Here is a 72,089-nt window from a genome sequence, read left to right on the forward strand (position 1 = left end):
AGCAATATTATCAGCATCTATGGCGGACTTCTTGGCCCTTTTTACCTCTTCCCGTTTGCGGGAATAAGGGCGTTTGAGCCCGTCCACCCGCAGCATGGCCTGCAAACAGTTAGGCGGCATAAGTATATATGGCAGGCGGGATAAGACACTTGGAAAAAATAAAATTGAATTGATAAGTTTCTTACCTCAGCCAGAAGGGATAGAATGCGTTCAAGATTGAACGTCTCTATCCCAGGGATATTGTCCTTATCCCTCTTCCGGACGGCTTCCAGCATGACCTTGGCATGCTTCTGGACGTATGGCTAGCGGGGAGATTGATCTGCACCACAATCAATACGTGATGAGTGCGAAACTAAGGCAACACCTATTTGTTGCCGACCGTCTGAGGATGACGTCTGTTGGGAGTGGGATTTCACCCGTAAAGGCCACCCCAGCTCAAGCGGGGATTCAAAAGGGTTCTTACCTTCAGAGCCGGCCAAGCGGGAACCGCTTGCAGGCGTGGTGAACCCCGCAGTTGCTGATAAAGGGTTGACAAGATCAAGGCACACGCCGCCGCCTACCTTCTTGAGTCGCCCCGATATCCGCATCGTCTTAGCCCCGGCTGAGGCGCCAGGAGTTGATGCAGAGGTGGATTTTTTGATTTTGTTGAGAACGGCAGGGTTCTCCTCTCTATCCCGTTTGAGTTGCTTCTCAAACGACTTTCCAACCTCTCCTCCCTGAAAAAATAACCAAAGTTAAGGTTAGCATCCGGGAAAATGATTTTAAAGGATCAACGTATGAAAGGGTCAGGCGTTTGTTACCTTGGCCTTGAGCTCAGCCGCAGCTTTCTCCGCAAGATCTTTGCGGATGGTTGCAGAAGACCGTTTAGGAGTTTTCTCCGACTGCAGCATTTTTAAAGCTTCTTCTGCAAAAAGAAAGAAATTGGTCAATATCATAAATCAATTTCGATAGAAAAATACTACAGACGGTATAAACTCAGGCGCATACGTTTTGTAAACATGTGCCCTAGCCCGCAGGCGGCTAGAAGACACTCATCCCTGAACCAGACGCTCTTGGGGATCCAATTTTTGGGGACTTTTATTGTTTCCTTGGTTGACAGAGTTGCGTCTGTGAGGCCGAAAAAGTCTGCCTCAATTATTTTGTCAAAATCTTCCTCTGGGATCCGGGGAAGAGCGCACTTCCTGCCCAACAAGTCGGGCTTCTTATTGTACAGAAGGAATTCATAATTTTCTCGTCTGGTTGGGGCTGACATTAGGTAGAACCTGTGCTTCCAGCCATCGAACTTTGAGACCTTGTCCAAGGTCATCATATATTGCGGCTGTGTGGTTAGAGTGTACCACGCCCTCCAGCCGCCTGGGCTTCTGCTAAGATAGTGCATGCTAGCAAAAGCCTCCCAGCCGAGGTTAAGCCCCTGGAACTCGCAGGCGGCAACATACCCCAGAATGTTGGTCCAGGAGTTGGGGGTAAGTTGCCAGACCCCAAGGCCGTAGCCTCTTAAAATTGCTTTCACCGCCTGGTGAAGGGGGAAGCGGAGGCCAGCTTTGAACGCCGCCTCATAACAGCCAAAATAGCTGTTGGCGTTCTGTTCATCGTCCTCCCAGGCGATGGTGCCATTCTCAGGCGGCACCCGGATCCTATACCCGTCTCCTAGCGGGTGCATTTTCGTAAAGTTCTTTAAGTTTTCTTCCATTTGGATCCGGTCCTTGGAAGAGACGTGGATGCTGAAGGGATCATCCTTTTCGCTCCACTTTTTCCTTTCTTCCTCCTCGCTATCAGGAAGCGGGGTTAAGTCATCGCTGCTTTTAGAGGTAGAGGTGGAGCTGTCGCTCTCCGTCTCCTCCTCGCTTTGACCCAAGGGGGCAGAGACAGCCTCGTCGCCGCCTTGGTCACACTCTTCCAAGAAAGAGTCAGCAGGGGTTGAAGGGGCGCGCGGAGGGGATCTCTCCAGAGCCGTCTGGTCTCCCTGACCAGACGTTTCTCCCTCAGGCATTTGGCCGCTTGAGCCTTCGCTTTTGTAATTTGGATCTGTTGCCGTCTGCATTGTCCGAGCCATGGTGTCCTGCACAGACACATAACTGGTCGGAATCCAAGGCAAAGGGTGATCCCAACACCCCGAGACGGCACTCCCAATCCTAAACTCAGCCGACCCTGGTGACCGGATGGACTCTAACCTAGGCTGTGCCGTGTGTGTTTGTGATGCATCCATTTATTGCAAGAAATATGTACAAGCGGTGAAAAAAGAAAAGAGCTGAGAGAGATAGAGACGATACCTTTGGATTTGATATCTGAAGGAAGGCGGGTCCGGCTGGGTCGTCGAAGAACAAACTTTCTTACTCGCGTCTGACTCAAACGGATGACTTCTGCTCTCTCAAAGTTTTGCTCTCTAGGAAATTTTTGTAAATGTATAAAATTATGAGGGTAAAACGACTATATATAGAGGGTAAATTTGGGGGCATTTCCGTAGTTTACTCGGAAGGTGAACAGTTACTCTTTAATGGCAAAATTATCGCCAACCGGAGCGTGACATGTGTCACAGATGCCGCGTGGCGTGCCACGTCACATCTGTGAGGGGCAAATGTTTAGGGAATTTTTACCCTGCCACGTGGCCCAATCAGAGGGTGACACGTGTTAGCCTCAGATTGGTCCAAAATGGACCAATCCCTTCTTGACACGTGTCATTCCAGAAATAAAGGGGAAAAGGCGGCCATCAGGCCCAAATCCCGAGAACGCCGGAAAACGGCGCAGCCCACCAATGATTAGGGTTCAGTGACCTAATCAGGGGCAATTCCCAAAGACCCTATAAATAGGGAGATGTCTCTCATTTTGAGGACACGTTTTATCATTTATTACACATTTACTCTTTGAAAGAGACATCCTGAGCTTGGAATCCGAGTAGATCCCTACCTAAATTTCCGCACCTTTTTCTCCCTTCAAGTTTCTAACTTGTGCGTCGGAGACGGAGCACCACCCAACTGGTGTCTCCGTTTGTTTTGCAGGTACAGCTCACCCCGGATCAGTCTTCGTGTTGTAACTCTCCCGAGGGACAAAAACACCCAAAACAACATCCACAATTTAGGGCAATGCTTTGCATAATTTGCCACATTGTACCCTTATGTATACACTTGCTCTCCCCTTACTTATACTGTCGATATTCAATCGAATCCAATCCTTTCTTAGAAAATGCCACCTGGTATAAGCTTCTTCTCACCACTCTTTCTTACAATTGTCCTAATGTTCTTCATGCTCCATTACTCATTTTATCACCTCAACTTATGCAAACACGAAGCACACTTGGTCAATAGGAACATTTAGATTGCTATGGAAGGTTGTTGCATTAAGCCACTTACACAACCTCCAACTTGTATTAGCAAAATTTTCGACCATTCAATTCTCAAATTATCACTTTTTTCATCTATATTCATCAAGATACATTTTTTAAGAGAGAAGTTGCTTCTCACATTTGTCGCTCCAAGATTTGCCATATAATTTCGAGATGTAATTTGCATTAATTTGTTTGTACAACAATATGTGCTCATTGGCCCAATCAATTCGATCTTGCAACGCTGTGAATTAAAATCATCATTCGATAAAAAAAAAAAAAAAACTTACATTGTTGATAGGAAAATTTGTCAAATAATACCTTTTATAACTCTTTTGTTGTGAAAATCCACCTTTATATTTTTTTTTTTGCTGTTGTTAAAACACACCTAAACCCACCATTGACTTTGGTTTAACGGTGTTGACCAGGCCCCCTCACGTGAGTGTCACGTGCTTAGAATACCCTGTTTCCCTCCCCTCATAGCCACCATAACCACATCCTAGCCAACCCTAGCCGCCAACACCACCGCCTAGCCGCCACTAAGCTAGAACCACCTCTCATCCGTGGACACCACCATCACCGCCCACCCAAATCACACTAAACCTACCTAGAAAATCCCCCTCCCTTTCTTCATCCATAACAACTAGGACATCCTTAGCTCCTCCAACGTCGGTGCATTGGGTAGGCGATGATGGTGGCTAGGTTGATTGGTGGTGGTGTCCACGGTTGAGAGGTGGTTCTAGTGGTGGCTAGGCAGTGGTGTCGGTGGCTAGGGTTGTCTAGGCTTGTAGTTGTGGTGGGTTGAGGAAAGAGAAAGAGGGTATTTTGAGAATGTGACCCTCATGTGACGAGTCAACACCGGTAAACCAAAGTCAATGGTCTGAAAACCGGGAAAGGTACGTTCTCACAAAAAAAAAATAAAAATAAAAATAAAATCTTGTTCTAGGTGTGTTTTAACCAAAAAATAAAATAAAATTATAAGGTGTTTTTTTGACAATTAAAGGGTTATAAAAAAATGTTATTTGACAAATTTTCCTTGTTGATATTTGTCACCTCAAATAGATAATTAAACAGCTAAATCAATTGACTTAAAAATTACAATTTCTTAATAATTGTTCATCCAAATCATCTAATAATCCATGTCAAAAACATTATCCAAGAATGACTCACATGATCACATCACAATAATGTAACCTAGTCTAATGTAATAATCAAAAACCATATTAAATACATTAAAATAGAATTTTTGTAAGATTTAGCATTAATTATTTTCACAATTTTCATAAATAAACACAAAATCTAAAGAAAAAAACGATGAACCAACCACCGTGATTAACCATCATGTGGCGGAGCTAACACCTCTTTACTATTCTCTCTTCCTCTCTTACCGCCACTTCTCACTCTCTTTTCTCTTTCTCTCTCCTCTTTTTAAAACTTCCTTCATCATTTTTCTCGATCCAAAAAATCCCCCCATTTTCTCTCTCCTCTCTTCACCTCCATTTTCTCTCTCCTCCATTTCAATGGCGGAAAACACCGATGCACCACCTTCTTCGTCGCCGCCATCAACGCCGACCAAGGATCCAATCACACTCCACACTCGTCGCGAACCCTTCGAGTACGGCCTCCTTCCAATCCCTAAGCTCATCTTCTCCGACGCCGCCGTTTCAATCGGATCCCTCAAGGAGAAGCTTCTAGAACAATCCGATTCCCTCCGAGTTAATCCGTCGATTGTTGCTGATGTTTTGCAATTCTCCGAGGAACATTCGAGGCTTGTTATCGATACGATTGCCGCTATTCTTCCGAATGATTCTGATCCTCTTGTTGGTGCGAAGCCTGATGATGTGCCGGCGATTGGGGTGAATGTGTATGATTTGATCTTGTTTTTGTATATTCAGAGTTATAAGAGGCTGTTGCCTAGGACTCATAAGGATTCTGCTGCTGTTGCTGATGTTTGGCCCTCGACTTCGGCGTTTGATGGGTATTTGTCTGCTCTCTCTCCTCTTCAGGTAAATTTTTAGGTTTTAATTTTTTTATTTTTATTTATGATTTGTGCTGTGACATGAAGAAATGTTTTTTGGTTGTTTCTTGGGTGCGTTTTGGTTGATTGTTGATTGGCATTAGCTAGAAAGGATGTTGTCTTGTTGTAACTTATAGGGTAGCACTGTCGGAATCGAGAATTCGAAACTTAGGTGCTTGATTATTTTGCTTGAGTTTTGATTGGAGTTTTTGCAAATTCAAATGCGAGGTATGGCGAGAAGGAGATAGTTTGATGAAATGGGATGAGAAAATAATGGCAACTTTGGTATAAAGGATGTAATAGTTAGGTTAATTGTGTTTTGTGATTTGGAACAGTTTTAGGGAGAAGGTTTTGGTGGCATTGTAAGAAGAGAGCAAGGATATGGAGTCAAATCTTGCTTTTTTATGAGTGCAATGTTATATCACTTATATGCCAATTAGAAGATTGGAAGTAATTTGCCAAGAGTGTTGTTTTAGCACTATCGTGGCCTAGAATCAGGCTATTAAGGTAAGGCCTGTATTTTCTAATCTAAACATAGGTTTAGCTGTCTTAATATCAATTTGATCGTGGTATTGGAATAGGCGTAATTTGACTCAAAAGAAAGGTTCTCTGAACTTTGTAGTCTACCTTGATTATTGGATTGGGACAGCCAGTTGCACATTCACATCTTTACTCACTTCAAGTTTTTTGGACGGGTTTGATTCCTGGTGCTTGTACGGGGTTTCAGGTGCAACTAGGGGATGTAGGACTTCCTCCTTCTGGGACAAACGATGAAGAAAATGTCAGCCTGTCAGCTTTGTACAAGAGAAGTTTCTTTGGGTAGGAGTGATTTTAATTGCTTGTGCAGGGCATTAGGTTATATTTTGTTAGATATTGATAGAAATTGGAAGGCTTTTTTGATTAATTGGCTTTAAATATTTATGCAATGTGAAAATAAGTGTGAGGAGGCCTTCTGCTCTTTGTAATTTTCCCCCCTTTGATGGTATCCTATGGGGTCTAAAGAGTAAGGGTATGACGTCATACCTGCAGAAGTTTGCGCCTATTGGATGGAGTTGCTTTTGTTTGATCACTCATGGTTCTTGTATATGTGTAATGAATTTGTTCACGGGTTAGAGAAGGATTTATTTATTTATATATTTGTTGCTCCTCATCTCCATCAGGTTATTAGTGTATGAGATGAGGAGACACCTTGACAGTTAATGCAAGGAGAGTTTTTGGTTAGGATAGGATCAAGGCTAGATAGATCAAATAATACGTCGATAAATGTGTTATTGCTTATACTGACCCAGGATTCTGCATGTAGGTACTGTCATCGTTTTAATTATGCAATTATTATTGGCTCTAAATAAGAGGTATGCTGAGGACAGGGTGTTAGGGATTTTTAATCAAGTGTGATTATATCTTTTGAATATGGTGGATCCTAAACTCTAATATTAGTTTTTGTTAATATCTGGTGGCTATGATAATGTTCAAAAAAGCTTCTCTTCTTTGGAAAAAAAGTTAGAGTCTAGAGAGAGAAACTTCTTTGAGTTAGTTGCACAGGGGAAGGCATTGTGAACATAATAATCTGCGCTAGATAGTTTGATGAAATGGAATGAGACATGACTGGCAACTTTGTTTTAGAGGATGTAATAGTTGGATTAATTTTGTTTTGCGGTTTGGAATAGTTCTTCAGGGGAGAAGGTTTTGGTGGCGATTGTAAGAAGAGAACAAGGATATGGAGTGAAATCTTGCTTTCTTATGAGTGCAATGTTATTTGCCAATTAGAAGATTATTTCCTTGAAAAACAAGTTATGGTTATTCGCCAAGAATGTTATTTAGCACTATGCTGGCCTAGGATTAAACAGGTAGGTACTGTCATTAACTTAAGAATGCATTACTATTGGCTTAAGATTAGAGGTATGCTGAGGACAGGGTATTAGGGTTTTTTAATCAAGTGTGATTAAAGCTTTTGAACATGGCTGATCCTGAACTCTAATATTAGTTTTTGTTATTATCTTAAAATCTGGTGGCCATGATAACGTGCAAAGAAGCTCCCTCCTCTTTGGAAAAAAGCTATAGTCTAGAGAAAGAAACTTCTTTGAGTTAGTTGCACTGGTAAGGCATTGTGAGGATGTGAACATACTAATCTGCGCTAGACAACAATCTTCTCCCTTCGCCAACTTTCCTTACAAAAAAATTGCACTAAAGGATTATTAGCTTTGGATTTCATTTACCATTATAACCACAAACTTGAGTGAAAGTGAAGAGGAAGCATCAGATGGCATGTGTTAATTTGAAGTTTTCTTATTCCATTCTCACAAGCCCACTTTGCCATTATCTCTCATAATTATCCCAATCACGCATTCACACTAAATGGTCTTGGTCTTTAGTTTATTTTAAAGCCAAGCAAACTTATTTAAGTTAGCTAAGTTCAACTAAAAGTTAGTAAGGGTTACCCAAGTTCAATTTACAGCTTATTATGCTCATATAAATGAAAACCAAGTGAATCATAATACACCCTAAAAAGAATAGATATCACATCTGTCAAGCAAAGGTTTTAACTCTAGATACATTTACTTTTATATCTAATCAGTGTACTAAGCTATTGGTTTAGAGACATGAGCTGTAGCCTATCAATTTATTTATTTATTTTATTAAACTATTCTTCTTAAATACTATTCCAGACCTGGCTAGGCTTAATTTAACAATAAATTTGTCAAAATTATATAGAGCTATTTATTTAGCTTAATTTCTGGTGGAGTACTTTCGCTAGATTGTTTATTTGAAATTATAACCTTATTATTATTATTTTTTAATCTTAATAGTCAAATTTGGCACATAAATGTAAAGGCAACCGTACTTGTTTTTGAAAGGGAAAAGTGACTAAAAGTAGTTGTAGACAAAGGAGTGCGTACTTTATTTAATTTTTAGACACGTTCATGAAGAAGGGGAGGCAGATATCTCCTCCCTTATACACATATCCACCTTACCTAGCACCCATGGCATGTATATATCCAATGACTATTTTTTCCCAATTGGGTATGGACATAGAATTACACTTGGCTCACAACCTAAGTGTATATCCACTATCAGCTTATATTGGCATACTTAATATCCATCTGATTAGGGACGGAAATGGTCGGACCTGATGGTGTAGAATTCGAGCTGATTAATTATCAAGACTTCAAAATCTAGTCTGACTTGGGATGCGGATCTGAAACTACCAGCTTTGAATTCATTTCGAAAAGAAATCTACAACCTACGAGTCCCACAAAGTCTTTTTTTCTTAGTATATTTATTCCTTCGTTATACCCATTTTCAATTTAGATTGCAGACCTTTAAAATGTAAATGAAAATGTAAGTTGTGAGAGGAATAAGATAAGAAGGTTAGTAACAAATGAAGACAAATGTTTGTGACTTGGTCTCCTTTTCTCCCCTAACTTTGGTTACTAATACATGTAAAAAGTTTATTTAGGTGAAGTTGATTTGTTATAGGTCCAAATATTTTGGTAGTGTGTGGACTATAGGTAAAAAGGTGAAACGTCGGGAAATTTGAACAAAACATCCCCAAACCTATGGTGTCATGGATGAAACATTTGTGAGGTGTAATGCCAAGTGTGTAAATGTGTTCATTTTTAGGCCTAGAGGTGGCACGAAGGGAGATATAGTTTAGATAAGTATTGTTGGCAAAAGCTTTTGTGAGGTTTAAAGGCTTGGCTTCACCAACTGATCTCTCTCTCTCTCTCCACAACCAAAGGCTTTGTGCTATCTTTTGCTTACTTCAAGTCCTTAATCAATGGATGAGTGAATTTATAACCACTTGCTCATACTTTTTCTGGTTGGAGAAATAGTAAGAGGACGTAGTAATGTGGAAGGCAAAATTAATCTTATAAATAACACGGGAATGGAAAGTTTTAAGGGAAACAAGAAGAGGGAGAGGGATTATGAAAAGTAGTGGAGTGCTCCAGAAAAAGGTGGATTTTTTTTTCCCTCTCTAATCCTCATTAAGGCTTCATTTTCAAAATTTTGAGACACTAGGTGTTGTTCAGTTGGTCCATTTGTTTCTGTTTCTGTTCTTGTTTTTGTGTTGATGCTACATAGATTACCTGAAAGGAGAATATTTGTTATGATGACATTGTATTGTCATTGGTTTCCCCTTTTCATATCTCCTTACTAAACCTTGGTTCCCAAACTTTGTTAGAATGCTGGTGGATCTGTTAACGGATGTTTCAGGATACTCATGAATTAGTGTCTTCTGAACTTTTCATAAGTTACTTTTTGTAGGTTAATTTTGTGCTTAATCCTGCATTCTGTTAGTTTCTGTAAAAAAAACACCTAATATTCAGATTTATTTAACACATGGAAATCTTGAACGAAGGTGGAGCTGAATGTTTATCTGTAGTAATAAGAATCAGCAAATTAGTAATATTGCAGTTCTTGCTGACTACTTTGGTTGCTACTACCCCTCTGTGATGGGAATGATACCATCAACTATCTGCTTTTGATATCTGACTGCTGGATGTCTACTCCTTTTGCAGCTTGTACGCAGTAATACTCGTAAATTCATGCCATCACAAGCAGATGAAGAAGCTCATCAATTATCTTACTTGCAAAAACACTTGGCAAATATTCTCACTCTCTTAGCAGAGCCAGTTGAAGGGGAAGGTGACGAATCTCTGGTTAGTTGCAACTATCATCTACAGTATCATATAGAGTTGTTTATTCCTGGAAGAATTATTTTCTCACGTCTCTTGATTGATTTACTGCATTATTCATATTATTTGTTGTAGATTGAGAGATGTATGTTAGATGTTTGTGTGTGCATTGAAAAGTGATCAACCAGAGCGTTTATTATCTCATGGTTCCTTAACACTAGTGTGAGGGAGTGACGTGGGACAGATACCAAGACCACTTTGTTTCTAGTTGTGATCTTTGTAGTAACAGTGCAGGTCAAGACTTATAAAATTGAGTCCTTCTTGGACAATTTTATTGTCATCATGCTAACTGACAGATAAAAGTTTCTGTGGGCAACATGCCATTTGTCATACACATCAGAGGGAAAAAGAGAAGCAAAGGTGTAATTTAATCATCCATGTGGTACATTGAGTAGTTGAAGTTAGTAATTTTGTTTAGCTGTCCAGAAAAGTTGATTTTGCATTGTTAAATAAAGGAGATTGTTAATATATTTTTTTTTTCCCAATTTAGATAAAATGGTATACCATCTATTAAAATAAAAAGGGTTTGTTCTTGGTCAATTTTATGGTGCTTGTAGTGTAGTCCTATTGATGTTCTGTGTTTAGCTGACCAGAAAAGTTAATTTTGCTATGTTGCTTGCTAAAGGAATTATATGAGGTTGTTAATTGTTCTTCTAATTTGGGAGAAAATGTTATACTATCTGTAAAAGTTTGGTCTTTTTCATGAAAAAAAAATTAATAATTTGAGGAACCCGCTATATTTAGACCCCCTATATTTCTTTCTTTGTTGTGCCTTTTTGTTTTTCCTCTCTCAACTTTTGTTGATTTATCTGACTACATTATATGGCAGGTATTGCCAATGGAAAGGTTTGAACACCTTGGCTTTTTGATTCAATTTGGTGTGAAGGGGTCTGAAGTAGTACCATTAAGCCAAGCAGCACCCTTTTTTGCAAATTCAGACCCTGATATGCCTGCTGCACCTGTACCTGCAGCACAAGTTCATGATTGGCTTCTACAGAAGATAGCTGATGCCTTGGAACGTATAGCTGAGAGGGCCACTGCAAAAGAAAATGGCTCTGATCAAGACATTGCTATGTCTGATGCCAACTCAAACTCAGCTAAGGCTTCAACAAGCTCAAGAGGCCTGACTTTTATTGAAGGGATTTCTAAGTCCTCTTATGTGAAACAAGCAGCTGATGTGAAAGGATCTTCTCTTAAGGTTCTAAATTGCCATGATTCTGTTATCTATATTTTGGCACCCTTGAGGTATGCCACCATATATGGCTGCTCTGATGCAACTATAGTTCTTGGAGCTGTTGGTAAGGTAATGATCCATTTGTGGAATAAGTTATATTTCTCATCTTTGCTGACCCAGATGATCCCATGAATTTCTTTATTTGTTTAATTTAGTTGGAAACGCCTAAATGTGAGTTGTGAGTTAGATGTGAAACTGACAGCACAGTTGTTATGACAATGATCATGTCAACAGGCTCTAAGAGTAGAACACTGTGAGCGAGTTCATGTCATCTCTGCAGCAAAACGAATTTGTATTGCCAACTGTCGTGAGTGCATGTTTTACTTGGGAGTCAATCAAAGACCTCTTATTATTGGTGATAATCATAAATTACAGGTATGTCACTGTTATTTGCAACTTCACCATCAGTCTCCTAATGTATTTTCCCCATATTTCTCTACTTTTAAAAGTATCCACTGTAACATTTTTGCAATACATTGATCCATCACCTTTTTGTGTTTGATTGTTGGTTTTTGACTGATCCTCTCTCTCTCTCTCTCTCTCTCTCTCTCTCTCTCTCTCTCTCTCTCTCTCTCCACACACACACACACACTCTAAGCCGTCATATCCTCTGTTTCTAAGAATGAGTTGATGGCCAGAGTAAAGGAGTAGCTGACCTATTGAAACTAATGAGGCCTTGATCATTTTAGCTCTTTATCATGACTGTTTTGTACCCTCAATAAAATATTAGAAAGCAAGTCAATTTTGTCATGCACTGTAGTGTTTGATGAGTTAGAAAAGGCTACCAATAATAGCCAGCTACTAGAAGTAACTTCTCCGCAGGATGGACTTAGTTAAATGTGGGAAAGATACTCAAGTATAAAAATGTCGAGGCATAAATGATATTCATCAAAATAGTGTGAGCTTTCGGTGAGCTAGAGCCTAGAGGGTAGTGTTTTGTACTATAATTATAAATATTCAGTTATATAAATGAATTGTGTAGCTTAATGACCATGTAATAAGGGATGAATGGCTATCAACTAATGGCTGAAACCTCAATCACGAAAATCACTCTTATGGATGATAGATGGTTTTCTGTACTTATATGGTCACTTGCTCAGAATTAGGGGTTGAGGATGGTGCCAGTGAAGTTAACTGAAATGGGCAGACAGCACTGTGACATGCTTCACTAGAAAACAATTTACGGAAAGTTGGGTCTTTTGATTTATTGCTGTGCGCTTGTAATAGTAAATAGGTTTTTGTGGACATAGGATTTATTTTGTATTCTTCATATAGTAAGTGCTGTAAATTGTTCTTTTTTAAGTGGAAAAATTGCCTAGAATAATCCCAACTTTGCATCATCTGCCCAAAATAATCCCAACTTTGGATATTTTTTAATAATCCGAACTTTAATGTGAATTTACTTCCAACAGTTTTCGTTGCAAGTCCCATTGTAGCCTTGCGCTATGCCATAGATCTTTTCTATCTTTTTTTAATTGCCGCCCTTTAACCTCTAGATGTTTTTTTTTTTACTAAATTCACTTTTGTAAGCTTAAATATATCCCGATTCTTGGATTATCATTCAAAATATAGTTTGGGTTACTGTATACATGGAATTTATGGTTCACACCATACCCATTCTATTGGCAGTGAGGGTGTTTAATTACCATGCGTGTGCATTTTAATTCTTCCAAATGATTGGTATGATACAAATCAATGATAATCTCAAGTGCATCTTCAGCTGATAATCCAAGTGAGAAATTTATCCACTTTTCTCAATGTTATTGGCCATAGAAGATTACCTGTGAGGTTACTGAACAAATATTAATTTAACTAATGAGAAGCAAACAGGGATCTGATGCTCAAGCACAACATAAGAAATACATTTGTCCAATTTTTGTTTGTTGCCTGCATAATTTCAGCATTGATAATAGTAACTTCGAGGATTGTTCTCTCTGAGGTTTGTGCAGCCTTTTTAAATATTGAATCTGCTGAGAAATGACTCCTACTGAGAGTACTTCAGTACTTCAGTTGGCACAACCTCAAATTGATTGATGGCTTTTGCCTAATTACTAATTAGGTCTAGGATTAATGGGCATGGTTGGTTTTGTGGGAAAAATTGACTATTGGCTAAATTACAAGATCAACCCCTCCTTGTACTGTGATTTATTTAACTTCTCATGTGTGTGGCTTAGCATTTTGCCAGTTTTCTGTGAACAAATACTTAAGAATGGAGGCCTGCAATTGGTAGGGGTATCTGGTAATTTATGCTAATAGAATTTGAAGTGACCTTAAGCCTATATGTTTAAATAATGAATGTATGGCCTCTGGTATCAGGCTATCAGCTGTGCATTAATTAGTTAGCTTAATTTGGTTATGACTGTAGACTGCTTACATCAGATTTTGCTTAGATATGTAAGTTTTACGAGGGAGGCTTTTGTCAGACCTTGAAGTACATTGTAAAATTCTTTCTTTTGCTTTCTAATGGCCTATAATCAGTGTTGGTCTTGTCCTCAACTCCTTACCCAATCCCCTATGTGCACACTTTGAGGTTTAGGTGTCAAACCCCCTTTTAGGCCATTGATATCGCTAGTGAAGTTTATATACTTATTTTTTCCCACTAGGGAGCATGCAATCTTTTTTAATTTCTTTTTGTCCTGTGATTTTTTTACTGTGCCAGTGTATTGTGAAGCTTTGCTTGATTCTTTTTTTGCATACTCCTGTTGTCTGCTTTTATGAGGGAATCTTTTATCCTTGATGAATTTTCAGGTGGCACCATACAATACTTTTTACCCACAATTGGAGGAACACATGAGTCAAGTTGGTATTGAGCCCACTATCAACCAGTGGAATGAACCTTTGCCATTGGGTGTGGTTGATCCACATGATTCGTTATCACACCCTGCAGGTGTTTCTGATGCTCAAGCTGAGACAGCTGCACCGCTGGATCCAGATCAGTTTACTAACTTTTTGGTAAGCTTAAATTCCTTACAACCTGCTGCTTTTGTTTATGTTGCTTTATCTGTTCAGTACTAGGTATTTTTTTATCAGTCTCTGGTTACACATTTTTGCTACTTCGTATCTTTTCATCTTTTGAATATGTATGCGGCATTTCCTCCTCTTTAAAAGAAATTGTGCTGGAAATGTGCCGGAGGTTATGTGCTTCATTAAAGTCAGACTTCACTAGTGAACTATGTATTTGTATAAATAAAATAGGTTATTTTGATGGGTGTTCTTGATGAAGTTTCTTTGAACCACATATATTAGCTGGATCTTAACCAAGAGAGAGACTCGTTAAATCAAATAATCAATGATGATCTTCCAGGGATTTGCCTATGACTTTGAACACCAACTTTAGATAATCCAAGAAACATGACAGGTATAGGAATCATTAAAGGTACTATAGATTCAAGAACAACCACCATTAATTCGTTGACTAATATTTTTCCTAAAGGTCAAAAACTAAGTGATTAGGGTTTTAGCGAAATCTTCTAAGACGTTAAAAAAAATTGGAGTTGTTGAATGTGTTTACCTAATTAATTGGAGCTGTTAAATTTATTTACCATATAGGCTACTGACTTGAGTTACATACATGAGTAAAGCTAAAGTAACAGTTGTATTTATATCATTTATGGGTGCGGCTAACTCCTGGTAAGGTCTGTAATATTTCCCCGAGCCCCTGACCAATTAGAAACAAAAATAAATAGAAATATAGTCCCAATACAGGGGACCCCAAGGGCTATATTCTTCTCCAATTTGAGTTATGCTCATGTCTGATGAATTGAAGGACATCAAAAAATTGACTGCCTGTCAGATTCATTTGTAGAATGAAATAGATTTTTTATTTTATTTACTTTGATTATAAAATTGCATGTCATTGTTCAATTTGGTTATGCAGATTCCGAACTGGTTTGGTGGTGAAGTACCTGGAGCCACTAAAGACAACCCATTTTCTTTGCCTGAGGCTTACATGAATTCTCAGCATAAAAATGTATGTTTTGAATTCTCTTAAATAAGTTTGACTTGATATTGTGAGTTTTAAATATTAACTAATTAAATGACTCTTATCCTTCAGAACACAAACCTGGGGGAGGTCAAGCAAGTTCTGCAGGAAACTCCCCTAGATGAGAGCAAGAAGCGAGAACTGTCATCTGCACTTCATGTGTTGTTTAAAGATTGGTTATACGGTAAAGGCTTAACCTCTAGATATGTCGCTGATGCTTAGATTGAACCAGCTTTATCAGCTTTATGAACCAGATTATTGAAACTAATACATTATATGCTTAGGGCCGCTCAGTATCGCTTTAATTTTTTTTGGTTTTTTGTTACTGAAAGTCATACGATGTATGTCATATAATTAATCATAATTAGTTGATTGTATTGAAATTATGAGAATTTAGAAATTTGACAATATAAAATGTGAACCACTCTGGTTTTCAGTTTTTGGATTTGTTTAAAAAAATAACAACAGGCTGAAACAAACAAAAGATAACGAACAGGCCCTAAGTTTTTTGTAAGTATTTTTTTTTCACAACTAGAGAAAAAAGAAAATTCTATGTGAAGCAGAAGGGTGTTGGATGGATGTTTTAGTTTTGTGCTTTATTTTTCTGTTTTTAATGGTTTCCTTGATACATGTTACAGCTTCTGGGAATGTTCGCCAACTATACTGCTTACAAGGAGACTAATGCAGTTTTTAGCCATTGATTGAGATGGTGCTGACGGATGTTTCTCTGTTTTTTAATCTTCAACTTGAAAGTCCCGCAATTATCAGCACCTTTGAGAGTTGATAATGTACACAACTCATAACCAGGCTTACATAATAGTCTGAAGTGTTTGCAGCAGTTGTAAGTTAGCTTTTGGGCAGGGTGCATGTTTTTGTACTAGCTAATCTCGTCCTCAATTTTTCGTGTAAGGAAATTCCCTTTAATATTTAGTTTTTGTAGTTTTCACTCTACTTTGTGAAATTTGATACTGCAGATTCTTCAGTTGTCTGATTGCATATCTTATTCAAATGGTGCATTCTTATTGTTTTGATTTGCTTTTCATATTCTGCTGGTGTGTTATTGTCTTGATGTTGTAATGTAGCTAAGTCTCTAAGATATACTCCTAGTAATTTTTTAGTTTTTATAAAGACAATAGAAACTGACCATAATAATTGATAGGTAAGTTTGTAAAGAAATGTACTTTGTAACACTTCCTACTTTTTATTTTCATGATGATAAGAGAAATAAGTAAATAACATTTAATAAAAGTACCCTAAAATATACTTCCTAATACAAATTTCTGTTAATTTGATTATATTCATCTTTTGTTTGGATTCGTGGAAGCTATTTACAATTTTTTTTGACGAAATTTACAAAACTTGATCTCATGTCTTTTAGTATTACCCTCAAAAGACTTAGTAGAAACACCATTTAGTTACCCCTTATAGTTTGACCGACACATTTACTACTTCGTATGTAACAGAGGAAGTATTCAAGTATATGAACGGTTTGTAAAATTTAACGACTTAATTATTAAAATAACTTGCATGTGGACATAATAGTATAATACTCTGTAGTAAAGCGTAGACAAGTTATCATGTTTTGACTCTTTTCATGAACAACCTCACAATTTTACCATTTTTGGGCTTGGTGGTCCAGTTTAGGGAGCATATCTTTGACTAGGACTTGGAGTGCAGAGACGGAGCTAAGGGTGGACCGAAAGAGGTCAGCCGCCTGTGAACTGATCTAACCAAGGGGTTCGAGCTAACCCCGCCAACGGCAAAGGCATCCTATGTTAAGATTTGTTAATAACTCTTAAAAAGTTGGTACTAAAAGTAAGACCAAGGAAGCAACAAAGGATAATGGGTGGAAACCAGAGTGGGCAATCTATCCCATGTGCTAACCTCTTTCATTTTTTACTTGTCTTTTTCTGCTTGATTCTACCTCATAACTTCCACATATTGGCTTGAGGTTTAAGGACAAAAACAATTTCTCAACCCACCCGGAAAATTTGTGACAATACTACTTCCTCCGTTTCATATAGTTCGACCATTTATAAGGGTATAAAGTTTTAGAAGTATAATTTATGAATTGAATGTGGACATGAATAGGAGATAATGTGATATGGGAGTATTATTTTGCTAGTGAAATAAATGTGGTAGAAGATAATCAAATTTTAACACCCTAATAAAGAATGATGTAATTATCAAAAAAGAAAGAAGAAATAATACGAAGTAGTAAACTCTTCTTAAGGAAGAATTTTTTTTTTTTTTTTTTTTTTTTTTTTTTTTTTTTTTTAAGGAAGAAGTGTTCAAACTAGAGTTTTAAAAAATTATCGTATATATTCAGGAAGTAATACTTTTAAAAATAAAATAAAAAGAAAACAAATATGGAGTAAAAATGTATGTTATCTAAGTTATGAAGGATTATATAAAGGTGCTCGCTAATTTAATTTATGATGATATTAGCTATTTACCTAAGTATTTTTTAATGCTTTTATTTTTTCTCATGTTCGAAGGGTAGATAACACGGTATCCTACTTTGTGACAAGATAAGATACGTGTGGTTGTTCGAAATTTATTGTGTAGGCCCATTCCTACGTAGTCTTGTACTTTTAACATATTCTGATTCCTATTTAATGTTTTTTTTTTAAAAAAAAAAATTTATCGGCCTCCCAAAAATATGCAGTTCCCATTTGAGTACTTGAGCAAATGCCCTAGTAAAAAAAGACAATCAGGTTTTGGGGATGTTGGAGTGATTAGCATAGCCTAAAACCGGCAAACTAGCTGGATCTTATCCATTCAATATGCATATTCCCAAAAATATTTCATTTGTGGTCTGTTGACTATCGACTTACGTGTTGCCAGATTTCACAACCTTCATAATTGTAGAAATCTTATTCCATATACTCCCTCCCTGTTTTTCTTAAGTATTACATTTTGACCGACATATAGTTTTAAGCAATTTAATTGATTTAAATAAAATAAGAGGTAAGTGAGATATTTGGAGTATTAAAAAATTGTAAAAGAAATATAGTGGGGTTAATAGTTTATTGAAAAATAATGAATAAGAAAGGAAAAATATAATAAAAAAAGTAATAGTGGGTAACTAGGTAAGTGGGTTTGGGTGGGGACCATTAGAGGAGAAAGATATAATATTTTAATTTAGTTTTTTGCCATAAAAGAAAGTATAACACTTAAAAAAAACACGGCCGAAAATGGGAAGTTTAACACTTAAAAGAACACGGAGGGAGTACTCCTACTTAGGGTCTGTTCTCATAGACTGAACTCAGTTGAACTGAACATAACTGAACTGAATATTTTATAAGAGAAGAAAATTAGGAGCTGAACTTAACTAAATTGAACTAAAAATAAACGTATGAGAACAAACCCTTAGCCGCTACATATAAGAATTAAATTTACGCTTGAAAATCGTAAAAAGTTAAAAAATCATTAAAATATAAATACTAATCACACTAATTTACGCGTGTTTTTGTCCTGAATTCCTAATTTTATACAATTTCCAAGAGTGTATTTAATGTTTATATATAGCTCTTATGGCTACATATAATATTACCTTTCCGTATATTCTAAGGATACTCCTAGGGCCTGTTCTCTTTAGGTTAATTTCAGTTCATCTTCAATCAGTTCAGTTTAGTGTCTAATTCATTTCTCTCATAAAATATTCAGTTCATTTCAGTAAATCAGAACAGGCCCCTAGTCAATTCAGGTGTTGGAGTCGGAATTGGTAAAATGGATCGAATAAAGTCTAATTTCAAACTAGATTTGTTTCTTCTCTGTTTTTTCCTTTTTTTTTTATGCATCACTTTAAATGTTTTTAAATAATACCGAATATACCATTACATTAGTTATAATGTCTATTACTCCATATCATTATTTAATTTTATTACAATTTTACTAATAGAGAATTAAATATATATGGTCAAAGTTATGTCTTGACAATGTGTCGATTAAATTGATGCATTTAAAAAAAAATGAGAGAGTTTTTTTTTTTTTTAACGTTCCATTTGTTTGTTAAATTACCCCATACATTATAATAATTTAAATTAATTTTTTTACCCGTTCAAACTCATTTTTACCTATTTTAATTTTTTTTAAGGAAAAATTGACAAGAATAATCTCAACTTTGCCTCGTTCGCTTAAAATAATCCCAAACTTTGGATTTTTTTAATTAAATCGAACTTTGATATGAATTTGCTTTCAATGGTCTCAGCCGGCAATCTAACTTGTTATAACAAGTTATTTAATACGTGTTAGCATATATTTTGATAAAAAAAAAATTAAAAATAATAATTTAAATATTACTGTAAAAAATTAAAACAAATTTAAGAATTTAGTTAAGCAAAATTTTTAAAAAATAATCATCTAATTAACTTAAAATCGCCACTAGTGCCATGCCTAGCATAGATCGCCGCCAGCCAGGTCGTCGTCTAGACCACATTCCCGCGCTACGACACCACCTCTTTTCTCTTCCTCCCATCCCGACACCCCTACCGATCCCCTTCCTTCGCTAGTTCTCCATCAACCAAAGACCCCCCCTACAACCCTCACCTTGATCACAAACCCTCGGCCTTCCCGCGAACCATGACCTCTGTTGGAATCTCATCCAAACCCCCCCCAGACCTTTTCCGATTTTGTGGTTGCATAAGGGGGTTGTAAGTGGGAGTTAATTAGTTGGAAAAAGGGTTTGCAACATTGCGAGGAAAGGGGGCTAAAGAGTCGTAGTGGTGAGGAGGATTAGGAGTTAAAGAGTCGCAGCGGTGAGGGGGGACGCCGACATGAGGAGTCTAGGCGGCGCTGGGGTTGGGAGCAGAGGTGGAGGGTAGGGAAGGTGGCTAATGGTGGTTTTCTTAATATAATTATTTTAAAATTGTTAGTTTTAAAATAAGTCTTTCTTTAAGGCAGTTTTAAAATAATTAGTTAATTATTGACCAATTATGTGGTTACATGTGTAAATTACATTGAAATTTTTTTTAACCTTTTCAACAAGTTACCGGTCACTTGGGATCATTGAAAACAAATTCATATCAAAGTTCGGATTACTAAAAAATAATCCAAATTTGGGATTATTTTGAGCGAATGAGACAAAGTTGGGATCATTCTTGTCAATTTTTTCTTTTCTAATGCAACATCTTGTAAAGGATTTTTTTTTATTTATCAATATATTAACCTACATACACCCTAAGTAACTATTCCTTTATTACTAACGGAGTATAATTAAAGTATTTCCTATTCTTATATGGCCAGTGGCGAAGCCACCTTGTGCATGGTGGGTCATGTGACCCAGCAAAAAGAAAAATGATTTTTTAACATAAAACATTACATCAAATAACCATAAGTGCTTAGTAGTCTAGTGGTTAAGGCGCATCACCTCTCTTTAGTTTAGCAGATCCGGTAGCACCTCTACCTATACTTGAAGTAGCTAAGGTGTTAACTCAGTAATCTAAGTTAAGGAATACATGATTTTTCTTTTTTGGAGGATAGCAGAAGTTTTCTAGCTTGATGCGGGTCACAGGACTTCCCAAGTCTTTGATAACGTTATAAACAAAAGGAGGATATACATAGAGATTTACCTTAGTAAGAAAGGCGTAAAAAAAAATCCTTATTTATACAATCACATTTAAATTATGTATATATATATATTTGCATTTGTTATTAGGCAAGAGCACATCACCAATATATAAAATTGCTTGCACAATTGTCGAAAAATAGGCAAGAGCGCACTACACTATTCAATGTCAAAACAAACTTATTATGAATTTGGTCCATGTATGACTTGTACAATCACATTTAAATTATTACTCAATACAACTTTGATTATTATTATTATTATTATTATTATTATTATTATTATTATTTTGACAAAGAAAACAACTTTAATTAAATAAGGAGGGAGTATTTGATGTTTTGGGATATTATTATAAAAAAAAATTAATTAAGGCTATCAAGACTGTAATAATAGTTCATGTGAATTTTGTGTGGACACATGCATTTTTGGTGTCATGTATAGTTATGAAACATTAAAAGCATTAAATTCATCTTCCAAATATCAATTTCCTCGTGAACATGTTGCAAACCAGCTACACTTACAGGTACACAAAAACCGCCACATAAAAAAAGTAAAATAAAATTCCGTAACTAAATGAGCAATTTGTTAGCATACTCCATTTGGTACATGAAGTTCTCCTCGCAGACTATTCATGTGGTTGGTCGAATTGACTATCTTTAGTAATCTATGTATAGGAAAAATTATCTATATATCTATTAAAACACATAGCAAGAATTGTAATCATGTCACGTGTCGTTATGACTTGATAACTAATGTGGGGTCATGTCATATTAAAACTTATCATCAATGTCTCCTCACAAAAAATTTATGTTCATAAATTCTAAATTGATTTCAATATAATCTCATTATTTCGTTTACTCATCCATAATTCCTATACTAGGTTTAAGTAAATAAAATATGTAACACAAAAATACGTAGCAATTTCAAAATCACAATATGTGTTTACTTTGAAGAAATTTTTAATGGTAGATAAAAAAAAAATAAAAAAAAAAAAAACCTTTAACAAATAAAACAAACTAATATGAAGTATAAAAGTTAGGTTAATGCATATTTCATAATGAATTTTGATAATGTTCGATAATATTTACAAAAACAAAAAAAAAAAATTAAATTATAAAACCATCAATAAATTTCACTTTAATTTGTTATAATATTTTTATACAAAAAATGACCCAGGGCATCACCCAACCCTAAAACTAGTTACTATTTGAAATATTATTATGTACGAAGTACTTTTTTTTTTTTGAATAGATATACGAAGTACTTCGTAAGTTTTAAATAGGTTAGAATCCGTGCGATGCACGGTTTATATAAAGTCTATATTTAATTGTATGTAGTGTAAAGAAAAATAGATAAATATAAATGAGAATTATGCACAGAACCGTATCTGACCCAGGGCAGCCGGGGCAACCGCCCAGGGCCCACGGATGGGGAGGGCCCAATTTTCAGCCTTTTAAGTTCAGAAGTATTGATATATTCAATTTAGAGATACATTAATCATCATGTCTGTTTGTGTAGCTTGGTGGAAAGTGTATATATGTGAGGTTAAATTTTGCGCCTTGGTTTGTAGTTCGAACCCCTTTTTTTAAAAAAAAAAAAAAAAAAAAAACAGTAGTCAAAACTAGATTATTTATTGAAAATAATTTTTTTTTTGAAAAAATATTACTTGTTCAAATTAAAGTACTAAAAAAAAATTCTCCAATATTAAAAAAAAAAATTGCATAAAGTAGGGCCCCAATTTATTCTTTCGCCCTTGGGCCCCCAAAACCTCAGAAACGGCCCTGATTATGCAGCTTGTACAAAAATATTTGTAATTTTAAAATTTTAGATTTTCATCAAAATTATGACATAACACCTGTTCAACATTGCCTAATACATATTTCAATGTAAGAGTCCATTTATTAGTGTGCTATTTACAATTGTTTTATTTTTTTTAAGGATAAATTGATAGGATGTAGTGGTAAATCTGGTAATGTAAAAGCTATTAATGTTCATATTTCAAAATTATTATATATGGTAGCTCCAAAAAAAAAAAATGACATTACCCTTGCATTTAGGCGGGAAATTTTTTGCTCCCTCCGTTTTTTTTAAATGCATCACTTTGATTTTTACACTATTCACATACCATGGTTGACTTAATTTTTTCAGCTATATAAAATAAATAAATGTTATTATATAATATATCATTAGATTCGTCATAATGTCAAGTTCTATAATATAATTTTTACTAATTTACACTTAAAGATATTAATGGTCAAAGTTGTGTCTCGGCAAATGTATCGGTTAAACTAATGCAAATAAAAAAACGAGTATTATAAAAGTGACCTGTGGACAAGAATGACGTCAACAACGTTTTGTTTTATTAATAGTTAATAGATATAAAATCTAAATGTCAAGTTTTTTTCTCTTCATATTTTCTTTATCAACATCGAATTAATACATTAAAAATATATAAAATATGGAAAAAGATATATGCAACCCTATGCAAATCTATTAACCTATACTAAAAGCGAAACCTTCCATGACACTTGGCACAATGTCATTTCTTCTTTTCCCGCCAATTTCATTAATTCCTAAATTATTATTATATTATATTTTTTATTATATATAATTATTTCCTTATATATTATTATTATTATTATTATTATTATTATTATTATTATTATTATTATTATTATACATTATTTATTGTTTAAAGACCCGAAAAGGAATAGTTCAATACGGAGCACTTCACCATGATTCTAGAATCCCAAAGATGAAACATCCAGAACTTACTCTTTCTCTTTTCTTTTTCTTCACTGATTTTCTTTTCACCTCTTCAAACTTTGAAAAAAGCAATTTTTAACACTTCGAAGATATATAGGTACAATTACAAAGCATCATCATTTCGTAACCCTTAATTCAATTACAGGTTAGTGTTTTTTATTTTTCATTTTTCATTTTTATTGCTCTTGAATCAATTTATCAACTTTAATTTTTTGGATTGTTGCTATATTTGATTTTTATTTTTGTTTGAATGTTTTAGCTGTGAATTTTATGAAATTTAGGTTTAATTTACAATGTTTCAATTTAGGTAGTCCGTCAATTGATTGAAATTGAAATTGCATAAAAAAATTAACTCTTTTTTTTTCTTAGGATTGATTATTATTCTTTACCAATCGGTTTATTATATTTTTTTTCTTAGGATTGATTATTATTCTTTACATAGTAAATATATACATATATAGTAATTATATCAACCATATCGTTCACAAAACAGAATTAATGTGAAAAGGTAGTATAAAATCTTTTCAAACTTCCAATATTATTTTTATACTCCACAATACTATCTAAATATAGTTGCAATTTTCAATATCAATTTTATGCATGATTGAGGAGAGCTACGAGTAAATAATGTGAAAAGATAGTGTAGAATCTATTCCCTATATATAAACCATATATAATCATTGATCACAATTGATTTGGGTTTTAATTCTTATTATACTGTTCAACCATTATTATTATATTATTTAACCATAATTTTCATTCATTCATGGCTGAAAATTTAGTATTCATCAAGGACATAAGTCCTACTACTGAGAATGTAACCTTGCGAGTTAGAGTTATTCGTTTATGGGCACTATCATTCTCCAATTCTGCTGATATCTATTCTATTGAGATGGTGCTATTGGATGGTGCTATTGGATGAAAAGGTATAGTAAATATTGAATTAATGATATTTCTGTTTATTAAATTCAGAAATAATGTTTTAAGATGCACTTTATGGAATCGATATGCTGATCAATTACAAGATTATTTATCTGAGCATCCATGCCGTCAAGTTATCATCTTATTACGGTTTGTAAAAAAAATAAAAATAGAAATAACATATTATAATAATTATCTTAAAAAAAAAAAAAAAAACTCCGTATTATAATTTAATAATTCAAGGTAAAAAATAAAAAGGTTTAAAAAATAAGTAAAAATAAAAATAAGAATATGATGTCAGCAATTGATTTAGGCGGGAAATTTTAATTTTTTACCACAACTTGACATTTGTACAATTTAAATAGGGGATTATGTTAGCGGTTGTTACTTTAGTTATATTTATAGATATAGATTTATAGATTTGAGGAGTCGGACAATGCTTATAAGGTTGTTACTTAGTTTCGACTTAAGGTTTATGATGATTAATAATTAATATTCGTTTTATTATTATTATTATTATTATTATTATTTAGCTTTTGCACATATTGGCAATGACTGCAATATGGCAGGTATCAATATTATTAGGTTTTTTTTCACTCCATAGTCATCTTAAATACAAATATTATTTTATATTTTTAGTAATTTTTTTTAATATCACTAATACATACATTAAAATTACAGATTTCTAGCAACGAGCACTCGGATGACAATTGTTCAAATAGTGGTGCCACGCCGAATAAAAAAAGGTGTATTTAAAGATGTTAATGACATGAATGCAGATGACCAATTTACATCAACTGAGTTTTCTACAACCAAATATCAGCGAAAGATTAAAGTTGAGCACGAAAAGGATGAAGATGATTCTCGAGTCTTTGTTGTATGCTCAAGTTGTTACTCTGAGATTAATAATATGTTCTTTTCTAATTTTATTTTTAGAATAATATAATGTGAGCTATTTTGCTAGACACCTTCAATAATTATGATATTGTTAAGATATATGATATCATCAATATTGGAAAATATATGTGTGATATATTTTCTGTATTGATCCTATTAGGAGAATAATATATTTATCTTTATTTATGTTAAAGATATTAATAAGAGAATATATCTTTAGGTTTATAGAATAACCTCACTAAAATTTCTCGCTCCGTCTATTTCTATTTGTCTTACTCACTTAAATTTTATATAATAATAATAATTAACTTACATATATAACTAAGTACCACTTTAATTACATATAAAAATTAATTATGAAAAGTTGAAAACATGATATTTAAATACTACACATTGAAACGCCACTTATAGCAAATATCACACATTTGTAATTTTTGATTTGTACATAATAAGCCATAACAAACCGTGAAAGTTGAATAATAAAGAATTAAGGTACTCTGTAATATAATTCTAAGCACTAGCCACATCACCAACAAAATTATGCCAAACCTTTTCAATTATTAAAGATTTTCAATTACTAAAGATGAATCAAAGACAGGATGATGTAAAATGTACCCATAAATTCAAAGAATGATTATCTAACATATGCCCATAAATCTCCCAGTACTTATTTTTTTAAAAGTGACCCATAATCTTTTTTTTTTCTTTGGAAATAAGTGACTCATAATCTTGATTAAAACAATTGAGTGATTCATTATTATTATTTAACTAATATAAAAATATATATTTATAGTAAATGTATCAAGTATCAACCATATCATTATTAAAATAGAAATAATGTTAAAAAGCAATATAAAATCTTAAATATTCTAATATAAATTTTATACTCCACAATACTATATTTTATTTAAGCAACTCCACAATACTATCTAGATATAGTTTTATTTGTATTCTATATATATTCCCTTACTGCCATCAAAATAAAAATATATTCACTTACTATGAAATATTAATTTTATTAATAAAATCACACAAAAAGGTTGTCTGATTGATAATCTAAATATACATTAGTTACATATATATTTCTCAATTTTTTTTATATATACATGTATAGTTAGATGATATCATTTTAACTCATATCAAAGATATGGATCAATGCGATAAAAAAATGCAAGGTTAAATACATATTGAATTTTGAAGGAAAAGCAACAACGACTATCATATCATTCACAAAGGTCAGATAATCAACTAAGAAGACCACTCAGTGACATATCAAATTGTAAGTTTTTGCTTCTATGACTTCAAATTAGTGACAATTTTTTCATTTTTGTTGTAATTTAGCTACCCTTTAAAATGGCTTATAGTACAAGCACTATGACATAGTGTAAATAAACTTAAAAAATCTCAATTTTACACTTCAAATGATTATGAACGATCATTTGTGGGTCAATGTCAATTGGGTGCTTCGAGTGAACTAGCATCTTCCTCTAATAACACCAGAATAAGCAACGTAGATTCTAGCCTATGGTTTGGTAGAAATGAAAGTTACATCGTTCACCGAAAGCCGGAAAACACATTATACAAAACGGAAGAATTTGTAATAAAAATTCTTACTGCTGATCAATAGTAATAAAAATAATATTTTAAGATAATGCATATATTATATTCCACAATAGACAATACTATATAATATGTGTATTATACGACAAGTAACAATTAAAAGTCTTATTCAATGGTAAAAAATTTAAGAAATGGTTAGATTTAGGTCCGTGCAAATTATTTTTCACTTATAAAACATTATTGTTAAATTATTTTGTCCATATAAATAAAATATATGTACCCACCACGACCTTATATATGGATCTAAAAGTTTAACTATAGAAATGTTGGATGGTATTTAAAAAAAAAAAAACTCAATATAAAAGAACAATCTTGAGACGATATCTTTAGACTCATTAGTTTATATATGTATTAATGTATATAATTATAAAAAATGGCTAAACATTTACTAAATTAACTTCTAATTCTCCGTAAAAAAAAAATATTAACAATACCGATTATAAAAAGGTTGTCTTATATTTTGACCATTATTAATCATAATAATAATGATTCAATTTTATTCGTGCATGGCACGGGTCTTACACTAGTAAGAAGCTAAAAATGAAAAGAATTGACAATATATAAACATTTATTACACCGATTTACTTGTGAATTGTCAATAAATTCTCAACTTAATACTAAAAAAAGAAGTATATTAAATGCATATATACAACCCTAACCTCTAAGGATAGCATATATCATTACCCATAAAATATACATTAAGAACCCCTTATAAAACTTTTAAAAACTTTTTTTTTTTAAATTCAAAAATCAAAATAGTATCAAATTAGAAAGCTGATTCGAAAGCAATGGGAGAAGTACCAATTTTGATATGCAAAGGTATCAACTATCAAGGGAGAAGTACCAATTTTGATATGCCAAGGATCAAGGTATCAACGTGAAATATTCCAAATTTCCTTCAATTCCAAATTCCCCTAATATAACACCCAATATCAACATGAAATATTCCTAGTTTCCAACAATATATATATATATATATATATATATATATATATATATATATATATATATATATATATATATATTTTAAATGTTCGGATCGGATTTGATAAACTCAGACCAGGTTTAATTTCAAACTTGAGTCCTGATTGTGTTCAAATAAATTAAAATTTAAGTTGTGGATTATTCAAATCAATCGGGTTCGACTTTGACACCTACTGCCATGTACGGTTTTTCACTTTTTGCTACGAAGTATTAATATATAAATATATATTTAAATATAAAAAATAATTTGGTCCAAAATCAATTTCTTATATCATCCTAATTCAAACAACTTTAAATATATATATATATATATATATATATATATATATATATTTTAATCTTTTATGACTTCATATTATATTTTTTATTCAAACTTTCTTCTATTTTGAACCATATTGACTATATTCATGATTTTTTACTATAATAATCTTTATACATTAAAAAGTAATTACTTACTCCGTATATAATAACTCATATGTAAAGATATGGTTAGATATTTAAGTTGTTAAATATATTATTATAGGATTATTTTTTCCTAGTTTTTGAAATAAAATATTTTGCGTATATTCTTTATCAATTTTTTATTTTCTTTTTAAAAATAAACTAAGGACACACTATGACACGTGTTATTACTGGTGTATCTTTTAGTACAAAAACTTTTGTACGCATCCGGTTTACACTAATATTAGTATACATCGAGCAATATAAGGGTAACTTTTAGCTAATTTTAGGGTAACTTTTTGCCTTTTTTGGGTAACTTTAAACATAATACAATTTATATAATTAGGCAACAAGAAAAGTTTTATAAAGGTAATTTAATTACATTCAATCACTAATAATTGATTTTTAGTCATTTAAAATGTGATTCTTTACTAATAAAGCGTAGATAATTTTTATTTGAATTGGGTTACTTTTACGCATATTGGGGTAACTTTTATTTATTTCAGGGGTAACTTTTAATCACTTTACGCTATCTTTATAATGGATGTACAATAGTTATTGTACACCCGATTTTTTTAAAAGCTTGTGCTTTTAGTATTTAGTATATAGTACGGTTATTAAATATTTTTGACAATTTTATTATAAATTTTTTAATATAATGACTCGAGTATTAAAAAATATAGAGTATATTAAAAATAAAAGCATGCAAGAGAAAATATGTAAAAAACATGTAATAGTTATAAACTTATAATGAATAGTTTAATCTTTTAGGAAAAGATTTATATTTTTATATAAAACAAATTATGTCATAATTAAGATATAATTTTTTATTTCCTTAATTAACAATAATTTTTTTAAAAGATACTTTTAATGAGAAACTTTTTAATAATATATTAACAAATGTGTTTTAAGATTTGCTTTTAATAATACGTAATTGATTGATTGATTAATGTCCCCTCCTCAATTCAAATACGGAGTACTCGGTAAAAATTTACTGATACATACGTTAGGCAAAATCGAACAATAAGCAAGTATCACGCGTGACACATCGTCGTGAATTGTTTGTGCTACGGTGTTGCGCCCACCACAGGACAAAACTAGCTAAAGTTAGAGAGAGAAATTCAATACTCATCCTTCCTTCACCCAATTACATACTTTTTCAAGAGAGAGAAATTGAGCTTGTTTTTCTGAATGTGACACATACTATTACTACCCATTAACCTTTCTTCTCTCTTCATTTCTCTCTTCTTTTTCTTTTTTGTGGGTATCCTTCTTCTCACATTCTCTCCGATTCTTCAGATCCCATTCTCCTTTTCTATTTATCTTTTTAATTTTCTAACTCTGTTCTTACTCTGTTTTTCACTCATTTTATCTGATTATTTTTTTGATTTTTTTCCCTTTTTGAAATTTTAGTTTAAGGGTGTTAATCTTCAATTTGCTACAGTTTGGTGAAACCCTTTTCTTGGATTCACCTAATTTAGGGTTTTTTCTCTTCCAATTTGGTGTCTTTTCAAGCTTCCAGAACTCAGGTTTGCTACCTAACTGTTTTTTTTTTTTGGCACTTATTATTATTATTTTTTTCTAATGTTAAACTTCATTAATTTCTTGCACATTTTCTAGGTTTGATGTTTTAGTTTAAGGTTCAGTTCTGCTTAACATGCTTTGTTACATAAATCCTCTGTTTTTATTTAATTTTTCTTGCAGAGTTTGTTGCATGTGGTGGAATTTTGGTGCATTGTCATTTTTTATTGCTGAATTAAAAATATGATTTTTCTGGGTATTTATTGCTTTGTTTTTCTGGGTTTTTGCAGATTTGAGCGGTTGAGATCTGTGGGTGAATGCTTTAACTCAGGTCTTTTTTGGGGTTTTGCAGCTAATTTATGTTTTTTCTAAAAAAAAAATTGAAAAAAATGTGGAAAGAAATATAGTGGTAAGGTGTTGAGTATATTTAAGTTGGTGGGTTGAACTCATTTCCGAAATTTAAGGGTTAGATAACAAAAATTTGAATTTCAAAATTATATTTGCTGGTTAAAGTTTGAATTTTTGGTGGATTGCTAAGGAAAACCCAGTAAAATGCAGAAACCTCCTCAAGAAGATTTCTCTCTGAAAGAGACAAATCCCCACCTTGGTGGTGGAAAAGTAACTGGTGATAAGCTTACTAGTACTTATGATCTTGTTGAGCAAATGCAATACCTCTATGTGAGGGTTGTTAAGGCTAAAGATTTACCTAGTATGGATGTTACTGGTGGTTGTGACCCTTATGTTGAAGTGAGGCTTGGGAACTATAAGGGTACGACTCGACATTTTGAGAAGAAGTCGAATCCTGAATGGAGTCAGGTGTTTGCCTTTTCGAAGGAACGAATTCAGGCATCGGTTCTTGAGGTTACTGTGAAGGATAAGGATGTTGTGAAGGATGATTTTATTGGCCGTGTGTTGTTTGATCTTAATGAGGTTCCGAAGAGAGTGCCACCGGATAGTCCTTTGGCGCCGCAGTGGTATAGACTTGAAGACAGGAAGGGTGATAAGGGTAAGGGAGAGTTGATGTTAGCTGTGTGGTGGGGTACTCAAGCTGATGAAGCGTTTCCTGAGGCGTGGCATTCGGATGCTGCTACTGTTAGTGGGACGGATGCTCTTGCTAATATTCGTTCGAAGGTGTATTTGTCTCCTAAGCTTTGGTACCTGAGGGTGAATGTGATTGAGGCTCAGGACTTGGTTCCGGGTGACAAAGGACGATTTCCTGAAGTCTATGTTAAGGCTATTCTTGGAAGCCAGGCTCTTAGAACTAGAGTCTCTCAGAGCAGGACCATCAATCCTATGTGGAATGAAGACCTTATGTTTGTAGCGGCGGAGCCTTTTGAAGAGCCCTTGATTTTGAGTGTGGAGGATAGAGTTGGGCCTAACAAGGATGAAGTGTTGGGCAGGTGTGCAATTCCTCTGCAATATGTTGACAGGCGGCTGGATCATAAACCGGTTAACACTAGGTGGTTCAATCTTGAGAAACATATTGTTGTAGATGGTGAGAAAAAGAAGGAAATCAAGTTTTCCAGTCGTATTCATCTGAGGGTCTGTTTGGAAGGTGGTTATCATGTTTTGGATGAGTCGACACATTACAGTAGTGATCTCAGGCCAACAGCTAAACAGTTGTGGAAGCATAGCATTGGAGTTCTTGAACTTGGTGTCTTAACTGCACAGGGTTTGATGCCGATGAAGGTGAAGGATGGCCGTCAGACCACTGATGCTTATTGTGTTGCCAAATATGGTCAAAAATGGGTGAGAACAAGAACTATCATTGATAGTTTTAGTCCTAAGTGGAATGAGCAGTATACATGGGAGGTGTTTGATCCTTGCACTGTCATCACTGTTGGAGTATTTGACAATTGTCATCTACACGGAGGAGGTGGAGGAGATAAAGGTGGTGGAGCAAGAGATTCGAGAATTGGTAAAGTGAGGATTCGACTTTCATCCCTTGAAACTGATCGTGTGTACACTCATGCATACCCGCTATTGGTGTTGCATCCTTCAGGAGTGAAGAAGATGGGTGAAATTCAACTGGCTGTGAGGTTCACATGTTCATCGTTGCTGAATATGATGCATATGTACTCTCATCCATTGCTTCCTAAGATGCATTATCTTCATCCCTTAACTGTGAGTCAGCTTGATAACTTGAGGCACCAGGCCACCCAGATTGTGTCAATGAGGTTGAGTCGTGCTGAGCCGCCTTTGAGGAAGGAAGTGGTCGAGTACATGTTGGATGTGGGATCTCATATGTGGAGTATGAGACGGAGTAAGGCGAATTTCTTCAGGATCATGAACGTCTTGGGTGGGGTGATTGCTGTCGGAAAATGGTTTGACCAAATATGCAACTGGAAAAACCCCATCACCACTGTTCTTATCCACATCTTGTTCTTCATTTTGGTCATGTACCCCGAATTAATTTTGCCCACAATATTCTTGTACTTGTTCCTCATTGGTGTATGGTACTATAGATGGAGGCCAAGGAATCCACCCCACATGGACACACGCCTATCTCATGCAGATTCTGCACACCCCGATGAATTGGATGAAGAATTTGATACATTTCCAACTTCTAAGCCAGCTGATATCGTGAGAATGAGGTATGATCGTTTGAGGAGTATAGCCGGGAGGATCCAGACTGTTGTTGGTGACTTGGCAACTCAGGGTGAGAGGCTCCAGTCTTTGCTGAGCTGGCGGGACCCTAGAGCCACCGCATTGTTTGTTATATTCTGCTTGGTTGCTGCCATTGTTCTGTATGTCACACCATTCCAGGTTGTGGCTCTTCTGACTGGGTTTTACGTGCTAAGACACCCAAGGTTCCGTCATAAGCTTCCGTCTGTTCCCCTCAATTTCTTCAGAAGGTTGCCTGCTCGTACAGACTCAATGTTGTGAATCTTTGTTGAATTTGTTTTCCGATCTTTAGCTGGATTCATTTTGGATAGCACCTATTTTCCCTTATGTCATAAAGAAGCTGCTGACACTCTGGTGCTCATTTTCTTTCGGTTAGTGGCGAATGTTAGATATGGGTATGATGTTTTACCCCTTTTTTCTGCAAACTGGTAGAATTGTGGTTCTATGTTTTTGTGTATCTTGTAGAATCCGTGGCCTGTATGTTGACTATATGGGAACCGTATTTATGTGTTGATTCTTAAATCGCGTCTAATATATATTTTGCTACCTTAATTGCTGCTTCTCGCTTAGTATAGTGAAAAGAATCAAAATTTCAACAGTTTAGCCCATGCAAATACATACATACCTTTTCCCTTAATATTGGTGGGTGGCCTTTTTGAATCTTATAATGTTTCTTACCATTTAATATATTTATTTAAATCCAACTTTAGTTGTTGTTGAAACATTCTGTGTTGCAATCTACCAATCCTTCAAGTTAAGTTCTTTTTGGGGTGGTTGAGGATCGAGTTTTGGTAAGCAGGGAGATTAAGTCATCACGTCCCTTTCAGCTTAACGAGGTATGTCTTATAACCTTAGCAATGCAAGCTTCTTGCTTCTTTTGGTGTTTTTTGTTTTAAATTGGTAGATTCTATTATATATGATGATATACCCTAATTATAAAACAACTTGATCATGATAAACAATTAGTATCTCTTTGACGACATCCTGCGAGTTTGGTGGAAATGCGGAATATGTCAGACAGATCTGGCTCTGTTTAATTTTTAATTAGCCGTGTTTTGTTCTATATGCTTTTGAACTGTGTTACAGTGATTTACGGAGTATACATGTACGATACTCCGTTTTATTTAGTTGGAACTACTTGTTTTAGTTTAGTAGTGTAACATTGAAACCCTTGCACAAGTGTCATTTTGGACTTTGGTACCATGTTTAAGTTTGTCTTAAGCATTATTAATTAATCAGCTGTCTCAGTTAGAAATCATTTTTTAATATATGCTGCTTGTATATATTATTCGTGTGAAGAGTACAGACAGTGATTGCGCTCCGTAATAACTGGTTGTTGTCTTCTGTTGTGCTGTGGTTCTTTTGTTCATGTGAGGCATGAGGTAAAATCTTAACATCTCTGGAACTGTGTATCAATTGCTTAATCCATAAAATTTAATAATCCGAAAAAGGGGGGAAACTACAAAGTTTATGTGGGAGAGTTTAGTGATTACTTTATCTGGGAAACTACTGAGTTATCTAGTGATTACTTTAAGAAACCTCTTGTAATGGTGAAGCTTCTTTGTTTTGGTAAATTCTTTATGTTATTTTTATTAAAGATGCAAGCTTGCTCATGCTTTACCATTGGGAACGGTTGTTATGGGTTTTAGCTCTATTTTTTATGGACAAATTTAGAATACTACTGCAGGCTTTCGGCATTAACCTTCCCCTCTCCCCGATATGTATAGTCGTATACTTTTTGCATTTGGTACAAAATCAGGGGTTTAGGGCATGTAAGGACTAAGGTGTAATTCCTGTGAACTCCCATCTTGTTTTTCTGTTAAAGGCTGAAAGTTATATATGTATTGAACTATTGATGTTCTTATTTTTTTTTGGCATGAAAATGTTTGCTTTGAACTAGTTGGTGCATTTCACCTATTGCACAAGAACTATAGATGTTGAACACATGTTCACTTCTTTGTATGAGCGAATGATTCAATGTACTGTAATTGTAATGGACAATAAAAAATTGTTACAAGTGCGAGGGTGCAAGTGATCCTCATGATTATCGAGGAACATATTCGAGTAATACTTGCATGCACTTCGAGTACCATGTACTCTATCACATATGTGCCTTTGTACGAAACAAGTCATATTCAAATGCTTGGCTACTCTAGTCCCTATAGTGGTAAAAAAAAATCCCGATGTCTTGTCCATTTATCATAGAAGTCTTCTCAAAACTCTAATGATAAAGAGCAGGTCTTAGGGCCTGTTCTCATACGTTGAAATTCAATTCAGTTCAGCTCAGGTTCAGCTCAGCTCCTAATTTCCTTCTCTTATAAAATATTTATTTCAGTTCAGCCCAGCACAGTTCAGTTCAGTCAATGAGAACAAACCCTTAGTACTTGTTTTAAATTGTTGAAGGTAATGTGTATCATTTTCGTCAGCTTGCAATCAATATGCATGTAGGAAGACAAGTAATCAATCGTTATCAATGAAGATATGTCCCGGTTTTCTTTCTAATCATAATTTGTTTTAGTTTTCATTTGATTGTGACTCTTTCTTAAATTGTTACAAGTGAAGCAAACAGTTCATAAAGAGCAACATAAATATATTGATGTAGTATATTATGATCTAAAAAGCTCAGTTTGAGCAGCCATCCAAGCATGATAGAGGATGAAATGAAGGCGAATACGGAGTACATAATAACGAACTTTTCTCTATTCCCATAATAGCTTCACTCTCATACGTGGGCATATAAACGTGAGTTGGTCATTGGTAAGAAATCACCAGTCTCAAACTCTCAATTGGCTCGCTTAGCGTTTAGCGTATTGAATTTGTTTCGGTTGCTTAGAATTTTCAATATTATTTGTCTGGTTTTCAAGTTAGTTTGATCCGTCATGTCTTGCATCTGTTGTCAAAACCATTGGAATTTATGCAAGAAGACGGTGTCCTTATACTCAAGACTTGGAAAAAAAAAACTTGAGAGTAGTTACTAAGTTGGTCAATTTTTTGGGCGTGTTTGCCAACATTATAAAATTTATCTATGAAATTTTACATTGAGACGAATGTTTTGTATAGCTATGTTTTTCGCGAAGTATACATCACAAAAGGAAGTTAAAATAAGTTATATTGGAAGTGTTCAAAGGCAAAACATATCAACTAATATAAAGTAGAGGAAGTATTTGTTTGTGTTATTGAGTTACTCGTATTTCTTATCTGTTGTAAGTTTCAAAATAATACGAGAATTAACATTATAACTATACGTCTATACTGAAATAGAAACTACGAATGATATGCTATCTTGTTTAAGTACCCAAATATCTTTCCTATTTGAGCCTTCGGCAACCAAGAGTAACTTGGATAACCCAAGTCAAGCTGGGTCTTGTTACATTAAGTGAGGTTCATAGTAAACCCTTTTGTGTTAATGATGACACAAAGGGTTCATTACATATAGAGCTCTAGACCTACTGGTCAAAAGACATTTATGACTACTTAAATTGTTGTCAATAGGGCAATTCCTAGATATATTCAATTTAATTTAATTCATCGATGTGACATTGTGAAATACCCCCTAATTTGTTGAATGTTTTATACCCAAAACAATGTGGAATGTCAACTTTGTCAAAAAAAAAAAAAAAAAAAAAATGTGGAATGTCAAGCCATAAGATACACTATATGATCACTATTATCGGTTAAGATCTGCTTTCACAATAAGTGCCAGTGGACAAGTAAAATCAATCTTTAGAGTTAAAGACATACGTAGTATACATCATGTTATATTGTTATGAAGTACGACTCTAAAGCCATGATACCAAGTGGACAAGTGGCTAGTGCTCACCCAATTTTGCTCATATTTAGTTAGCTGAATGTATTGAGGACTTGAGGTAGGCAAAGCGTATACTACCTCCGTTTTATATTACTTCCAACCATTAGACATTTTCCCTCTCTATTTCATGTCAAATCGTTGCAAATAATATGAAACGGAGATAGTAACAAAAAACACAAGAACAAGCCAAGTCCAAGGAGCTCATTTCACGCACGTTTCCATGTAAAATTGTCACATAAATTAGGGCTAGATCTAATAAATTTGTGTGGGATAAGCGAATGACTAGCATGTTACTCAAACTCGATACTGTGTCAAAGATAGTTAAGTGTGTAAGTTCGTAAATAAAACTGTACCTCTTTTGTTTATAAGTGTCAATTGACTATCATGTAGTAAATTATCAAGAATCCAACACAGATACTTGCGATTAAGTAGGACCAACATTGGAGCCCACATCCTAATCTTCAACTTAGAATGTTTTAACTCAAAAAAGAAATGCTGATGGGAATCAGAGCAAAAAACACATTGCTTTACACATGTTGGGAAATATGGTAATTGAAATGATGAAATGTGATTTATTTTCATTTTTCACACCCACCATTCCACCAAATTAAAGGAGGCCCCCTTTGTTTTTGGCAGGCACTGAAAGTGATATGATCGTTGGATCATTTCATTAGCTGTGTAAATATTATATACAAATTACAATAGCAATCTAATGCTATAATTACGGTAACAAACTAGGAAAGGATTAATCCTAAATATACACTTAACTAATATAAACAAGAGATATATACAAGAATATATTTGCATATATTCTAACACACCCCCGCAGTCGTAGCGAAATAGTCACGGACGCTAAGACTGGCATGGAAATCATCAAATAAAACCCGGGGAAGTCCCTTCGTAAAAATATCTGCAATCTGATACCGAGAGGGAACATGTAAAACTCGTACCTCGCCCTTTGCGACCTTCTCACGGACAAAATGGATGTCCATCTCAATGTGTTTCGTGCGTTGGCGCTGCACGGGATTACCAGAAAGATAGATGGCACTCACATTGTCACAATACACAATAGTTGCTGTTTGAATAGGAAAATAGAGCTCGAGCAACAAATTTCTGATCCAACAAGAATCAGATACCACATTAGCAACCCCACGATATTCTGCCTCTGCACTAGATTTAGATAATGTAGGTTGCCGTTTTGAAGACCAGGAAATCAAATTATCCCCTAAGAAAACACAATAACCTGAAGTAGATCGCCTGGTGTCGGGGCATCCCCCCCAATCCTCATCAGTATAAGCAACAAGCTTAGTAATGGAGGACTTATACAGATGCAAACCATAAGACAAAGTGCCCTGTAAGTAGCGTATAATGCGCTTCAAAGCTCCCATGTGCGCATTGCGCGGATCATGCATATGGAGACAAACCTGTTGAACTGCATAAGAAATGTCAGGTCTAGTAAAGGTCAAATACTGAAGGGCACCTGCAAGCCTCCTGTACTTAGTAGGATCCTCATATGGAGCATCATGAGAAGCACTAAGTTTGAATTTTGTGTCAACTGGTGTCGGACAAGGACTACAGTTGGACATGCCGGCCTTATCAATGATAGAAGAAGCATACTGTTTCTGAGACAAGAACATACCATTAGCATCACGAGTGACAGCAATGCCCAAAAAGAAACTCAAAGGACCTAAATCCTTCATAGCAAATTCGGAGCCCAAAAGATCCATAATACGTGTCCGTAAGCGATCAGAGGAAGCTGTGAGTATGATATCATCAACATATAACAGAATATAGGCAGTATCAGATCCCTGCCTAAATATAAACAGAGAATTATCAGATTTATTGTTAGCAAATCCAATAGAGATGACAAAATCTGCAAACCGCTGATACCAGGCTTGAGGAGCCTGTTTGAGACCATAGAGAGAGCCTCGCAATAGACACACATGATCAGGGCGACTTTTGTCGCGAAAACCCATGGGCTGATGCATATACACTGTTTCATTGAGCTTACCATGCAGAAAAGCATTCTTGACATCCAACTGATGGATCGGCCAAGAGTGAGAGATAGCAATGCTAAGAACAGTACGAATAGTGGCCGGTTTTACAACCGGACTGAAAGTCTCATCACAATCAATACCCTGCTGCTGAGTCTTACCATCAGCCACAAGACGAGCCTTATACCGCTCAAAAGAACCATCATAATTTCGTTTATGACGAAATATCCACATAGAACGAATGACATTCACATTAGGTGGCCGAGGAACCAAATCCCATGTATGATTATCAATAAGAGCATTATATTCATCTAACATTGCATTTTTCCAATTTAGGTCACTGATAACACTAACCGGGTCCTTTGGTATAGGAGAAATGGTGGTGGTGGTCATGGTGTTTAAGTTGGAAAAATACTTTGGGTTAGGTTTAATAATGCCGTCTTTAGCTCTAGTGGTCATTGGGTGAGATGCGGTATCTTGGGGAGCGGTGGCCGAGGTGGGTGAGGTAGGTGAGTCGTGGCTGCTGGCAGTCAGTGGGTGAGATAGATCTTCACTTCGTGAGGAAGTGAAGATTGGGCTGGAAAATAGAGGGGGAGTGAGGAGAGGAGTGTATATTGGGCTTCTGGGTGTGAAGAGCCAACTTGCGAGATGGTGACAGACGAAGGCCCAGAAGGTGACCCATCACTTGGTCCTGGAGAAGGAGGAGACCGAAGTGAGGGCGGGCTGTTTGGGGGCGTGGGCTGAAGTGGAAATGGATTCGGCCCAGGTGGAGAAGGAGGAGGAATATTAGAGGAAGAAGGCCTAGACGAAGTGGGCTGGACTGGAGAAGGAGTTGGGTGAGGTTGAGCGGTGCGCAAATGGTGAGTATGATTTGGTGGAGAGTAGTCCAAGAAATCATAATCATCTAATTTCGGTGTGTGAACCTTTGAAAACGGGAATTCGCTTTCAATAAATTTCACATGCCGACAAATGATGATTTTTCCATTTGATAGATTATAGCACTTCGAACCACGATGATTAGGCGCGGGGCCAAGATAAGCACAAGGAGTGGACCGTTCTTGCAATTTATTTATGGAGGTAGAAGGAAAAAGAGGAAAACATAGACAACCAAAGACACGTAATGCCGAATAGATTGGATCACGTTGGTATAAAACTTGTGTTGGAGAGTTATAACCTAAGACTTTAGTTGGTAGAATGTTTAGAAGATAGGTAGCCATAGATAATGCATGGTGCCAAAAAGAGAGGGGCAAGGATGCAGGAGCAAGAAGGGTCCGAATCATATTATTGATGGTTTTTATGTGTCGTTCAGCTTTACCATTTTGAGGAGAAGTGTGAGGACAAGAGAGACGATAGAGCATGCCATGTTTATCAAAAAAATCTTTAAGAGTTCCATTAACATACTCGGTGCCATTATCACATTGAAAGGTCTTAATGTTACGTTCAAATTGAGTTTGGACTATTTTGTGAAAAGACCGAAAAATGTGTTTGACTTCGGATTTTTTCGCAATTGGATAAGTCCATAAGAATTTGCTGTAATCATCAAGAAACAAGAGAGAATAACAATGACCAGAAGAACTGACAATAGGGGAAGTCCATAGATCACTATGAATTATATCAAAAGGTAAAGCAGTGTGCGACATAGAATCATAAAAAGGAAGTTTAACGTGTTTCCCTAATGGACACGAAGAACAAAAAGAATTACAAGCCTTATTACATTCAATAAAAATTTTACTACTTAAGGATCTAAGAACAACATCTCCCGGGTGTCCAAGTCGATTATGCCATAGATCGGAAGAGAGAGCAGTAAAATTAGAATGTTGGAATGAAGGGTTGGCTTGATTAGGAGGAAAGAGTGGATATAGGTCACCGGAACTGTCACATCTCATTAGGTGGGCTCCCGTCTGTAAATCAGTCACATAAAATCCATAAGGATCAAAAGCAATAGAAACCATATAGTCAGTTGTGAATTTACGGACGAATATCAAGTTCTTTATTAATTTGGGAGCATGCAAGACATGTTTAAGGGTAAATGGAGGGTACGGGGAAGGCAAAGTAGCACTACCATGACCAATAATTGGAATTAAATCATCACTACCAACTACAATGGTATGATTTTTAATGCTCGAATTAATATAGGAAGAAAGAATACCTTGGTCAGCCGTCATATGAGATGTTGCTCCAGTATCCATATAATAATTAGTATCCGGGCGATTGATATTAGCTAGCATCTGCAAAGCGGCTTCAATGTGCGTCGGAGTTGGATTAGGACCATTATCCGTGGCATGGTAAGCTTGCGGAGCATGGCCTAGAATACCAGGCCCACCAGGCCGTGACCCTGTCGAAGAAGAAGCCGGCCTTGGAGCCCAAGACTGGGCGGGGTATGGACACGGAGGATTGGCCCAATACGGAGCCCACTGTGCAAGCCAAGGAGCTTGCTGAAACTGCCACTGTCGCATTGGGCCGGATTGCTGCTGCTGGGCTGGGCCAGAATTGCGCGGCTTGTTTGCGGGTTTAGAGTCAAAATTCTTGGAATGGTTGGACTTTTTGTTCGACCTGGAGGAGTTCGCAGAGGTTGCGGAATGGTGCTGACCGGAGACGAGAGCAGTCGGAGAACGGCTGGTGGTCCCCCCCTCTTTAGCCAGACGATTTTTGATGGCTCGTTCGGCCAATTTTAAACGGGACCGGCAGCTTTCAAAGGATGGCAGCGGCTCTTGATTTTGAATGAAATCAATCGTGCCGGCATATGCCTCAGGGAGTCCGGCGGTGAGCTTGAGAATTAGACGGGTATCGAGAATCGGAGCATCAACATCCGCAAGACGATCGGCGAGGGATTTGATGTGATTACAATAGCCATCAATGGAGGAAAAATTTTCGAAATCAAGGTCTGCGAGCTCTTGTTCGAGATGGGATGCTCGTGATGCCTTATTGTCCTGGAACATAGATTCTAAACGTGTCCAGGCACCTTGAGCGGTGTCATCCTTGAGGAGGATGGCAGTGAGAAGATCGGAAGAAATGGAACTGTATATCCAATTTAGGACCGCGGCATCGAGTCTTCGCCAAAAAGCCATGTCTGCCTTCTTGGATTTCTCATATGCTTCGAGTTCAGCAGCTTCCGTAGGAGGGACGATGTGTGCTGTAAGGTCGTGAACCCTACATAACACTTTAAAGAGGGCGGCCCAAGAGTGATACAAGCCTTGGTTGGCATCCAAAGTGATCGGGATAAGGGATTTGACATTAGTGATTGTCAAAGCAGGGTGATATTTGGGAGTGTCAGCCATGGAATGTTGCAGCGGAAGAACAGGGGAAGAAGAAGATGGGCCGTGAGAGATGAGATTAGGATCGAAACCCTACTGATACCATGAAAGTGATATGATCGTTGGATCATTTCATTAGCTGTGTAAATATTATATACAAATTACAATAGCAATCTAATGCTATAATTACGGTAACAAACTAGGAAAGGATTAATCCTAAATATACACTTAACTAATATAAACAAGAGATATATACAAGAATATATTTGCATATATTCTAACAGGCACGTCTTTAACGTTATTACACTTAGACAAATAGTACTGTAGTTAGTCCTAGATATACATAAAGAGTCCTACATAATATTTTGGCCCATTACATGTTATAATGTGGTACCTTCTGCTCTTACTTTGGCAGCATCCAATGCCCAGTGCTTTATCTACCGTAGCTTGTCTATGAATGACTGTGCTACATTTTAATGCATAACAGCCTGTAATTTCTTCAGCTTAGGGAAAACCCTAATTCCTCATAGAAGAATTTACTACCTCCGTTACAGGTTATGTGCAACGATTAGACATTTTCTCTCTCTGCTTTATGTCAAATTGTTGCACATAATCTGTAACGGAGGTAGTATTTACTTTTGGTTATGAAGCTAAATATAGTTGTGGGCTCTGGTGAGCCATGCTCATGTCGAGCCTACATGCCTTATGTTTGGCTAGGCGCTATGTGCCTTTTGTTTGGCTTAGATCCGACTCAGGACCTAATATAACGTGACATGCTTTTTTCATGCTGATCTGGCTAGTGCCATCTTGAACCTTGGACATTGTTGATGATAGTGTAGATGGTAAAATAAACATAAGAGATATGATCGATGCATGTATAATATTGACATTTTAGTTTAGTATTGGTGGTGTTTAGATCAGATAAGTTTTTAAGTGTTTTAAAGATTGTGGAATGATGTTATTAATATAAATCATCAATGTGTATAAAAGATAATTAGTATAAATTTGATATTAGATTTTAGCTTGCTATTAATTAGTGGTACTACTAATCATTTTTTATTTGCAATTCAATTTTATACTTCGTATGTGTTTTGAGAAACTCAAAAACCGGTAAAAGTAGAGATCTATTAAGATGTTTGGAGGTGCAATTCAACATTCCATTTGCACTTAAACTTCCTCATGACTTTTTTTATTATCATATCTTGTTTTTTAAAGGTGACAATAATATCTTTTTTTTAGGCTTTCTCCAAGTTTAAACCTTTTAAACTAAGTTTGTTTAAACCTTTTACGGAGTAGTAAATTAAGTTTGTTTTTTTTTTTAAAAAAATAAATAAATAAAAATAAGTTTATTATCGGAAATTACTTTCAATAATGAAATTCCGTGAATTTAATACTCTTTCTACCAAATTAAATTTTTGACAACCAAAAAAAGTTACCTACGTGGGTGATGGTAATTATTGAGGTTATTAGTCATTATATTTTACATATAAATATGAATATAACGACGAAATTGACATTATGTTAATAAAAAAAACCATATAAAAGCAAAACCTTAGAAATTTCTATAGTAAGTAAAGTAGAATAATAAAGTCTACCATGTTAAATGATCTACCCTAGAAAAGGAAACCTTTATGGCTTTATCTTTCAAAGCCAAAAAAAAAAAAATAAAAAAAAAAGTTGTGATTAGACATTGGTCGGTTCCTTTATTTCTATTAATTCTATAAGCTACTCAATTATTTTTTTGAAGATTTAATTCACATGGCTATCAATAGAAATGTAGATTATAGGCAATTAGTCAGACTAATGAAGCATCAATTATTGATATCTTTTCTATTGCATTTTAAATTTATATTCCAGAAAACCAAGAATGTTATATTTTGGATATTAATATATTACTCCGTATTTTTGTTTTTTTACAAGATTGATTAAAAAAGTTTTTAAAATGAAAAATTATGGCATCGGAAGCAACTCTATATCAGAGCCAGGTTTCGATCCTGGGACCTGTGGGTTATGGGCCCACCACGCTTCCGCTGCGCCACTCTGATGTTGTTGATAATTATCCTGAACTTTATTATATTACTTTTGTTGGGCCGAGAACTTGTGTAATCTTGACTCCTTGGGATTTTTTTTTTTTGAGGGAAACTCCTTGGGCTTTGTATTCCTTTTACTCCGTATCTTTTATCCTTTGTGAGAATCAGTTCTATTTTTTTTTTGACAGGAATTTAATATTTAAAGTGTTTATGAATTAAGAATAAGATTGTAAAAAGGATGAATAAATAAATTGTCTAAAAAAAATTCAAAAACAAAAGCCTTAGTCTCAAAATAATTCGGGGTCAATTAACATGAATCATCATAAGGAACAATACGAATTTAATCATGTATATTAATTATGTTATTACTTAGTTAAACTTAAACGTATCGATTATCAAAAGTAATATAGTACTTGTATTTGATTAGAGGATTTGTGAAATGTACAGAGTGTATAGTAGATACTTGTAGTTGGAACAGAATTTGTTAGAAATTTATTATTTGGAAAATTTGAATTTTAGTACCTCGAATATGGGGTAATTGAATTTTAGTACTCATCTAAAATTTTATTTTAAATTAGTACCTTCAAAAACACAAAACTGTAGATTTCAGTACCTCCGTCCATGTTCCGTTAAGTTTTTCGTTAGTGGGGCCCATTTCTAATTATTTAATAATTTAATTTATTAAAAAAAAAGAAAAAACATTTTATAAAAAAAAAACTTAAAAAAATAATTAAAAAAATTAAAAAAATGAAAAATCCCTAAAATCTTAACCAGCCACCACCGGCGCCGCCAACCCCCATCGCCGTCACCCATCCCAATTGACCACCCTCGACCCACGAAGTCAGCCGGCCGACCTTCCTCGAACCACGAAACCAGCCGTCCGACCACCCTCAGCTCGATCGACCTTCGAAACGAGCCCAACTGTACCCTGGTTTGACGACGGTTTTGGGTAAGGGAGAGGAAAACTGGGGCGGTGGTGGGTTGATTTGTTGCAGTCGGCTTCTTGCTGGGCTAGTTTAGGTAGTTCGACGCTGGTTTGGAGTCGGGAGATGACGATGGGGGCTTCTCGCTAGGCTGGTTTGGGTTGGGGTCTGATCTGGGTAGTTCGGCGACGGCTTCGGGTCGGGGAGACAACGATGGGGCTGGGTTAGGGTGACGGCCACCGTTGCGCTAGGGTTTTGGGGAAGGGGAAAACAGGGAGGGAAAGGGAGGGGTGGGGTGTCGCGGCCAGGAACGAGGAAGGGAGGGAAGATGGTGGTGGTTGCGCCGGTGCCAGGGAAGGGGAAAACAGGGAGGGAAAGGGAAGGGGTGGCCGGCGCTGGTGCCAGGGGAATTTGGCCACCAACAGCCGGAAGCCGGCGCCGGCGGTGGTGGCAGTGGCTGTTTTTATTATTATTATTATTTTTTTAGTTTTTTTTTTACAAAATTTTTTCCTTTTTTTTAATAAATTAAATTATTAGTTATTGGGCCCCACTAACGGAAAACTTAACGGAACTAGACGGAGGTACTGAAACCTATAGTTTTGTCATTTTGGAGGTACTAATTTAAAATAAAATTTTAGATGGGTACTAAAATTCAATTACCCCCATATTCGAGGTACTAAAATTCAAATTTTCCTTATTATTTCGAGTAACAAAAATCAAAACATGTATAGGTTGTTACAAACTTACAATGTTCCACTATCGATTTTTAATTTTTGAAATTGGAAACTTTAGAATACCTTGTTAACAGTCACCTCTAATACCGAGTTAGTGGACCCACAAAAGGATAATAATATTATTGGAGTTAAAATCAGAAATCAGTCCAAGTTCATTTATGGGGGAATAATAGAATAAATATATAGAAAAACCATTTACACCCAAATCATACAACAATATAAGCCCAAATCACATAATACTTTTTGTGATTATAACTTTACAACAATTTATGAAGTATTTAACTACATAAGATGGCAATGTTAACCTAAACTAGAACCTGTCACCGGTAGTTCCAAGTCCAATTCTCAACTCTAGTAACATGTTCAATAAGGTTCAGTTCCAATTTGATTTTGAGTAGCCTGTTGCAAAACAAGATAAAGAGGGGTGTATACCAGAACTACCACATTGACAATGAAGAACATTGCTATTAAAAATAATGAACAATAAAGTTTCTTATTTCATTATTTTTCAATAAATGTATCATTTCCTCATATATATATTTATGTATTATTTATGAATTATTTTGACTTTTTGGCAACTGTCATATGACTTTGACCATTAATTGAAAAAAATTGTGAAAATTTTAGTTTTGAGAATATACATTAAGATAGTGATAAACCCATAAACTATTCAAAGAATGCCATTTATTTGCACAAATTAAAAATAAGAAGATTCTACGTATAAAGTTCAGCATATGAATAAAATAACATGTCAAATTGATGCATAGAGAAACAGAGAAAATCTTAAGCATTCAGTTCAATAGTAAAGCGGTTCATGTATATCAGAGTCCAACACAAGTTGCAAAGGTAAGACATAAAAAATAGTGCTTTATGCGAGAATAATGGTTGTCAGTTAGGACTTTAGAAGGGAAAACAAATCCACATATTTTTCAGCAGCTTAAAAGATACTAATCAGATGGTATCAGCAGCAACAGTTCTAAATCTTCAGTCGATTAAACCTATATTTCATGTATTGTTATACGATGTACAATTTACAAATATTTCGAAAAGCTGAGTATATAAATAATTGCAGGACAACTATCCACAAGACCTGCAGAAAACCTACATTTTGCTTCCATCTGGACTACAGCCTACAACAGCCAAGAGAAAACGAAGGCAGAAGAGCTATTACAAAGTACATGTTTACAAACAAAGATCCCCCAAGATTCCAACGATAGACCAAAAAAATGCATCTACAGGCATATTTACAAGGCAGCATAAGCTGGAAGTGTTCATTCTCTTAACGGAACAATAGTAAGCATGGGTGGCGGCCAAAAATTGTCTTTAAACACTCATCTATCAAGCTCGCATCATCTGCACACCAGAAGCAAAACATAGGATTATGAGCGCGCTGACTAAACAGATTGTTTGGAGAGCACCATCCACAAGACCACAACTGTAGGAAAATGATCCTTAACCCAAGTATAAAATGATGGGGGGCATTAGGGCAACAAAACAGAGAGCAATGATAAAGTTATAAATTCTTCCTAAATGCCTTACTTATTTTAAATATGGTGACGGTATAATCAATCTACTATTAAACATCTTTGTCAAGTACAGAGCATTAATCACATCAACTGTTTAATTCAAAGCATGAGTTTCTACCATTTGGATCCAAATATGTTTGAAGAACTTTATTAATCAAATTCCACAAAGTGGGGCCTTCAGTTTCAATTAACCACTAAATCTACTTAAAATCTTCACTCCATTTAGTGTGGCCAAGTTTTAAGTCTATTTTAACACTCCAAATGTGGTTTCAACAGCAGATTGGTAAGCTTTATGAAATATCACCGACCACAACTGATACATTCCACATACAAGTGGTGAGAGTTCCACAATGAAAGGAGGACAAATGATTTCCTCAGCAGGCAGTTCTTACCACCTTAGGAGCGTTCCTTCCTCTAAGCATCTTTGCTGCTGCATTGGCAAGTGCTTGAGCTGCTTCCGCATCTGCTTCTGCTTCATCAGCTTCCCTTTCAGCATCTTCAGCTTCTGCTAAAGCAGTTTCAGCCTCAGTAACAGCACGAGAAGCAGCAGCCGCAGCATCTTGTGGGGTCATACTTCTCATCTTAGCAAGCTCTAGATCAATCTGAGATTTAAGCATAGATAGATCATCCCTATCCATTTTGGGTAAATTCACCTGCCTGATTTCTTGAGCCAACATAGGAAGATTTCTCCTCTTTTCCGGAAATGCAAAGGATGGCGATATTTGGTAATTCCGTTTAACCTGAAAGAGGTAGCTTAAAATTGAAGAGTTCAAGGTACGTCTCAAATTAAAAACAAAGATGAAATGACACAAAACCAACAGATAGCAGTCTATACCTAATACTTGTCCAAATCACACTAACATCTCAATATTCATTGTCATCTCATCACAACTTTAAGTTCCATGGATTCACTATCCTTTAGAAATACATATTAAAGGTACGATACAATAAGAAAAAAAAAAAAAGGCACAATACAATAAAAAAAATGTCAGACAACCAGATTAAAATCTTTCCAACCCAATAATTTTCAGTAGCATGTCTAAACCAGCACATGCTTACACATTCAGAGGTACGATGGCTCAGTTCTCAAACATTAAGCAGCATTAAAAATAAAAACTTTTTAATGTCAAATATGCACTTTTGTCATCAACTACCCGCTTTAAATGTTTTTCAACAAAACTACCAAAATTTTAAGACTTTAAGGCTTTGTTTGGTTCAATATTAGTAAAGGAAAAGAAGAGAAAAGATGGGAAGGGAAAAGAAGGGAAAGGAAAGTGATTTTATTTTCCAATATTTGGTTGATGAATAGGAAAGGAAGGGAAGAGAAAGGAAATTACTTTTATTTTTCTCTTTCCAGTCAAATTCCTCCAATTTTGGGAGGAAAGAAAAGCCAAAATTTTGTTAAGAGACTTTCCTCCCACTTCCCTTCCTTTCCTTTAGATTTTATGTCATTTATTCAACCAAATATGGGAATTTGATTAAAATAATTTCCTTTCTTTTCTTTTCCATCCAAATCCCTTCAACCAAAAAGGGCCTAAGTATCACTACCTATTTGTGATTTCTGGCAAGAATCTCCGGTAAGAAGGGCCCACATTTATTTTTCCTTCTAAATTTTGCTCTAACCCTTGTTTTTATAACTGCCAACCCTACATTTCTCATCTTCTCTTCACAAAAACATCCACCATTTTTTGGATGTTTGGATTTTATTGTGAAGAGAAGATGAAAAAAGAAGGTTGGCAGGCATAAAGACGAGGGTTAGAACCAATTTTAAGAGAAAAATAAAAAGAGAGCCACACTTACCGGAGATTCTTGCCAAAATACAAATGGGTATTGCTGCTCATAGTTTTAAAAGTTTTAGTCGCAGGTTTAATTGAATAAAATTTAAATCAAGTAGTTGTGGATAAAGATGCAAATTCAGTGGGTGGTTATGGGAGTATGGGAGAATGAAAAATAAGTATATGAGGTTTAGTGGGCTCTAAAAGGGGTAATGCTGTGGCGGGTAAGTAGGGATATATTAGTGGATATTTGTCCGTCTGAAGGAAGACCCATTTAAGGAGACATTGCAGTCATATTTTGAACTTAATAGATCAATTATATGAACAGAGAAACAAGATCAAAGTTAGTCAAACATACTTCGTATAAAGCAATACATGGAATGCACTGCTTTTGTTATCCAACTAAATTGGGCTCTGTAGTAAATGCAATATTAATTTACCTTGATGAGCTTTCCACTTGATGTCAAAAACTTTAGTTTTGAAGACAATACTCGTTTGAAATCTGGAGGTGCCCAATATTGATCCTACATATATGTTAAACAATAATTATTAGAGCTTGTAATTTGAAGGTGGAAAACTGAAGATGGTTTCTAACGAAAAAAAAAAGACACATGAATTGGAAAACATTCACCACACCAAGAAAGTGACAAAAGCCTTCAAGTAGCAGTAAAATGCAAACACGTATCATATTTCAGCTGCACATAATGTATATTAATGATGGAACTTTTTGCATTTCTGTTGATTTAAACTTAGGCCCTTGAATTTAGAAATTTCTGTATGTTTCCATAACCATTTTGATAATACTCATAAAAATACTAACTAACTTAGTGCCACACACAGTCCCACAGGGCTTACAACTGAGGGGTCAAGGATAGGGTTATAGGGGTGTCAGGCATACACAGCCATAATCCTTCATGAGCAGTTAAATGCTCATGGTCCACCCCTCCATATTTTTTTAAAATAGGTAAGTCCATTTCCATCTAAAATGAACCCCCTATTCAATAATTCTTGCTCCTCACTGGCATCACAATTTGTCATTTTATCACTCAACCATGTAAACCCACTGTCTCCTACCAATGGCTACCACCACCAACCCAACCCTACATGATAGGCAGTCCTACACCAGCAACCACCATGAATGGTGAAGGGAAAATAACAACACCACATACTTTTAAATTCCCCAACATCCTTTCCCACCACTCTACTGTCTGATCTAAAATGAGAAGGGGAAAAAAAAAAAAATCTGAAGACATGAACACAACAGTGGCAGCAATGCCATTGTAACCAAAGACCGCATGGTTAGTAAGGTTGTGATGATAGAAATTTCGGATTCTATTGGTGAGTTAGGGACACTTTATTTTATTTTTTGCTTGAATGCTACTCTCTCCATCCCTTATTTAGTGGCCTATTTGGGTTTTTTCACGTTGTGATGAATTTATTTTCTGATTTATAATTCTGATTAAATATTGCTAGTAAATAAAGATTAAAGCTTGAATATTGATTGAAAATGACAAAAGGTTTACAAAGGATAGGTTTAATAGCTTAAGGCTATCAATCTTCAATAGTGAATTTAGCTCACAACTCTCCAAAAACGGCTTTAGGCCATGACTCTCTCTAGGTTTCCCTGACAAATTTTTGCCCACCTTCTTCTTTCCTCCCTCTCTCTATTTATACTAAGGTTACAAACTACTAACCTAATAATACTAGATTTCCCAAATTGCCCATACTACATTTGATAACTATCAACGTACTAAACTACCCATAATATCCTCCCCTAAGTCAGCTCATTACTAACGTCCTCAAGGTGGATAATAATCAGATGCTATAGCTCGGTACTGAAGGTCTGTCATCAAGCCACCACTCAAGGCGTCCAAAACAAGGCAAAACTTGCAAACTTTGTTGTAAAATGAAGGGCTTGCAGGTTTTGGGTGATGTAAGGCGTCCAAAACAAGGCAAAACTTGCAAACTTTGTTGCAAAATGTAGGGCTTGCAGGTTTTGGGTGATGTAAGGCGTCCAAACAAGGCAAAACTTGCAGATTGTGTTCACCATCCTTTGCTGGAGAAAAGTATGATAGTCTTCTTCCTTCGTCTTCATCGGAGAAGAGGCTTTGTTAGTAATTTTGTCCAAATCTCTTTGAACATTTCCAATGGTTCTCTTCATGACATCCTCTACCTCATTTGAGTTGAGAATCTGTGAGATGACACCTTTGTTTCCTCTTCGATTGATTGTGTTGGAGTTTGTTGCTCCTGCCACGATGATGACGAGCCGCAACGACTCACCAAGACTACCTTCAGAATTTGCCACTCCCGTATTGGTAGCCACCTGTGTTCACATTTAAACCCCTACAATGCTTTGTTGCTAAGCCCAATGATGGCAAGCTTCAATTTCACCTCCTAATTTAACTGGAAAAATTTGAAGGAATCCTCTAGTTGAAGAATCCAATCATCCAAATTTATTCCATTATACTCTAGAAGTTGAAGCTCTTGTCTTGTTTTGTGCTCCTCCTTGAGATCCGAAGTTCTTAGCTCCCTTATGCGTGAAATCCTAAAGGTGTTCGAATCCCTCTTGAATCCATTGACTCATGAGATGTGCTACATCTGTTCTCGCAAACTGCAAATTTTTTTTTTCTTTTCTGAAGAGGTAGTTTTCAACGCCAGCAGTCACAAGACCACCGCTCTAATACCAAGTTCGATGAACTGATTTTCTGATTTATAATTATGAAACTTGAATATTGATTGAAAATGGCAAAAGGTTTACAAATGATAAGTTTGATAGCTTAAAGTTATCAATCTTCAATAGTAAGTTTAACTCACAACTCTCCAAAATGGCTTTAAACCATGTGTTAGAATCCGACTCCATTTGATGTATTGGATTCCCTTTAGATGCTTCCTTCGATTTTACTTTATGTTTTCTAAGCTTGAGGTCCCATTATAGTGTTACTATCAATTCAATGTTCACTAGGGATTCTCTTTGTAATCAAATTAAAGCTCTTTAGAGGGTGAATGATTAATGAAATCTTAAGCCTTCTACCAAGTGTTGTCTTGCTTTTATGCTTGTTTGTTATTAAACGTTTATAGATATTGTGTCTTACTTGCATAATAGCTCCCCTCCAAACCAACTTAACGCTCTAAGACCTCGTGGTTCGGACCCGCTTGTGCCCGCCTTGAAGTATCGACCGTCACAAGCCCTGACCACTCGCACTCTGTCGCCCAAATACACGAGAGTGCTCCTGTGATTTAATTGCACGTTTGTGTTGCTTTGTGCTCACAAGCCCCTCTTCCGCTCAAGGCTTACATTCTTGCCGCCAAAACGTTAAAGCATGCCGCACATTTCGGCGCTAAAAACTCTTGAACCATGACAATTGGTATGAAGTTCAAACATCGTCGCAAGCAACCCGTGTAGGCACCAAGGAGGGCTACACAAAATGGAATTCGAAGAGGAAAGACTTGGTTGGCTCGAGACGAAAGCGGACGAATGGTCCCAGCTGCAAGTCATTGTACACGAGCAAGCCGATCAAATTGTAAACTTGATGGAAGATAAAGATGCTCTCCGTGAACCGTTGCAATTTATTCGAGGACAAGCCGATGAAGCACTTGAGAAATGTGCTATGATACGCGCTGGGGGCAACACACTTGGTATTGGTGCGGCGAAGATAAAGCCGCCCAAATGTGCGGCATAATGTAGCAGTATTTCCGAATATGTCAATTAAGTCACGATCACAAGGTGGATACTGCCATCATGTACTTGTCCGAAGATGCCAAGCTTTGGTGGCGCACCAAGCACACTGACGTCGAAGTAAGAAGGACAAAGATCGATACATGGGAAGAGTTCAAAGAGGAACTCAAAGAACAATTCTACCCGGACAACACAGACTACGTTGCTCGGACGAAGTTGCCGCCAGAAGGGCTCTCTTCGCGACAATGTGAAGGAATACTTGGCGACAATGTTGGACATCACAGACATGAACGAGATAGATCGTGTGTTCGAGATTGATGGACTACTCAGGCGAAAAGGGTCGTCAATCCAAGAATAATTCAAGTGGGACGTCAACACGCTCCAATAGCCCGGCTCCAAGCTCTCCAGAATGGCTCGCGAGTATCGTCAACACTGTCAATACATATCAGAGAAGAAGTGGAAGAGGTGATGGGCAGAGATCAACGTCGAACACAGATCAACATCAACCCCTTCCCACAACTCCAAAAACTAAGGCCAGCACATCCTCGGCAAAGACTAGAATGCCGAATTGCATACTTTGTCGAGGCCCACACAAATGGTGGGAGTGCGAGCATATAGAAAAGCTTAACAAGATCCTAAAGAGATTGTCATCCATATCCGTGCAAGAGAAAGAGATACGATCTACAGGATGAGCTCCATGAGAATGATTGCCCAAAAGAACCAAAAGTCCGATACCTATCGATAGGGGTGAAAGTTCGGTTTGCGGTTAGGATTATAGCCAAAACCAAATCCAATCCGAATTAATTCGATTTCGGAAATCTCAATCCGAATCTAAACCGAATTAAGATTTAATCTAATCCAATCCAAACCGAATTAATTTGGCTTTTCAAATTAGAATCCAATCCAAACCGAAATTTGTTCCCTTCTTTTGCAACATTCAAATCCGAAACTCGAACTTTACCCTAAAAATTCCTACAATCATTTCTTGTTAACTACATTCTTTGTGAGAGAGTAAGATATTGAGAGAGGAGAATTGAGAACTAGGTTCTTTTTTTAAGTTTATATATGAAAGGGGAAAGTGGTTGGATACTTTGAAAAAGAAAATGGGCTTAAAGTATTGGGTCGAAATTCGGTTTTCGGTTTTTTTAAACCCCAAACCAAATCCAATCCGTCATCCATATTTTTAAATTTTTCCAATCCGAATTAAAAAAAAATCCAAACCGAATTACTAATTCGGTTTAGTTTTCGGTTTGGTTCGGTTTTAATCCAAATTACTTTCACCCCTAGATATCGACAATGCGAATGATTGAGCTAAAGAAGAAGGCGACATCAAAGAAACAAGCTTGCGCCAGAGACACCTAAAATCGGGAGATGAAGCCCAGTGATTCGGCAACATCCAAGATACACCCCCGCCAAATCGGACACCCGGTTCAAAGCAAAGAGCGACGAGCCCAAAAAAACAAAAGAGAACCTCCCAAAAGAGAGGGAAACAGTGGTCGAGCAAACAACGAAGGTCACGTGTAGGGATCACGGAAACATCATCTAAAATTATGCATATCCTTTTGAAACTTTGCGGCTAATCATCCTAATTAATAAGGTTTGGGTTCACTATTCTTTACTGTCAAAAGGATGTTCGAAACTAGAAACATCATCTAAAATTAAAAAATATTTAGACTCAAACTCTAGTTTTGTAACAAAAATTACCGAAAGAATACATTCAAATGGTGCAAAAAGCACTTTACTAATGCTATTAAACCTTGTACCTAATGAACTAGCCAATCTTCCAACTCCACTACTCAACAAGTTATCAACTTATTTTATTCAAGTCAACCCCACAAAAGATTTCTTTTATTTCCATGTTTGCGGTTGAAACATGAACTCCATCTAAATTTTCGATAAAGTAAACGTAGTTGAGCAATGTTGCCTCGATGCTTGTGATGACAAGTCACAATCAAGAGGATCGTGGCCTTGATTCTCTGATCATCCTATTTGCTAGCATCGGTGCAAATACTTCATAGCTGGTGTAAACTAATTTATTTACATTTTCAAAAACAGAAAAAACTTGTTGAAAGGCTTTTGGGTTTAGTCTTGCCAGGGACAACAGTTGGCAAGTTAGTCAAAAACGGAACGTCCTCGTGATTGCAACCATGAAAATATAAGATATCTTGTGCGAGATTAACTTGAATAAAATAGGTTAAAAACTTGCTGAGTAATGGAGTTGGAAGCTAGGCTGGTTCAATAGGGACAAGGTTTAAAAGCCTTAGTAAAGTGCTTCCCGCACCATTTGAGTGTATTCTTTCGGTAATTATTTTTTAAAAACTAAAGTCTAAGTCTAAATATTGTTTAACTTCAGACAATGTTTCTAGTTACGAACATCCTTTTGCCGGTGCCATTTCATGTAGAATAGTGAAAACAAACCTTATCGAATAGGATGATTAGTGGTAAAACAAAACAAACAAAATTCAGAAGTTATATATTCACATCTATTTTAAATTGATTTCAAATACTACGTATTATTTTTTGTTTCAGGATTCATTAGTAGAAGTTTGTGTATTCTATAGTGAATATTGTATTTAGTTGGAGAAGTGGTGTAAGTTAGTGGCCCATGTTTCCAGACTGGCATTAGGTTATCAAGTGGCAAGCTTATATACCAACAAACATAAGAACAAACACCTTTGTTGAACAAAATGCCAATTGTCACCATAAAAAGTTATTAACTAACATATGACCTTACATAGGCTAACAAACTCAATTTATATTAGCTAAGAAACAATCCCTTGACAATAAACCAAGATAATATTACTGCATTAGTAATGGCCCTCTATCTCTCCCAATAACAGGGCTATAAATTAACCCACTACTTACTAGTTAATCCTTAAAATAAGTCTAACTACCAGAATTAGACCTCGTACATAGAATTACTACTAGCTCAATAACGTTATACTTCCTAAACTAAAATTTTAAAAATCCATAAACTTGAAAAAATTTGAAGCTAATCCCACATCTATTATGGACACATAGCTCAATCCACCCTCTTACTTCAAAAGTGAGTGGATTGTAACCATTGAAGCACAAGATTCGAGAGTCTTGCTCCTATAGTATGATTAGCTGCAATAATGGTGTAGATGGTGTTTAGGCTTTCTATAATAATTGTTTTAGATGTACTTGGTGTGGATTTTAAAACTTGTTTTATGCCTACAATTAGTGACTTCTTAGCAGAAGAAATAGTGTGGGCCATTACTTCCCAGTTTCCACATTCTTTGCTATGTGGTTGTTTTCAGCTATTATCAATTGCATTGTGAGAATATTCAAAATCATTCATAGGTTCAAATAGTAAGATCGCGACAAATTATTTATTTAACACGCCTTCATTGATGTTGCTAATGTTATACAGCAAAATAGACAAAGAAGCACATTTCAAAAAAAACGATTGCAATGCCCCATCTTGGATGAAATAGGAACGACAAACAAAAAAGGGGTGCATGCACCATTACTCCCGTACAACTTTTTAAACATGTGCTCCCGGAAATAAAAAAAAAGCCACTACTAAATTCATTTGTTGTTTTAACTCAACGCTACCTCTTAGTTAAAAATATGTGAAAATTTTATGATGCACTTCTCTTCAAGATAGAAACCCCACAGCCATTAATAGTTCCTGTATAAATACATCAATATGGACCTTACCCAAGAAGCTCTTAACCAGCATCCATCTTCATTGATCATATGCCTTAGTCCAGCTACATAGTAAATTGCTTGTTCAATTTCATAGATGCTTATTGTCCCCAGCACATAACTGAAAAGATCTTTCCAGCAGAACCACAAGAAATAGAAAGAAAAACCATCTCAGATAGATTACTATGTTAGCATCCTTATCAACATACCATTTTTATACTCAGCCCTTTAAGTTGCCTCTGAATTCCATTGCTCTATCTTTCACCAAAATATCAAGTAATAAAGTTCTTAGTATAAATCTACCATGCAGTTCTGTGGCAGCAATCAGAAACAACAGATGAGTGTCCGCTACTGACCCAAAATTCATTATCACTATGTACTTCACCTCCTTAAACACATAAGCTGCCTACAAATCCAACTCCATTGAGTAAGCTATATCATCCAACCCAAGTCCGTCTGTCCCTGCACCATCTTCCTGGTAACTGCTATATCCTCCAAGCCATAGCACATCCTTGACTAGGAAACCGGACTGCTGTTATAGCTTTTAAGCACAACAAAAGCATTTATGTTAAAAGCCTAGCCTTTGTCCCTTTTTTCAAACCTCAACCAAAGATCAAACGATACACAAATACGAAGTATGAGGAATCCTAACCTGAGAAATTCAAAAAGCTCCATCATTGATTCACTACAAAAATGAGATGAAAAAACTTCCACTCTAGTGCATAACTACCTAATGCTTATATGTCCTTGCATCACCTTCGTATTAATTGGCATCCTCCAAGCAAAAGCACTTGTCTAGGTTACCGGAATGCTTTGATTATAGTTAAGCACAACAAAGCATTTATGTTAAAAGCCTAGCCTTGCCCCCTTTTCAAACCTCAACCAAAGATCATCAAGCGATCTAAGAGCTCCAACAAAAATTCATTTTAATAAATGAGATTAAAAAAACCTTCCACTTAAGTAAATAGCTAGCTAATGCCTATGCATCCCTGCATCATCTTCCTAGAGTTTGAAAAGGCGGCCTAGTCCTAGACGCACAACATAGGGGTCATGTGCTGTTTTTGGTCTATAGGTGAGGCAATTTCGATGAGGCGTAGCGTGAGGCACACAAAGCTGTTTTTCTTGTTGTTTATTATACTACCTCCGTTTCTTTTTAGTTAACACGTATTCCTTTTTAGGATGTTTTTTTTAGTTGACACGATTCCTTTTAAGTAATTTTTTTACCTTGCATTAACAAGTTACCCCACTTACTTTTCATTCTCTCTCACTCTCTCTCTCTCCTTAATATATGTGCCTAAATCAAACGCGTCAACTAAATAGAAACGGAGGAAGTATATTTCAATACGGCATAATAAGGCGTGCTTTAGGTGCAAGGAACTCTGAAATGCCTTGGAGTGTGTTGAGCCTTTTAATATATTGCATCATCCTAATAATTGCTACATCCATTAAGAAAAAGCATATCCTTGATTAGGTTACCAAAAAAACTGTTAATGATTTTAAGCACAACGAAAGCATCTCCATCCCAAGTCTAGCCTTTGCTCCTTTTTCAAACCTCTACCACACAGGCACACACTGTCATACAATATATGAAAAATCCAAACTTAGATATAATTTGGAAAGCTTCAACAAAAATTATTATAAAGATGAGATTTAAAAATAAAAAATAAAAAAATAAAAAAAAATAAAAAATCCACTCAAGTCAGTAGCTACCTAATGCAACCCTTTATGGATTTATCCGATACGATTCTGTGTTTGAAAAAGCGCGCCTAGGCGCTGAGGTGCAAGGCGATAGGGGGTAAGCGCTTTTTTTGGGCCTGGCGAGGCGATTTTGATTAGGCGCACCTGAAGCAAAATTCACCAAATTTTTTCAAGTATTTATATAGTGCGCCTCACTTCAATGAGGCACACTAAGGCGCGCCTTAGGCGCACTAAGGCGTTGCATATCCCTTATCGCCTCAGCGCGCAACTTTTTTATACACTAGATACGGTATTGTGTAAAATGAGTCTTGATCACAACAGACTCACCCCCCCCCCTTCTATTTTTAGAATTCCAAACTAGAATTCTTCATTTGTTTGGCATGGTCTCCTTGGGATAATACACAAGCCAAAGTAAGTTAAATGCCACTAAATGAAATCAGCTATGCTAATGTGCTAAACCCTCATCAGCATCGTATCAAGTGCATCATCATCTTAATCTTAGAAAAACAAACCTGAAAGCTACCACTATCAATATAAATTCAAGCAAGATACATCTTAGAGACGAGTAGGGGCCTCTCTTAAGATTGTACGTACCTGAGTACGAAATGTTGGATGACTAAGTAATTTGATGTTAATTATTTGACTTTCCTATATTTAAGCATTTATCATTAGTGGGGATCTTGTTTAAAATCCTAGAATGTCTTCTTATTTGTCAAGAGTAAGTTGTGTAAATAAGTAGGTCATTATTTTAGCCGACATTCCTTCCATTATATTGCTTAAATAAATTGTAATGCTTGCTTTATTTAAGGCTTATTCAACCCTAGTATATAAGTGAAGGGAGGAAGGAGGAATATAACATTGGTGTCCAAATTGCAAATGGCAAAAATAACCAAATGGGGACAGGGAGACAATTCAACACTATCCAACTGCAATCCCACATCACCAATAACTCCAAAACTTATTTTCTACTAAAAGGTCATTTATGCCTAGGATTCCCTGATTAGGTTGAAAAAAAAACCTAGTCAAAATGCATTTCTTAGAAAAGTCACGCCTTCCGTCTTCTCAATTGGACCCTTTAAAGCTTGCTGGGATGGGTTCCATAGTCTCTTTTTCCAGAATCATTCAATGATGACCTTTATTCCGAAATCCTCTACATTATCCAAACCTGGTCCAATCCTAATAATCAACATACAATCATAAGAATAGCATAACTTCTTACAAAATCATCTCAAAAAGAATTAGATCCATGCTTCACTCCATGTTTTATCCAAGTAAGAATAGCTTCTGAGAGAGGAACTAAGGTAAACTACTATCTCTTAAATTCTCAACTCCATGAGAGTGAAAGGAAAGTGAAGTTAGTTTGCAATCACAATTAACCTAGAAAAAGATTATGATTGCTTGGGATTTCATTAACAAAGTCTTATGCCACTATGGGTTAATGCCAACACCATCAAGATAATAATGAGTTACATCTCTAGTAACTCCATATCTTTCATTTTCAGAGGGAACTTAAGTCCACCTTCAAGCCCTCAAGGGAAATTAGACAACCCATATCTCTTCATCCTTTGCATGGAGCTATTCTTTAAAATGATTAATTACTCGTGCTTCAAAGGTTAATGGACCCTTTTTCCCTTCCCATATCATCCCTCCAAATACTTCATTTGCTTTTTGTTGATGACATTTTGCTGTTTGGAGACGCTTCACCATACACTACTCAAGTCATTCAATCCACACTCATCACTCTCCATTCATCCTCTAGTCTCAAAATGAGCCATCCAAAAGCAAAATCTATTTACCAATCAGCCTATCAATATATTCTAGCGACCATAGCACCTATTTGGTATCCTTCGATAGAAGACTGCTAAATCAATGGAGTTATATAGAAAGTGCAATCCAGACTTTCCAAATGGAAGACAAAATATCTTCCAAAGCTGGAAGACTTGCTAATCAAATCCAAACTAAACTTTATCTCTTTTTTTTATTTTTTTAAAAACTCTCTCTCTTTATACTATGCAACATATCCTTTTCCTAAGGCTATCCTTTATCCCTTCATAAAATTTCTAAAGATATTATTTGGAGATCAAATAAGAAAAAATATATATATAACGGAAAACTTGTATGGTCTCTTGGAATATAAATGTGGACCAAAGAGCATGGGGAAATTAGGGATAAAATCAAACACCATTTCTAAAAAGATCTCTATGGTAAAACTAGGATGGAAATTCCTACAATATTGTATTGCATTAGGAACAGAACCATTCCAAAAAAAAAAAAAAAAAAACTTCTTTAGGTTCCTATGTTTGGCAAAACTTTGGGAAAGCATTAGACTTTTTCATCTACTGCTCCTTGGACCATGGAAGATGACACTCCAGTCTCCTTTGGTCCATATTTTTTCATCTATTGTTGCTTGGACCATTGAAAATGACACCCATGGACCCCATTTAGGCCTCTAAGAAATGTTGGGCATGTGGCTACAAAAAAACGTCTCAAATCAAACTCCATGGCAATTGAAATTTCTTATCTTTTACCCTCCTTCATCCCCCAAATATATTACCTTGGATCCTTTTAAACAAAATATTTCCATCTTTCTTCGATTAGCTCATATGTTGCTATGCATCTGGTGTTTCCATTTACCTCCTCCATGATTTATGGATCAAATCCGACCTATCTTCACCCTAATGGGATTGGTCCATCATATGGACGGTATCTTATATGCCAATAATAGTTTTCTTCCCATGGCAAGCCATTCAATTTGCAATCCCTACCAAATCAATCCTCTCTGGCGAAGGAATCCAACTCCTACTTCTACTTTGAGAATTCTATCCATTTTGTAGGGATGACCCACCATATGTCCTAAGTAATTGTATAAGGGCCTTAAAAAAAAATGCAACCATCACATCATTCCCCAATATACTTGGACCAATTCCACCTCGAAATCTCTCAAACCTATCCCTTAATTTCATCGGGAAAGGAGGAATGAGATAATTCAACAGATATAACACCAACTCAAACACTATCCAAAGATAAATCTCTTGGCTAGCCATGGAGTTCCACCATTCCCCTCCTTTAACCACTCAATCAGTCTAAACCTGAAGACACCTTACACCCACACTATCCTCCCTCCAATATTCCCATTAATGCCTTTATAACCACTGCAACAAAAGGAGTAGCATGTCTCTCCTCTACAAAGCATTTGGTTAAAGGGTTTGTCTTTAAAACATGTCAAGCTATTTTACTTGCTATATCTTGAACAAGATGGAATCAGCGGGAAATTTTTTCCATCTTCTGAGACTTATCAACAACAATTATAGGGGTGGATGGCCAACTAAGTATTAAAGTGAAATATTATCACAGCAACTAGGCAAATGGGATAAGGAGCACGCAGTTGGTCCCCGACCATATGACTTTATAAAATCATAATTTTTATATAAATTATTAAGCATGCATCACATGCATAAACACTAGTCTTTATTAATAAAACAAGTAAAAGTATTTCACTTCAATAATTTAATCATGGTATCCATAGGGGTTTTTTGTTATATTTTGAGAAAGTACCAGCAAAAAACACCACACCTATAAAATTATAAATAATAAAATAGAATTGTGTTTACATTATTGCATTGATAAGTGAAGATAAATAAGTCTTATATAAGGCAAGCAATACAACTGCTATAAGCTAAGATAATGGAAAGGGAAAAGGGTAGAGATCTTCATAATAACAATAACAAGGATCCACCCCCTAACCCTAAAAAATAAAGCACAAATCACATTATGTCCTTATCTGTGACCAAAAACTAGGACAATAGTACCTAACACTGCTATTTGACAAGTGAACCTCATAATCGTGTTAATGTAACATTGGGCTCAAACCGTCTTAATGCCACAAACAAGTTAGACAAATGTAACGGTACCTTAAAGTTTTGTCCACTTTTGACTAAGTACAATATCGCTATCTAAGCTTTTCCAATTAACTTTAAGCTTTATGCACAAAGTCATATCATCGAATAAATAAATTTTTAAAACTTTATAAGGCTAAAGGTGAGGTGGTCCTAAGCCTAGAAAGAAGGCAAGCATGAGTCAACCCTTATTGAAAACACTTAATCACCCTTCCAAGGGAAGCAAGAATCATTTCACCCAAAAAAAAAAAAACTTGTCCAAGAAAAAAAACAGGGGGGGGGGGGGGTCTCACTTTTCACCTTAATCTATTTTTTATTCACTTTAAATAACCATTGTCATATGTTCTTCTTGACTTTTAATTAGCCAAATTGCACTATAACCTTTTTACTTACCAACTTTGATATTTTTTATTCACCTGCCCTAACTTTGTATGCAAAAGGAAAATGAGACTTTTATTTAGCAACAAAGAGAGTATAACATACACTTCCTTCATTTCTATTTACTTACCCATAGCCTTTGGCAAAATATTTAAGAAGAGGAGAGAGAAATTGTATTTGGTGCACATGGTTCACCTTATTAGCCTCAAAAGTTGTCTTCACATGCACTTTATAAGGATATTTTAGAAAATTTGTCTACCAAAAACTTACTAAATATACTATAGGTCAAGTAATATGACATTTCCATTTTAGGAATGTTAGTCAAGTAAATATAAACAAAAAAAGTATCATCTTAGATTCTTAGCAAGCTCGATAATATTCCGTGAGCATGTTGCTTGACTAACGTAGATCAAAATTTACACGACATTTACTATCTCTAATCACGACTCACCATCGTGTTTTTCTTTCTAAGTTAGCCAAGATATCCTAAAAACCATGGTCATTTTAATAGCTTGGGAAATCAATATCAAATCCTTGTTGCTAAATATTTAAGCCGTCTATTTAATTTATCTCCGGCTGCTTACTTGCTTACTATAAAAAAAACTTATTGCATAACTCCAAAATGGTATCATTTTGTTGAATTTTGTTGGGAGTCATCTACCAGTACTACCATAAAGAATCCATTTTAAAAACAAAAACCAAATGTACTACTTCCTCCGTTATTCTTATATTGCACTAGAAAGACTTTTACCCCATTCACATAATCTTATTTGACCATCTTTTGTGATTTATCTAAAAGGAAAAACATAATTACGTGGAACCTACTTAGATACACCTCAAAATCTACTTTTCAAATATCAAAGATATTAATAATAAAAGTAATGCATTGGCATGGTGCAATAAATGAAAAACGAAGGAAGTATATGTTCAGGCAAGTAAGCAATGACATGAAATGGAATCACTGGCGTACACAATAAATCATACAAACTATTCTTCTTCAAACAAATGCTTGAAAAAAAAAGCTCTTAATCCAACACTTGATAAGTAAATTTTCCAGTACTTTGCATTTTAATGGTTCATGTATGTTCCCTGAAAACCAATTGACAGTTTACCTCTATGTATGAAGCAATAGCAGTTTTGTTAGAACCACCAGATTCCTTCAAATTGGTTATAGCTTCCAGTATCAAATTGTCCAACCTACATATACCCAAAAGAATTGATAGTGGCATTACTAAATACGTTGAGGAACATAACAACTTAAAACTTCTCCACAGTTTACAACAGTATAGCAATGGGATTCAAGTATCTAACACAAATCAACATAGTGAATATCTTACCTCACAATGGATCTTTTGGGGGCAGTTGATATCTCGACAGGTGCACTTGAAGTAGCAACATTCTTGACGTCTGGCATCTCTTCATCACTTTGAAGATCACTAACACTAGTAGTGTTCTCTTCTTGCTTAACAGGAGATGAATGCATTGGAACTCTTTTAAGAGCGACTTTTGACTTCTCCCTGGACCCAAATCCAGTTGTCATTACACTCATGTTTCTCCACTTGTCCTAATCAACCAACCGTGAAAAGCCTTAGCACAAGGACGTTACCAGCACCGCATTTAAAATTACAGCTCAAACCAATTCACTAATAAAAACAACAGCCCTAACTATATATGAAAGACCTCCAAAAAAACAACTCAATTATTCAGTAATAAACTAATACACTCCAATCTAGATTAAAAAATATATGAAAGGCTCTAGAATATAACAGAATTTGACCTTTTAACATGTACACTTTCCTAAATGCCAAAATCCTAGCAATTTCAAGCAAACACAGGTGAAATCAAATCCTCGTATAACGAAGAATTGCAGTACCTTCAGATCCACATTCGATCGTAAATACAACACTCCACTAAATTCAGGGTCTTTAAGTATAGTGCGCCACTTCCCGGCCCCGTGTTTAAGAACCCCGGCTTTAAGGGCCGCTTCTTCTTCCGCAGTCCACTTCTGCTTCGGAGCACCCATTGTCACTGACACAGTACATTATGTGTGATCAGTTCCTCACCCAAAAAAAATGCCCCAAATAATATCATAGAATTACAATTGACACAAATTCTTCAGCAACAACCAAAAACAAATAATCACACTATCATCCAAATACCCAATTTGGCAATTTATACACTCGCTTTTTCAAACCCACATAAAAACAAAAAAAATAAAATCTAATTAACAAAAAAAATAAAGAAATTACAGGGAAAATCTAAATCAATTACCAATTCATGAAACCCTAATACACAAACATACGAATATTTCAAATTACAAAAACAAGGAAAGAAATTGACAAATTCCCAAATGATAAAACATGAAAATGTAACAAAAATCAACAAATTAACAATAATCAGAAGATTGAGACAAAGAGATATACCAAAAGATTGAGATTAGGGTTCACGCATGTAGAGACGACAAGAAGGGCAGAAGGGTAGGGATATAATCGGTATTTTGGGAGGATGAATTTGCAGTAAGAACTTAGGAAGGTGGCAAATGCAGACAATGTGTTTTAAGACTTGAATTTGATATAGAGGAGAAAAATGGATTATGATGAATCATGAAATAGCTTTTGTTATATTTTTCTTTTCTTAAGCCAGTTCGCGAAGGAATGTTAAGTTCGTAATAGTTATAAATTATCGTTGTAGTTTTATTAGGTTTTACCTTTTTACAAAATTTGTAAGGAAATTGCCGTTTGAAGTATGAAAATTTAGGAGTTTAATTATTACCTTTCACTGGATTTACAAAAGGTAAATGTTTGGAAAAAGAAAACAATCTAATTAGCAAAAATTGTTATTTGATAATTGTCGTAATGGAAACAATATATAGAACTAGTTTAGGATCTATGTAACACAAAGATTTTACTGAATTATTATTGCTTCAACAAATAATTAGAAATGTTAAAAGTTTTCTATTGGGGATAATTTTAGATTATTTTTCACGTGAGATCGAGAAAATAAGAGAGAAATAATAATAAATAAATAAATAAATAAATAAATAAATAAATAAAGCAAGTACATATGGAGCTTTATAAAGAGAAACTTGTATAAACACAGGAAAAAAAAAAGTTGGGAATGCGCTTTTATGTTCAGATTTCTTCTTAAAAAATGACTTGTTAAAAAAGATTACAAAGAATGGATTGAGATAGTAGCAAAAAAAACATATCAAAGAAGTTCCACAAATCATGCCTTTAAAAAAATTGCAAATTATAACTCAAATCATGCACATTTTTTTTATATAAATTTGTATTTGATTTCTTGATATATTTTTTTATTACTTTACCTTTTTTTGGTTTTTAGCGAGCCACAAGGGCGACAATTGATGAGAACCGATTCCAAAATTCCTTGAATCCAGGAAAAATGTTCTAATCACTTGAGCTATTTATCACTCTTTTTAATGGTAGCACTCCTTTGTATGATTTAGGTTAAAGGGTTAACTTATTTATTTATAAAAGCTATCAAACTAAGCATGATGTAGTGAGAAAGATTACACCTTCTAACCATGATTTTAATCGTAAATACCTAACCAAAAAAAATCGTGAGGGTTGAGGTATTGTCAGGGTCTTTCTCTTACCTTTTAAAAAACATTGATAAAAATATTAGATTAGGATTGATTTTTTACTAGTTTTATTACAAGCTAGGTTTGGATCAAGGTACTTTCAAACCAGTTATCATTAACACGAAACTAAACCAAAACAAACCTTATATATTAATCTACCAAATGAGGTTGTAACTTGTGTAATAAAGACAATTTAATTATACAAAGTAATAACTTGCATTCTATCACCTTTATACAAAAAATAGTAAATTAATAATATAATTTCATATAAAAATTCTCTCAAAAATGATTGTCCAATTCAATTAAATAAGATTTATAAATAAATAAAAAAATTGTCAATGAGTATTGCACAGTTAGTTCAAAATAATCTAACTTTTTTATTAACTAGGAATAAAGTAAGGGGAATTTCTTTTATTATGTCAAAATGACCTACAACCTGCCAAAAAAGTCACTTTCTTTCAATTTTTAAAAATATAATTATTTATTTTAATTAATTCTAAAAAAAATTTAAAAAATTAAAAAAAAAAAAAAACACCCCTACTACTAAACACCCCTACCCAGCCGGCCACTAGATGAACCATCTCCACCATTATCTCTTTCTTTCTCTAGTTCCCATTGTCAGCTCTCCCATACCCTAACCCCCTTCTTTGCCCCCTCTACCAAAACACCGGCCAATCAACTATTATTTGAATATTATTTTTACTGAATTTTATTTAAATAAGGTTAAGAGAACATGATCTAAATCGACTCGTATTTAATTATAGGTATTAAAAAAAAACCTTAAAGGCATTATATACAAATAGTTTTATTATATAATTATGTATATGATTTTATTCCTAAGAAGTTGCTTTTTTTTTTTTTATTCTTTCTAAATTTCAGATTTGGGATATATTATGTAATTAATGTGGTGATTGGAAAATGATTTTAATGATTTGATTCCTCTTATGTAAGCAAAGAAATATCTTCATCATATATAAGAGAGTTACAATTGTTGTATAGCTCATATAATTGTGACTTGGATGATATTCCCATTTTTTTCCGTTAAATTTTGAACATCGATTTTTTGAACTTCTGATACCGTATTATATTGTACATTACTTCAAATAAGGTTTTTACCTTTTTATCCTTCGTGTTGTCATAGGAAAAGTGAGATAATTTTAATAAGTTACTAATTCAGGATTAGAAGGGACTTGGATACTGATCTTTTTTTTAGCTCATTTGCACCTAACATAGAAAAGACCAAAACAAAATTACACTCGTACATAAAACGAGAATAAATACATAATTTTGTCTCCCCAACTCCCAACCCGATGATGGATAACCTTTCATTACCGTTATTGCTCGGGTTACATAACAAACCGTTGGAGTGCTTGGAATTGTACCCACAGCCCAACCTACTTTCACTTAATCCACCTAAACCAACTCATCATTAGTCCAAACATCTAGCCAAGCTCCTTATCAGCAACTAAGCCTTTACCCTAATTTTACTAAAGCCCAAAACTTAAAAGAAAAACTTAAACATAACCCTGAGCCTTAGAACAATTTAGAATGGTAAAATAGCGCATAAAGATTACATATTTTGTGAAATCGAGCAAGAGTCTAATTTAAAGGAAATTATCGAAAATTGGAGCGTCACAACATGGCATGTGTACCGTGCTATAGCGCACAATGTAACATGACATGGTACATGCATGTATTGTGACACAATACATTGATTTCAAATATTTTTTGTTTTCATTTCATGCGTAAAAATTATATTTTCACACCAAAAATGACTTTTTCACCGTGCCACAAAACTGCACACAACGATAAAGTGCGGCGCGCCTTTGGCGTTGCATGACGCCATTTACCATGCATTTTGGGTACCAATCCAGCATCCTAGCCTATTAATGGCGGATTCATTCCTCGAGTTTCGAACACACACAAAAAGAATCTTACACACTCCCTAATATGCACTAAGCACGATCATCGTAATTCCACTATACTTCCTCGAGGTACTCTAGAAGTCCGTACCACACTTGAAGCTCTCTAGTTAAACCAAGACATGAACGTTATAGCGATTGAGGGTTTGGAGTTGGGGAGACATAATTGGGTGTCTACAATAAGAAATATGTTACTCTTGAAAAGCTTGGCTCAAACATTCTAATCCGCCCTATAAAAACTCATAAGTTTTATTCACCTTAGTACCTTAGTGCGCACCATTATAGGATTTTATTGTTCGTTTACCTTAACTTTGTGAGAAAACATTTATGAGAAAGAAAAAGAGTATCTTGTATGTGGCTAGGTCACAAGGATCGATTTTCGTGATATATTAGCATTGGTCAAGTCAAAGTCAAGTGCGAATGTTACACATCCAGAATTATGAGTGGGATATTTTCATCTCATGTTTATATTTACAATCATTATATTTGCTTTTATTATTTGGAGTAGATTTATTAGGGTAATTAGGGAAGAGAGGATGTAGGATTTGAGTTGACTCAAAAATTATGGTAAATATACGCGCGTGTGTGTACGTGTTTTTTTTTTAATTAATTTTCATTGTTTACGTATTTCCATTGCATAGATCCAAAATCTATTAGGTCCTCTTAAACAATTTTTTTAAAAGGATACTAATTTTCACCGTACTAAATGTAAGCCCGCTTATATTATACGAGTAGCAATCACTGTAATACCCCGTATTTTGATACATATTTTTCAAATTAATTAATTAATTATTATTCCCTAAAAAAAGTATTTTAGTAATTTAACTTACTATTTGAATTTTGGAGCCAAAATGATATTTGAATTTTGGCACCAAAAGTCTTTGAAACCAAATTATTATTTTTAGATTTTGGATAAGAATTATTATCTATTTAACTTATTTTAAAAACCAAATTATTTATATATATTTCGGATATTTTAATTAAATAAAATTATACTTTATTATTCATTTAAGATGGCCGAAAATTCCTAACCTAATGTCTATGAATTATGGATTTTCTATGTATAGAAAACCTGATTTATTATTACTTTGAAACCTAATTATTATTTTTATATTTTGGATAAGATTTATTATCTATTTAACTTATTTTAAAAACCAGAAAATTTATATATATTTCAGTACTTTAATTAAATAAAATTCCTAAACTATTTTATTTAGTGAATAATTGGTATTTTATTAATGAATTATTTTATAATAAATATTATTTACACAATTATTTTTAATTCCTTAAATATAGCAAAATAACTTCCTAAAACACACTATAGGGTCCGAAAATTTGAGCTATGCAAGCTCAATATTTTCGGCCCTCTTGGGTGATTTTAGGGAGAATTTTTCTGGTGATTTGTATTTTTAATTTATATTCCTCAAAATTATTATTTTCCTTAATTTTATTTCTCCATCTCCTAAATATTTGATCATCATATTTTTCTACCTTATATCTTCCTTGATTATTCACCAAGTAATCACTTTAGCCAAATTATTTTTCTTGACAACACACTTTCCTTATTTTTATTATTCTTAATCACCTTAATATCAAAACTTTCCATATTTCTTTATTCTCTTCTCCAAATAATTCCTTAATTCTTCTTGCCATAATTATTCCTACATTTTCCTACCATAATTCATGCATGAGCTAGCCTATAAATACCCTTTAATTCATGAACAAACACTCACACTAATTCTCTCTTAATTCCTCTCTAATTCTCTTTTCTGTTTCTTCACTTTTCTTGCGCCAACCACCACCACCTTCCACCCCCGGTGCTAGGGCTGGAAATCCTTGACTCGACTCGATAACCCGACCCGAAATTATTGAGAGAAACCCAAACCAAAACCAGACCTGACCCGAACCTGAATAACTCGAATTCGACCTGATTTGACCCAAATTCCATATTTCATAATAATATTAAGGTTTACACTATTTTGAATAGTTTCTAAGCATAACCCAAAATCTGACCCGAACCCGACCTGTTAACACGAATTGCCACCCTTATCCGGCACCACCTTCCGCCGACGCCGGCCACTTGCCGCCACCATCAAATGCCGACGGCCACCAGCCGACGACCTTGCCGCCACCTCTTCTTCTCTTTTTCCTATGGTTTTCTATCTTTTCTTGTTCTATTCTCTTATTTAATTAATTAATATTATTATGGGGATTTAAATTATAAAAATTGTTTTGAGTAGTTTTAACTAAATAAAGATTTTAATTATGTTTATGAGAAAATAATTTAAAAGGTCGGTTCATGTACATATAGTTGGGGGTTTTTAATGTAATTGTTGTGATTATTTGTTAACCTTATATTAATTAAAGTTATATTTATTTGTAGGGTGTGTTCAATCAAGGTTTTAGAAGTTTATTTGTGGGATTGCTAGCAAGGATCAAAGGTACGTTTAGGTGACTAGATACCTTCGAAAGTGATTGATTTGAACAACATGTTTTTTATGATTTTATTGGTGATTTAATTAAAGGGAAGAGATATATGCAGCCCTAAGGGCTGCATATAAGAAGCTAAAAGTGCAAAGAATAAACATAAAATTAACATTTATTACACCGATTTACTCGTGAATTGTTGATAAATTCCAAACTTAATACTAAAAAATGAAGTATATTAAATGCTTATATGCAGCCCTTAAGCATTACCCTTAATTAAATTGATTTGAATTATATTATTTATGAAATGAATTATGTTTGGAGGTATTGATTTTAATATTTGTTTTAATAATTGTATTTTGAAGGATTGATTTTCATATCATGTTTTAAATGGTTTGAATTACTTATCATGTTTAAATAAAGGAATTAAATTGAAAAGTTTGTTGAATTAAATAAAAGGTTTTTCAAAGGTAGAGTTATTGATTTTAAAAAGTTATTAATATGAGATTTAATTCTCAAGTATTTATTAAAAGACTGATTTTAAAAGAATGTACTGTTGAATTGAATATAAGGGAGGTTTGAGTTATTTTATTATAAAGTTTGATGTTATTCAAAGAGGAATTTCATGAGAATCATTGAATTATTTATTAAAGCTTTACAAGCATGATTATATTAATCCCATTATGCGGATTTGGTAAATAAGACTATGGACTTTGTATGTCCTAGTCTTTCCTCAAGGATAGCCTTCTACATAAGGATACTAACTTGGGGAGTGTGCACGTTTGGGTGAGGAATTAGATTTTAAAAGGAATTGGTTTTATTAATTATTATTTGAATATTGAGTCATTGGAATTGGTTTTGGAATAATGAGTTTGGAATTATTGGATTAATTATTGGAATTGGATTTAAAAGCATGTTTGCTAATAAACTGGATATAATTATCTTGCACTTATCGTACTTAGCATATTTTGCTAATTCGTATTTCTTATTTGTTTTGGTTCGCCCTGTTTGCCTTAATGGTAAGTAGTGTTGACTAGTTTCAGGTGGAGTCAATATATGAGCATGTGGAGTCCCAAAGATATCTTCATCTAGATTAGGAATGTTGGTCCTTGTTTTTAATTATGAGTACTCATGACAATGGTTAGTTTAAGGTTTTTATTAATAAATAAGTATTGAAATTTTCCGCTGCAAAGTATTGGTTTTTGTTAAGTAGTTTGGTAGTGTATAGAATATTTCAAGCCATCCCACACTTGAGCCCCATTGTGATCATACACTTAAGCATGGTGGCGTCCAAAGGGAAAGAAGCTAGAGCAAAAGAGTCGCCAACAAGTTTTAGGAACTTGTAATCCGTTCACAGGGTGAAGGTTACACCCCTTAACAATCCAGGAGATCGTTACCTCCAATAGGTCTGAAACCAAGACTGGAAGTTCGGGGATGAAAGTACAAATCCAACCTAAAAGAGATTGAACCTGCCCTAATAATAGGCCTCTATTTTATTCTTTTTGTATTCATGTGAGCTTTCTGACTAATATGCAATCAATAGATTAACCCTAAACCTGTTTATCTATGTTGGTTGAATATTAATGCACAAACAAAACTATGATTGGCGATCACTTGAATTATAATCATATTAGCCCTAACAAGATTATTATTAAGTATGATTACAAGTACTAATTTCCTTTAAACATGCATAAAAGGCGTGATCAAGCAATAAAAATAATATATCATATCAAGCAACATAATAATAATAATCATAACAATTATAATCATAATCGAAATAACAATAATAATAATCATGTTAAAGCATAATATTATTAGCAAGATCATAGGCATGATACTAACAAGATTAATAACAAACCCTAGCATGTCACTAAACATTAAAGATAAAAGCTTTAACCCTAACATGACACTAACATGATATTAGAAAAGAAATATGAATCATAACAACAATCATACTTGATATTAGAAATTTTAGTTAACCCTAAACATGATACTAGGAAGCAATTAAACATCCTAACATGATACTAGGAATCAGTAACATAATCTAAGCATGATTTCTATAATAATAAAGCAATTAAAGTACTTACTTCGATGCCTCGTATCTCTTTCTAATAACAAAATACACACGTTAGTCACTTCAAAGAAAAATATTAAAACAAACAATTAAATTAAATAATTTAAA

The 72,089-nt window shown here is 34.9% G+C and overlaps 4 protein-coding genes, 1 long non-coding RNA gene and 1 other non-coding gene across 8 annotated transcripts; 3 read left to right on the plus strand and 3 right to left on the minus strand.

Annotated features, from left to right (window-relative positions):
• Positions 1 to 4,580: 4,580 nt before the first annotated feature.
• LOC110691397 (TBCC domain-containing protein 1-like) lies at positions 4,581 to 16,285 on the plus strand. Its single transcript, XM_021868321.1, has 8 exons — positions 4,581 to 5,325; positions 9,857 to 9,997; positions 10,863 to 11,336; positions 11,502 to 11,642; positions 14,016 to 14,219; positions 15,145 to 15,237; positions 15,322 to 15,433; positions 15,888 to 16,285. The coding sequence occupies exons 1-8, from the start codon at positions 4,840 to 4,842 to the stop codon at positions 15,929 to 15,931; spliced, it is 1,695 nt and encodes a 564-aa protein (XP_021724013.1). The 5' UTR covers positions 4,581 to 4,839; the 3' UTR covers positions 15,932 to 16,285.
• A 7,246-nt stretch (positions 16,286 to 23,531) lies between these two features.
• LOC110691638 lies at positions 23,532 to 25,525 on the plus strand. Its single transcript, XR_002505325.1, has 2 exons — positions 23,532 to 23,729; positions 25,187 to 25,525. It is a non-coding gene; the product is annotated as an uncharacterized LOC110691638 (long non-coding RNA).
• A 4,055-nt stretch (positions 25,526 to 29,580) lies between these two features.
• Positions 29,581 to 33,145, plus strand: LOC110691398 (FT-interacting protein 1-like). The gene is made up of 2 exons (XM_021868322.1): positions 29,581 to 29,976; positions 30,259 to 33,145. Exon 2 carries the CDS (start codon positions 30,521 to 30,523, stop codon positions 32,852 to 32,854), a length of 2,334 nt encoding a protein of 777 aa, XP_021724014.1. The 5' UTR covers positions 29,581 to 29,976; positions 30,259 to 30,520; the 3' UTR covers positions 32,855 to 33,145.
• A 6,826-nt stretch (positions 33,146 to 39,971) lies between these two features.
• LOC110691399 lies at positions 39,972 to 42,023 on the minus strand. The gene is made up of 2 exons (XM_021868323.1): positions 40,545 to 42,023; positions 39,972 to 40,296 (listed from the first exon to the last, which is right to left on the minus strand). The coding sequence occupies exons 1-2, from the start codon at positions 41,671 to 41,673 to the stop codon at positions 40,271 to 40,273; spliced, it is 1,155 nt and encodes a 384-aa protein (XP_021724015.1). The 5' UTR covers positions 41,674 to 42,023; the 3' UTR covers positions 39,972 to 40,270.
• A 1,599-nt stretch (positions 42,024 to 43,622) lies between these two features.
• TRNAM-CAU lies at positions 43,623 to 43,694 on the minus strand. Its single transcript has one exon. It is a non-coding gene; the product is annotated as a tRNA-Met (tRNA).
• A 2,615-nt stretch (positions 43,695 to 46,309) lies between these two features.
• Positions 46,310 to 64,630, minus strand: LOC110691400 (telomere repeat-binding factor 1-like). 3 transcript variants are annotated; one of them, XM_021868327.1, is made up of 7 exons: positions 64,381 to 64,630; positions 63,831 to 63,985; positions 63,295 to 63,521; positions 63,070 to 63,154; positions 49,078 to 49,161; positions 47,258 to 47,602; positions 46,310 to 46,689 (listed from the first exon to the last, which is right to left on the minus strand). In XM_021868327.1, exons 2-7 carry the CDS (start codon positions 63,978 to 63,980, stop codon positions 46,675 to 46,677), a joined length of 906 nt encoding a protein of 301 aa, XP_021724019.1. In that variant the 5' UTR covers positions 63,981 to 63,985; positions 64,381 to 64,630; the 3' UTR covers positions 46,310 to 46,674. The 3 variants fall into 3 exon arrangements, with proteins under 3 accessions (XP_021724019.1, XP_021724018.1, XP_021724017.1); XM_021868326.1 differs by having other exon boundaries at positions 47,255 to 47,602; positions 64,381 to 64,628; XM_021868325.1 differs by lacking the exon at positions 46,310 to 46,689 and having other exon boundaries at positions 46,824 to 47,602.
• Positions 64,631 to 72,089: the final 7,459 nt, after the last annotated feature.

This window comes from Chenopodium quinoa, unplaced genomic scaffold, assembly GCF_001683475.1.
Source record: "Chenopodium quinoa cultivar QQ74 unplaced genomic scaffold, ASM168347v1, whole genome shotgun sequence".
NCBI lineage: Eukaryota > Viridiplantae > Streptophyta > Magnoliopsida > Caryophyllales > Amaranthaceae > Chenopodium > Chenopodium quinoa.

Bases quoted from the DNA above. Each gene is read 5' to 3' on its own strand.
- LOC110691397 (XM_021868321.1), top strand. From the start codon at position 4,840: ATGGCGGAAAACACCGATGCACCACCTTCTTCGTCGCCGCCATCAACG. The intron at 11,643-14,015 runs GTATGTCACTGT...ATGAATTTTCAG, and splicing joins GTGATAATCATAAATTACAG to GTGGCACCATACAATACTTT. The intron at 15,238-15,321 runs GTATGTTTTGAA...CTTATCCTTCAG, and splicing joins TGAATTCTCAGCATAAAAAT to AACACAAACCTGGGGGAGGT.
- LOC110691398 (XM_021868322.1), top strand. From the start codon at position 30,521: ATGCAGAAACCTCCTCAAGAAGATTTCTCTCTGAAAGAGACAAATCCC.
- LOC110691399 (XM_021868323.1), bottom strand. From the start codon at position 41,673: ATGGCTGACACTCCCAAATATCACCCTGCTTTGACAATCACTAATGTC. The intron at 40,297-40,544 runs GTATTCTTTCTT...ACTGATTTACAG, and splicing joins TCATATGACGGCTGACCAAG to ACGGGAGCCCACCTAATGAG.
- LOC110691400 (XM_021868325.1), bottom strand. From the start codon at position 63,980: ATGGGTGCTCCGAAGCAGAAGTGGACTGCGGAAGAAGAAGCGGCCCTT. The intron at 63,155-63,294 runs GTAAGATATTCA...GGGTATATGTAG, and splicing joins CCCAAAAGATCCATTGTGAG to GTTGGACAATTTGATACTGG. The intron at 49,162-63,069 runs GTAAACTGTCAA...ACATATATGTAG, and splicing joins CTATTGCTTCATACATAGAG to GATCAATATTGGGCACCTCC.